Raw genomic sequence first — 68067 nt, 5'->3', positions numbered from 1 at the left:
ACTATGATGAGTACTGAGTAATGTATAGAATTGTTGGATCACTATGTTGTACACTTGAAACTAATATAACACTATATGTTAATTGCACTTGAATAAAAAAAAAAGAATACATACGCGATAGGGACTTATATCCGAAGTATACAAAGAACTCTTAAGACTTGACAATTAAAAAAATCCAAAATAAATGGACAAAGATCTGAACAGGCACTTCACCAAAGATGTACAGATGGAAAATAAGCATATAAAGAAGATGTGGTTCATATACACAATGGAATATTACTCAGCCATCAGAATACCTATCATTTACATCAATGTGGATGGAACTGGAGGGTATTATGCTAAGTGAAATAAGTCAATCAAAGAAAGACAATTATCATATGGTTTCACTTGTATGTGGAATATAAGAAATAGCACAGAGAATCATAGGAGAAGGGAGGGAAAACCAAATGGGAAGAAATCAGAAAGGGAGACAAACCATAAGAGACTCTTGACTCCGGGAAATAAACTAAGGGTTGTGGAAGGGGAGGTGGGTGGAGGGGTGGGGTAACTGGGTGATGAGCATTAAGGAGGGTACATGATGTGATGAGAACTGGGTGTTATACACAACTAATGAATCACTGAACACATCAAAAAGTAATGATGTACTATATGTTGGTTAATTGAACAAAATATTAAAAAATAAAGAGAATTGTGAAGATAAAAAATAAATAAAATATTTTTAAAAAGAAAATATGCTAAACATCATATTCCATTTGAGAACTGCAAATTGAAACAGTGCAATATCACTACACACTTATTAGAATGGCTAAAATCCAAAACACTGATGAACACAAAGATTAACAAGGATATGGGACAACAGGACCTTTCATTCATTGCTGGTTGGAGTCATCTTGAAAGACAGTTTGGCAATTCCTTACACAGCCAAACAATCCTATGACAATGGAACAGTCATTTATGATCCGGTCTTAACATATGATCAGGCAATCACACTTCTAGGCATTTATCTAAATGAGTTGAAAACTTACATCCATATTAAAACCTGAATATGAATATTTATAGCAGCTTTATTCACGATTACCAAAAACTGGAAGCAAAAAGATGTCCTTCCAAAGGTTAGCACATAAACAGACTGTGGTACATTTATAAAACGGAAAATTATTTACAGCAATAAAAGAGATGATTAAGCCGTAAAAAGATGGAAAAGCCTTAGATGCATATTACTAAGTGAAAGAAGCCAGTCTAAAAGGCTGTATGATTCCAACTATATGACATTCTGGAAGAAGCATAACAACTCAGTAAAAAGATCATTAGTGAAAGGTTTTGGAGGGAGATAGGGAGGAAAAAATAGCTGGAACAGGGAGATTTTTATGACAGTGATACTATTCTGTACAATAAGGTAATGGTGGATACATATTATTCATTTGGCAAAACACATAGAATATGCACCACCAAGAATGAACTTGTAAACTATGGACTTTAGTTAATAACATAGTATCAATATGTGTTTGTCAGTTGTAACAAGATGTACCACACAAATACAAGATGCTAATCATATGGGAAACTGAGGGGTGGCAGGAGGGTTTGAGAGAAGCGGTATACAGGAGCACTCTATACTTACTGCTCAATTTTCTGTAAACCTAAATCTTCTCTAAAAAATAAAAGTCTGTGGAGGCACCTTGGTGGCTCAGCTGGTTAAATGTCCAATTCTTGATTTTCGCTCAGGTCATGATCTCAGGGTCATAAGATTGGGCTCCAATCGGTGTGTGGACAGTGAATATCATTGTCAATTGTGGAAAAACTGAGAGCTTTTCCCATAAGGTCAGGACATGAGAGGGATGCCCACTCTCACCATTATTGTTCAACGTAACACTAGAAGTCCTAGCCTCAGCAATCAGACAACAAAAAGAAATAAAAGACATTTAATTGGCAAAGAAGAAGTCCAACTCTCACTCTTCGCAGATGACATGGATACTTTACATGGAAAACACAAAAGATTCCACCCCAAAATGACCAGAACTCATACAGCAATTCAGCAAAGTGGCAGGATTGATTTTGTAAATCAATGCACAGAAATCAGTTGCATTTCTATACACTAAAAACGTGACTGAAGAAAGAGAAATTAAGGAATCGATCCCATTTATAACTGCACCAAAAAAAAAAAAAAAGATACCTAGGAATAAACCTAACCAAAGAGGTAAATGATCTGTACTCTAGAAACTACAGAACACTTATGAAAAAAATTGAGGAAGACACAAAGAGATGGAAAGAGAGTCCAGGCTCATGGGTTAGAAGAATAAATACTGTTAAAATGTCTATGCCATCCAGAGGAGAAGGAAAGATGGCAGAGGAGTAGGGGACCCTATTTCAACTGGTCCCTGGAATTTAGCTGGATATCTACCAGATCACTCTGAGCACCCATGAAACCAGCCTGAGATGTAAGAAGATCTGGATCTCTACAAACAGAATACTGCAGGCGGTTGGTTTTGAGGTATGAAGTGGGGAGCCCTGATTACGCGGGCAGATATCAAAAGATAAACGGCAGTGGGAGGGTGCTTGTCCGTGGGGATCCTACATCGCAGGTGAGCTACAGCCTCGCGCACAGGGAACGGGGCACAGACTCGCAGACCCCTAGTGGCAGGAAAGGACTTTAGGGCAGCCCCCGGGGTGGAAACCCAGAGCGGCGGGGTCCCACGTGAGAACTGGGAGCGGCTGGCAGTTTTAGAAGCACAAAGGGCAGAGACGTGCCCCGAGCTGGAGGCAGGAATGGGGGTGCTGCGGAGGGGCGCACAACCCAGGCAACTGCAGTTTATAGCAGCACAGACAGAAACGGAGACAGTGTGGCCTGGAGAGCTCACTGAAGAACAGACTGCGGTCTCTCTGCTCTGAGGCAGAGGGTTGGAAACGGTCTCTTCTGCTCTGACTCGCGGAAGAGACATGGAAAGCCACCAGGGAAAGCTGCCAGAGAACAAAAGCCCCAGAACCTGATTCCCGCTGAGCCCATCCCCCACCACAGGGGGGCAGGGCAACTCCGCCCAAACAGGGTTGCCTGAGTAACAAGGCAGCAGGCCTCTCCCCCAGAAGATAGGCTGGGAAAACAGGAGGCCAGCAACCCTAAAGTCCGAAGAAAACAGGTGCATCTTGCTTGGGTTCTGATCAATAATTTGGACTCTATACAGTCCCTCAAACACCCATCAACAGAATGACTAGGAGGAGGAGCCCCTAAGATAGAAAAGACTCAGAGATTATGACTTATGCTGCAGATTTACAAATGGATGCAGATATAACCAAGATGTCAGAGATGGAATTCAGGCTAGCAATTGTGAAGACAATAGCTAGAATGGAGAACCCAATTAATGGCAACATAGAGTCTCTAAGGGCAGAAATGAAAGCTGAATTGGCAGAATTTAAAAATGCTATCAATGAGATTCAATCCAATCTAGATAATCTAACAGCTAGGTTAAGTGAAGCAGAAGAAGGACAAAACGACCTGGAAGACAATATAATAGATAAAAAGGGAAAAGAGGTGGTCAGGGAAAAACAACTCAGAATCCATGAAAATAGATCAGAGAAATAAGTGACACCATGAAGTGTTTCAATGTCAGAATAATTGGAATCCCGGAGGGAGTGGAGAGAGAGAACTAGAAGATGTATTTGAGCAAATCGTAGCTGAGAACTTCCCTAATCTGGGGAATGAAACAAACATTCGTGTCCTAGAGGCAGAGGGGAACCCTGCCAAGATCAAGGAAAACAGGCGAACACCCCAGCATGTAATAGTAAAACTTGCAAATCTTAGAACCAAGGAAACCATCTTAAGGGCAGTTAGGGGGAAAAGATTCCTTACATAGAAGGAGGAACATCAGAATAACGTCAGACCTATCCACAGAGACCGGGCAAGCCAGAAAGGGCTGGCAAGACATATTCAGGATACTAAGTGAGAAGAACATGCAGCCAAGAATACTTTATCCGACAAGGCTGTCATTTAGAAAGGATGGAGAGATGTAGAGCTTCCAGGACCGGCAGAAACTGAAAGAATATGTGACCACTAAGCCGACTGTGCAAGAAGTATTAAGAGGGATTTTATAAAAGGAGAAAGACCCCAAGAGTGATATAGAACAGAAATTTACAGCGACAATCTATAAAAACAACGTCTTCACAGGCAACATGATGACAATTAATTCATATCTTTCAATAAACACTCTCAACATGAATGGCTTAAATACTCCCATAAAACAGCACAGGGTTGCAGATTGGATAAAAAGACAGGACCCATCCATATGCTGCCTACAAGAGACTCATTGTGAACCTAAAGATACATCCAGACTGAAAGTGAAGGGATGGAGATCAATCTTCCATGCCGGTGGATGTCAAAAGAAAGCTGGGGTAGCAATTCTTATATCAGACAAATTAGATTTTAAACTAAGGTCTGTAATTAGAGACACAGAAGGACACTATATCATTCTTAAAAGGTCTATCCAACAAGAAGATCTAACAATTGTAAATATCTATGCCCCCAACATGGGAGCAGCCATCTACATAAGCCAACTGTTAACCAAAATAAAGAGTCATAGTGATAACAATACGTTAATTGTAGGAGACCTCAATACTCCACTCTCAGCAATGGACAGATCATCTCAGCAGAAAATCAACAACTGAACAAGAGCTTTGAATGATACACTGGACCAGATGGACCTAATAGATATTTACAGAACATTCCACCCTAAAACAACAGAATACTCATTTTTCTCGAGCGCACATGGAACTTTCTCCAGAATAGACCACATACTGGGTCACAAATCAGGTCTCAACCGATACCAAAAGATTGAGATTATTCCCTGCATATTTTCAGACCACAGTGCTTTAAAACTGGAATTCAATCACAAGAAAAAATTTGACAGAAATTCAAACACTTGGAAGCTAAAGGCCACTCTTCTCAAGAATGTTTGGGTCAACCAGGATATCAAAGAAGAACTTAAACAATTCATGGAAATCAATGAGAACGAAAACACATTGGTCCAAAACCTATGGGATACTACAAAGGTGGTCCTAAGGGGGAAATACATAGCCTTTCAAGCCTCACTCAAAAAAATAGAAAAATCCCGAATTCACCAACTAACTCTACACCTTAAAGAACTAGAGAAAAAGCAACAAACGGTGGCTAAGCCACGCATTATAAGAGAAATAATTAAAATTAGAGCAGAGATCAATGAATTAGAAACCAGAAACACAGTAGATCAGATCAATGAAACTAGAAATCGGTTATTTGAAAGAATTAATAAGATCGATAAACCACTGGCCAGACTTATCCAAAAGAAAAGAGAAAGGACCCAAATTAATAAAATTATGAATGAAAATGGAGAGATCACGACTAACACCAAGGAAATAGAAACAATTATTAGAAATTATTATCAACAACTCTATGTCAATAAACTGAACAATCTGGATGAAATCGAGGCCTTCTTGGAAACCTATAAGCTGCCAAGACTGAAACAGGAAGAAATTGACAACCTGAATAGGCCAATAACCAGTAACGAGATTGAAGCAGTGATCAAAAACCTCCCAAAAAACAAGAGTCCAGGGCCTGGTGGATTCCCTGGGGAATTCTACCAAACATTCAAAGAAGAAATAATACCTATTCTACTGAAGCTATTTCAAAAAATAGAAACAGAAGGAAAACTTCCAAACTCATTCTATGAGGCCAGCATTACCTTAATTCCCCAAACCAGGCAAAGACCCCATCAAAAAGGAGACTTTCAGACCGATATCCCTGATGAATATGGATTCCAAAATCCTCAACAAAATCTTAGCTACTAGGATCCAACAATACATTAAAAGGATCATCCACCACGACCAAGTGGGATTTATCCCCGGGATGCAAGGGTGGTTCAACATTCGCAAATCAATCAATGTATGATAGAACACATCAATAAGAGGAGGGAGAAGAACCATATGGCCCTCTCAATTGATGCAGAAAAAGCATTTGACAAAATGCAACATCCTTTCCTGATTAAAACTCTTCAGAGTATAAGGAAAGAGGGAACCTTCCTCAAGTTCATAAAATCCATCTATGAAAAACCCACAGTGAATATCATCCTCAATGGGGAAAAGCTGAGAGCCTTTCCCTTAAGATCAGGAACACGTCAAGGATGCCCACTCTCACCACTATTGTTCAACATAGTACTAGAAATCCTAGCAAGAGCAATCAGACAACAAAAAGAAATAAAAGGTATTCAAAGTGGCAAAGAAGAAAAACTCTCTCTTTTCACAGATGACATGATACTTTATGTGGAAAACCCCAAAGACGCCACCCCCAAATTACTAGAACTCATCCAGTAATTCAGTAATGTGGCAGGATACAAAATCAATGCACAGAAATCAGTTGCTTTCTTATACACTAACAACGCAACTGTAGAAAGAGAAATTAGAGAAACGATTCTATTTACAATAGTACCAAAAACCATAAGATACCTCGGAATAAACCTAACCAAAGAGGTAAAGGACCTATACTCTAGGAAATACAGAACACTCATGAAAGAATTTGAAGAATACACAAAAAGATTGAAAAATATTCCACGCTCATGGATCGGAAGAATAAACATTGTTAAAATGTCTATGCTACCCAGAGCAATCTATACCTTCAATGCCATCCTGATCAAAATTCCAATGACATTTTTTAAAAGTGCTGGAACAAACAATCCTAAAATTTTTATGGAATTAGTAAAGACCCTGAATCGCCAAGGAAATGTTGAAAAAGAAAAACAAAGCTGGGGGCATTACGTTGCCTGATTTCAAGCTATATTACAAAGCTGTGATCACCAAGACAGCATGGTAGTGGCACAAAAACAGACATAGACCAATGGAACAGAATAGAGAACCCAGATATGGAACCTCAACTCTATGGTGAAATAATCTTTGACAAAGCAGGAAAAAACATGCAATGGAAAAAAAGACAGTCTCTTCAATAAATGGTGCTGGGAAAATTGGACAGCCACATGCAGAAGAATGAAAATCGACCATTCTCTAACACCATTCACAAATATAAACTCAAAATGGATGAAAGACCTCAATGTGAGACAGGAATCCATCAAAATCCTAGAGGAGAACATAGGCAGTAATCTCTTTGACATCGGCCACAGCAACTTCTTTCAAGATACACCTCCAAGGGGCGCCTGGGTGACTCAGTCATTAAGCATCTGCCTTCAGCTCAGGTCATGATCCCTGAGTCCTGGGATCGAGCCACACATTGGGCTCCGTGCTCCGTGGGAAGACTTTTCTCTCTCTCCCACTCCCCCTGCTTGTGTTCCCTGTCTCACTGTGCCTCTCTCTGTCAAATAAATAAATAAAATCTTTAAAAAAAAGTACATCTCCAAAAGCTAGTGAAACAAAAGAAAAAATGAACTTTTGTGACTTCATCAAGATAAAAAGCTTCTGCACAGCAAAGGAAACAGTCAACAAAACAAAGAGGCAACCCACAGAATGGGAGAAGATATTTGCAAATGACACTATAGATAAAGGGCTGGTATCCAAGATCTATAAAGAACTTCTCAAACTCAACACCCACAAAACAAATAATCAAGTCAAAAAGTGGACAGAAGATATGAAAAGACAATTCTCTGAAGAAGACATACAAATGGCTCACAGACACATGAAAATATGTTCATCATAATTAGCAATCAGGGAAATTCAAATCGAAACCACATTGATATAGCACCTTACACCAGGTAGAGTGGCAAAAATGGACAAGGAAAGAAACAACAAATGTTGGAGAGGTTGTGGAGAAAGGGGACCCTTTTACACTGTTGGTGGGAATGCAAGTTGGTACAGCCACTTTGGAAAACAGTGTGAAGGTTTCTCAAAAATTTAAAAATAGAGTTACTCTATGACCCAGCAATTGCACTACTGGGTATTTACTCCAAAGATATGGATGTAGTGAAAAGAAGGGTCATATGCACCCCAATGTTCATAGCAGCAATGTCCGCAATAGCCAAACTGTGGAAAGAGCCGAGATGCCCTTCAACAGATGAATGGATAAAGAAGATGTGATCCATATATACAATGGAATATTACTCAACCATCAGAAAGGATGAATACCCAACTTTTACATCAACATGGATGGAACTGGAGGAGATTATGCTAAGTGAAATAAGTCAAGCAGAGAAAGTCAATTATCATACGGTTTCATTTATTTGTGGAACATAAGGAATAGCATGGAGGACATTAGGAGAAGGAGGGGAATAATTGCGGGGGGGGGGAATCGGAGGGAGAGATGAACCATGAGAGACTGTGGACTCAGAAACAAACAGGGTTTTAGAGGGAGGGGGGAGGGGGGATTTTTTAGCCCAGTGATGGGTATTAAGGACAGCATGTCCTGCATGGAGCACTGGGTGTTATACGAAAACAATGGATCGTGGATCACCACATCAAAAACTAATGATGTAATGTATGGTGACTAACATAACATAATAAAATTTAAAAAAAAATTCTATGCCATTCAGAGCAATCTACACTTTCCATGTAATTCCTATCAAAATATCATCGACATTTTTCAGAAAGCTGTAAGAAATAATTCTAAAATTTGTATGGAACCAGAGAAGACCCCAAATAGCCAGAGGAATGTCAAAAAAGAAAACCAAAGCTGGTGGCATCAAAATACCTGATTTCAAGCCCTATGAAAAAGCTGTAATCATCAAGACAGTACGGTACTGGCACAAAAACAGACACATAGATCAATGGAACAGAAAAGAAAGCCCAGAAATTGACCCTTAACTCTATGGTCAACCAATCTCCAACAAAGGAGGAAAAAATATCCAATAGAAAAATGGCAGTCTGTTCAATAAATGCTGCTGGTAAAATAGGACAAAAACATGCAGAAGAATGAAACTGGACCATTTTCTTACACCTTACACAAAGAAAAATTAAAAATGCATGAAAGACCTAAATGTAAGACAGGAATCCATCAAAATCCTATAGGAGAACACAGGCAGCAACTTCTTCAACCTTGGCCTTAGCAACTTTTTGCTAGACGTGTCTCCAAAGGCAAGGGAAACAAAAGCAAAAATGAACTATTGGGACTTCATCAAGATAAAAAGCTTTTTCACAGCAAAGGAAACAATCAACGAAACTAAAAGGCAACCAACGGAATGGGAGATGATACATGCAAATGACATATCAGATAAAGGACTAGTATCCAAGATCTGTAGAGAACTTCTCAAACTCAGCACCCAAAAAATAAATAATCCAGTCTATAAAAGGGCAGAAGACATGAACAGACATTTCTCCAAAGAAGACTGTCAAAAGGCTAACAGACACATGTAAAAATGCTCCACATCTCCTGGCATCAGGGGAATACAAATCAAAACCACAATGAGATACTACCTCACACTGGTCAGAATGGTTAAAATTGACATGACAGGAAACAACAAATGTTTGTGAGGATGCAGAGAAAGGGGAATCCTCTTACACTGTTAGTGGGAATGCAAGCTGGTACAGTGACTCTGGAAAACAGTATAGAGGTTCCTCAAGAAGTTAAAAACAAAGCTAACCTCTGACCCAGCAATTTCACTACTATTTTTACCACAAAGATACAAATGCAGTGATTTGAAAGCGCATATGCACCCCAATGTTTATAGCACCAATGCCACAATGGCCAAACTAAGCAAAAGGCCTAGATATCCATCAACAGATGAGTGGATAAAGATGTGGTATATACACAATGGAATATTACTCAGCCATCAGAAAGGAGGAATACTTGCCATTTATATTGATGTGGATGGAACTGGAGGGTATTATGTTGAGCAAAGTAAGTCAATCAGAGAAAGGCAATTATATGGTGTCATTCATATGTGGAATATATGAAGTGCAGAGGATCATAGGGGAAGGGAAGGAAAACTGAATGGTAACCTACCATTGTTGGTTAAGAAACTCTTGTCTCGAGCTGTTTTCAGGATTTTCTCTTTATCTCTGAAATTTGCAAGCTTCATTATAATATACCGGGGTATTTATTTTTATTGATTTTGAGAGGGGTCCTCTCTACCTCTTGGACTTGTATGCCTGTTATCTTCCACAAAATTAAGGAAATTCTCAACTTTGATTTGCTCAAGTATACCTTCTGTCCCTCTCTCTCTTTCTTCTTCCTTATGACCCCAAGAATTCTAATATTGTTTCACTTTATGGTATCACTGATTTCTCGAAGCATCCCCTCATGATCCATTAGTTGTTTCTCTCACTTTTCTTCAACTCCCTTCCTTCCCATCAACTTGTCTTCCGTGTCTCTGACTCTCTCTTCTGCCTCATTTACCCTAGCTCTTAGAGCATCCAATTTAGACTACATCTCAGTTGCAAAGCATTAATTTTGGCACTAAGAAATTCTCTGGTGTCTTTTATGTTTTTTTCAAGCCCAGCTAGTAACTTTATAATCATTTTCCTGCATTCCAGCTCTGACATTTTATTTATATCCATATGGATTTGATCTGTGGCAGAGAGTATTTATTTATATCCATATGGACTAGATCGTGGCAGAGTTTTACTTCTGATTCTTTCTTTTGTTGTGAATTCCTCCTAGTCAGTTTGCCCAGAGAAGAATGGATAAGCAAGAGAACAAAATAAAAAATATCGACCACGACTCAAGCAAAATGCACACTAGACAAATCCTAAGAGGTCAGAAACTAAAAAGAAAAGAAAAATACAAAAAGGGGTGGGGGGAGAATATAATCTCCAATGTGGTCAAAACAGGGTGATACATAGTCCTGGGTGTATTTTGGTCTTTTTGTCAGAAGATGTTTACATCCCCAGATTGTAAAGAAAGTAAAACTTAATATATATAGAAAAAATAAAATTGAATACAGTGAAAGGAGGCCAAAATGAAGGATATATCTATAAAATATAAATGTAAAAAATGAAAGTTAAAAGAAAACTTAAAGATTTGACAAAATAAGAAACTAGTTGAAAAGGAAAAATTAAAAACAAGAAAAGGAAACTTTTAAACCAAAAGAAAAACAAATAATGAGAAAAAACCCTCAAATTCTATATAGTATTTTCCCCTAGAGCTGGAGTTTTGCAGTCCTGCATGCTCCATAAACTTGGTGTTCACCTGTTCTTCCAGCTGACGTTTTGGGGGAGGGGCCTGCTGCACGGATTCTCGGGTGTCTTTGCCTTGTTGGAGTTGCAGTGACCTTTGCCAGGTGGCCGGGCTCAGTGTAAGCTGCTTCGGTTTGCTTTTGTTGCTTTTGTTCCCTGAAGGCTTTCCACGTTTCTTTAGAGGATGAATATAAAAATGGCCATACCCAGATCTTCAGTCCTGGAGCTTCAAGATCCCAGTCCCCTCTCTTCAGCAAACCCTCAGGGATAAGCAGTTTTCACTTTTGTGTGTGCCAAACTCTGCAGGCTCCTGCAGTGAGCACCCACCAGGATTCTCCCAGGCGAAGGCAGAGTGTTGCTGCATTGCTGCGTTTCTGCCTTTTGCAAGGCCCCCTCATGAAGAGCTATTGCTGGATATTGCCACATTTCTCAGTCTATGGCAAACTGAACTGAGAGCCCCCTCCTAGGCTCGCTGACCCTGACTGGTTTCCTTGCTCCAGTGCTTGGAAAACTGTTGGCTCAGACACCTCCTTTCTGTGGCCCCGGGGATCTTGAGGCTACAGTGTCCCAGGTAGGATTCTGCCCTGCTTCAACACATGAGCACCTTTCAGGCAGGGACAGCTCTTACTTGAGCAGATTTCTTAGATTTCTAAAGGTTTTGATTTTGCACTCTGGGGCTGTAAGACTTTCTGGTAGCCAGCTTCCAGAGTCTCCCTCCCCTTGCCATTTAGCTTCTGATATAACACCTCAGATTCACTTCTCACTAGCAAAAAGTGGTCGCTTTTCTATTTGTAGAATTCCAGCAATTCTTTTCGTACATCTCAGATTGAATTCATAGGTGCTCAGAATTATTTCATAGGTATCTAACTAAATTCAAGGGACCAGATGAAAGGAGGTCCTCCACTCTTCTGCCATATTGCTTTCCCTCCAGTTCTTTATATATCTTAGATATTAACCCTTTACTAGATGTGTCATTTGCAAACATCTTCTCCCTTTCTGTAGGTTGCCTTTTAGTTTTGTTGATTATTTTCTTCACTGTGCAGATGCTTTTTATCTTGATATTGTCCCAACAGTTGTGGTTTTTTTTTTTTTGGCTTTTGTTTCCCTTGCTTCAGGAGACATATTTAGAAAGAAATTGCTCCAGCTGATGTCAAAGAATTTACTGCCTATGTTCTCTACTGAGATTTTTATGGTTTTAATCTCACATTTAGGTCTTTGCTCCATTTTTAATTTATTTTTCATTTGGTGTAAGAAAGAGGTCCAGTTTCACTCTTTTGCATGTTTCTTTCCAGTTTTCCCAATACCTCTGGGAAATTATTGAACAGAATGTCTTCTTCCCACTGGATATTCTTTACTACTTTGTTGAAAATTAATTGACTATATATTTTTGGGCTTATTTCTGGGTTTTCATTAGTAGTTCATTTATGACTGTTTTTTATTTACTATTTTGTATTCTATTTTTGTGAAAGATACACCTTAGTTTCCTCTTCACATACCTTCAAGATAGTATTTTAAATTTTTTGTCTGTTCTTTCATTGTGAATTTCATCTTGAGTAAATTATACTGTTGATTTGGCTGATGTTTTAGGTTTTTATTTGCTTAAACTCCTTTTGTAGAGGAGATTTAATTTTTTATTTTATTATCATCATTTTTGTCTCTCCCACACATATCCTTCACTAAAAACTTGTGCTTACAAACCCAGTCTGCTAAGTGGTTGGTTATTGCTAGCTTCCAGGATTCTGGGCAAAACATCTTGAAGAAAGTTTTAAAGTGTGGATTTGTTATTGCTGCCTACATGAAGTCAGCACTATGGAAGGGCTAAGTGACCGGTCACCAGTTCCATCTGTATCTCCCCAGGCCTGTGACACACCAGAACTAAGGCCTCAGAAGGCACTTGACAGTCAGTTTTTCAGTTTCTTTTGGGGTTTTAGTGTGGAGTTCTACTCCAACCCTTGGCCCCATCCCAAAAGGCTGGCTCACATTTTTTGTCTTTCATGGAATTTGCAGAACTTCACCCTGCCGGACTGAAATTTTGCCCACCCTGAGTTTGTCCAAGACAAGTTTGTCTCAGCAAGCCCAGGCTTTCAGTCTTGCTCACTATTGGGCACTTCTCTATTGTTCCTATTTCACTATTTTTAAAACCTCGTAGTTGAAGCCAGTTTTATCTTCATTGTTTTCTATTTTTATATTTTATCTACTATTGCTACATGTTTTGTGGAGGAAAGATTTATGGTAAATGAACATACTGCACCATCTTTTAGAAGTCAGATGTCTTCCTCTTAACAAAAACCATCACTACTCCATTCCACCCCAACCCACTTCCATGAGGATTTCTATGCTTCTCCTTCTACCAGGTTCAAACACTGATAAAAAGTGCCTCTACTCTCTGAATGTCATTCTTTTTTGCCCAGCCCATGCTGCCAAGCCTTAGTCCAAGCTAGAAATTGGCTGTGGCCCAGAGAGATTCAAGACAGTGAGAGAGGCAAAGGGGAGAGGCCAGGCTTTGCACAACTCTCACTGCATGGCACAGAAACCATAACATGAGGAAGCCTTTTGCTGTAAATGTTGCTGAACACCTAAAAAAATCACAATTAAAAATAATTTTCCATGAGAAAAACAAACCTTAATTTTCACAGGCTTGCAAAGGCATCACTCAAGACTCATCAAGAGTGAAAACTTTCCTGCTTAAGATGTTTTCTGACTAACTAGGATATTATCATCTCAAATTCAACACTTGGTGAATAAAGGGAAATGGGTTACGTACAAACATAGTCTAGCCCATTTGACAGTTGCTCAAGTTAAAATCTTGATTTTTCAAGTGCAGGCTGAGCCTGAAATTATGCTCCATGTATCCTTGGCTGGCCTGAATCACAGTCTTCTCCAAGCCCATAGAAATAGACTCCAGGCATACTTAGAGGTCTTGTGGCACATACCCACCTCCCTGCCATGTCGTCCTCTATCTCATATTCCTGGCAATAGAAGCACCACTAAGCACTATAAAAGGCAAATAGGAAGTTGTAAGTAATTTCTGAAGTTCATCTCTGAAAGAGAAGGGAGGAGCTTGCGAAGATGGCAGAGTAGGAAGACCCTAAGCTCACACTGTCCCATGTTTTCAACTAGCTATCATCCATATCCAAATCAGTAAACTAAAGAACAATCTTGAGAGTGGTAGAAGAAACTCCACAACAAAATATAGAGAAGAAGCTGCAACTGAAAACTTAGAAAGGTGCAGGGAGTCTGCTCACATGGAGAGGACAGAGAAATTGCCCCTCACACCAGGGAACTCACACAGGGAGGACTAACTCCCATGGTGTCTGGCTTTAAAAACCAAAGGGGCTGAATTCCATGAGTTTATAAAGCCAGTGGCTTTGGGAACCTGGAGCTTTGGAGGTCTTGGCACTGGGCATCCTTGGGTGCCTATACCTGGGTCATCACCCTTAAGGAGACAGCAGCCTGCCCTGAGAGACAACATAAAAACAGCCTTTTAAAAATTCTGGGGGAAAAATGGGAGAGATCTGTTCATACTGATTTTGGAGCATGTTGAGGGACTTCACTGAGAATGAGGGAGCTGGCATACACCATTTCCCTCCCCTGTCCCCCATAATTTACCAGCAGAAAATGGGGCTGCCTGACTTGTTCACAGTGTGTTCTTCTGAGGACTGTCCCATTCCAAGCTTGCTGGTCTCAGCCTTGCGGTCAGGCCATATTTTGTTAAAGCCATATGAGCACCCTGAACTGCTGCCCCATGAACTTTTGCAACACTGCACCCTGCCATGTGCCCTGAGGCACCCTTGTGCAGGTAGTACAGCCACCAGGTACATAGCTGCCCCTGCACACAGTGCAGCCACCAGGTACATAGCTGCCACTGCACACAGTGCCTAGTCACTACACCTCATCCAGGTGCATGATCCCAGACACCATCATGCTACAGGCCCAGTTTGCCCAGCCATCTTCTTGTGTGTCCCAATTTGTGCCCAGTTTTGCAGCCCCAGCAGCCCCAGCACACAATGCCCAGCCACCACAGCACCTCAGGGGATCTGGCATAAGACTAGTGGCCCAGCACAAATTTTGATACCTGGGAATACACCTAACCAAAGAAGTGAAAGACCTGTACTCTGAAATCTATAAAACAGTGATCAAAGAATTTGAAGATGACACAAGGAAAAGGAAAGATATTCCATACTCATGGATTGGAAGAACAAATATTGTTAAAGTTTCTATACTTTCCAAAGCCATCCTCACATCTACACATTTAACACAATCCTTATCAAAATGCCAATAGCATTTTTCACAGAGCTAGAATAAACAATCCTAAAATTTGTATGGAACCACAAAAGACCCTGAATAGACCATGTAATCCTGAAAAAGAAAAGCAAAGCTGGAGGCAACACAATTCTGGACCTCAAGTTATATTACAAAGCTGTAGTGATCAAAACTGTATAGTATTGGCACAAAAACAGACACGTAGGTCAATAGAACAAAAAAGAAAACCTAGAAATGAGCACCATATTTCATGGTCAATTAATTTTTGACAAAACAAGAAAGAATATCCAATGGGAAAAAGATAATCTTTTCAATGAATGGTTTTGGGAAAACTGGACAGCAACATGAAAAGAATAAAACTGGACCACTTTCTTATACCATACACAAAAATAAATCTAAAATGGTTTAAAGACCTAAATGTGAGAGAGAAATCCATCAAAATCCTAGAGGAAAACACAGGCAGTAACCTCTTTGACACTGACCATATCAAATTCTTTCTAGGTATGTCTCCTGAAGCAAGGGAAACAAAAACAAAAATAAGCTATCGGAACTTCATCCTGATAAGAAGCTTCTGCACAACAAAGCAAATAATCAACGAAAACAAAAAGGCAACATATGGAATGGGAAAAGATATTTGCAATGATATATGCAATAAAGGTTTAGTATCCAAAATATATAAAACTCAACACCGAAAAAGCAAATAATTCAATTAAAAATATGGGCAGAAGACATAAATAGACATTTCTTCAAAGAAGACGTACAGATGGCCAACTGACCCATGAAAAGATGCTTAACATCACATCATCAGGTAAATGCAAATCATAACTACAGTGAGATATCATCTCAAAACTGTCAGAATGGCTAGTCAGCATAACAAGAAACAGGTATTGGCAAGGATGAGGAGAAAGGGTATCGTTATTGCACTGTTGGTGGGAATGCAAACTCGGGCAGCCTTTGTGGAAAACAGTATGGAGGTTCCTCAAAAAGTTAAAAATAGAACTGCCATAAGGTAGAAAGCAGCAACTGCATTACTGGTTATTTCAAAAGAATACAAGACACTAATTCAAAGAGATACATGTATGCTTGTGTTTTTAGCAACATTATTTACAATAGCCAAGATATGGAGGCAGCCCATGTCCATCCATTGATGAATGCATCAATTGATGCAGAAGATATGGCATACATATGTAATGAAATATTATTCATCCATAAAAAAGAGTGAAATCTTGCCAATTGCAATAACATGGATGGAGCTAGAGAGTAAAATGCTAAGCGAAATAAGTCAGTCAGAAAAAGACAAATACCATATATTTCACTCATATGTGGAAATTAAGAAACAAAACAAATGAGCAAAGGGAAAAAATAAGAGAGAAATAAAAAAACAGACTCTTAATTGTAGAGAACAAATGATGGGTACCAGAAAAGAGGTGGAGTGGATAGGTTACATAAGTGAGAAGGATTAAGAAGTGCACTTATGATGAACACAGAATGATGTATGGAAGTGTTGAGGCATTATATTTTATACTTGAAACTTGTCTTAAGTGTCTTCAGGAAACTTTCTGACTTTCCTCTGATACTACCAAGCAACAAAGTCTCTGTGTTTATATTTTATTTTGACCACATGTACATGAACATATCTAGCAAACTTGACTTTAACTTACCATCATTTTTTCATTTTTGTGTGTCACAGGTTAGGTTTCCTGGAAGCAGACTGAGACAAGTTTTCATGTGGAAGGTTTTTTAAAGTGATGTTAGGATTGTACTCATGGTAGGGAAAGGAGACAAGGAAGCAAAATTGGATATAGGGATACATAGTCTGTAATGCTTCAGATATTACAGGGAGTCCTGGAGCTGGGATGGACCTTCAGTGTCAAACTGAGGGAAGGTAACCAAGCCTTTATATCCTATATCGACTAGTCATAGGGGAAGCACAACTTGAGCAAGGTGTTTTCCTCAGTTCTTGGCAATTCCTGCAGAGGTAAACAGCTGAAACCTATCACCTGCTAACTCTGTGGGATATTCGCTAGGTGTCTCCTATTCTTTTAACCCCATTGGCGCAGCCTTCCTTCTACACTATCCATCCTCAGCATGGACATTCTTGATTAAATTAATGTGTTTATCTCATGAACTCTGGTCAAGAGGGACTTATTTTCAGTATGGCACATCTGTTTCTCTTCCAAACTACAGAAGCTAATTCAAGTTCCCAGACCACAGAACCCACATCCACAGGTGCCAATGTCAACCTAGACCTGTCCCCCCACCACAAGGACACCTCCCCAGGAGTTTTCTGGGAGGCCCAGCCACTTCCTTGTTCCTCAGGCTGTAGATGAGTAGGTTGAGCATAGGGGTGATCATCGTATAGAAGGCTGAGACCACCTTGTCCTGCTTGGAGGAGTGGTAGGCCTGAGGCCACATATAGGTGATCATTGCAGCCCCATAAAAGAGAGAAACCACTGCCATTGGAGAGGAGCAGGTAGCAAAGGCTTTCTGACGACCTTTAGCCAAATGCATGTGGAGCACAGCTACCAGCATCCACAGGTGGGAAGCAGAGATGACAGAGAAGGGCAGGAGCAGCATTAAGATGCAACAGACATAGATCATGGTCTCATAGAGGGAGGTGTCAGCACAGGCCAGCTTCAGTATGGCAGGGATTTCACAGAAGAAGTGGTTGATCTCCTGAGAGCCACAATAGGGGAAGTTCAGACTGAAGATGGCCTGGATCAGTCCATCCACCAAGCCAAAGAACCAGGACCCTGCCACCATGAGCCAGCAGACATGGAGGCTCATGACCACTGAGTACCTCAATGGGTTGCTGATGGCCACATAGCGGTCATAGGCTATAAAGGCCAGCAGGAAGCAATCATCCCCCAGGAGGGTGAGGACGAAAAGGACCTGGAGCCCACAGCCTGTGAAGGAGATGGAGCCACGGCCTAGGAGGAAGTCAGTGGCCATTCATGGCACAATGGTGGAGATGAGCATGAGGTCCATGAGTGACAGCCAGCTGAGGAAGTACATGGGGCTCTGTAGGCGGGAGTTGATATTGATGAGGAAGATCATGAGCCCGTTGCCAGAGATGGCCACCAGAAACGTGACCAAAATGATGGAAAAGAAGAAGAGATGCAGTGGCAAGTGGGTGAAAAAGCCCAGGAAGATGAAGTGGGAGATGGGAGTCTGGTTTCCCACCAAAACCATTGCTCCTACAGAGGGATGTGCCAGGAAAAGTGTTGGGATCTGGAAGCAGGAGATGTATGCTTAGTGCCACAATACTGAGGACATTAAAAATTTGCCCTATGTGTTGTCCTCTTTGTTACTTTGTTTAGAATAAACTCTTTAAATTTCTCTTTTTTAAAAAGTTTCAGAAGTAGAGTATAGTGAGTCATCAGTCACATATAACACACATTGCTCATTACGTCAAGTGCCCTCTGTAATGCCCATCACCCAGTTACCCCATCTGGTCACCCACTTCCTTTCCAGCAACCTTCAGTTTGTTTCCTGTAGTTAAGAGTCTCTTACGGTTGGGGGGCCTGGGTGGCTCAGTCATTAATCATCTGCCTTCAGCTTAGGTCATGATCAGAGGGTCCTGGGATCGGGCCCCACATCAGGCTCCCTGCTCTGCAGGAAGACTGCTTCTTCCTCTCCCACTCCCTCTACTTGTGTCCCTCTCTTGCTGTTGTCTCTCTGTGTCAAATAAATAAACATAATCTTTAAAAAAAAAGGAGTCTCATGGTTTTTTGCCCTCTCTTATTTAATCTTATTTTATTTTCCTTCCTTTCCCCATGTTCATCTGTTTTGTTTCTTAAATTCCACAAATGAGTGAAATCTTATGACACTTGCTTTCCTCTGACTACTTCACTTAAGATAATATCCTTTAGTTCCATCCACATCATTGCAACTGGTAAGATTTCATTCTTTTTGATAGCTAATATTATATATATATATATATATATATATATATATATATATATATATATGTATGTATATATAAACACACACCACCAATTCTTTATCCATTCATCTGTTCATCTGGGCTCTTTCCATAGTTTGACTACTGTCCAAAATTGCTGCTATAACCATGGGGTGCAGGTGTTTTAATTCCTAGGACTTTCTTCACATAGCTGAGAAGCAAATTTTAAGCTATTTATTGCTGAATTGGGCATTGCTTCTGCCTCTGCTAGGAATTGGGCTGTTCTCCAGCCCTCATAGCTGCTTCTCCTGTAAAGGCAAACATCACTTAAGGATTTGTCTTTTCAGGAAAAAGTACAAAAGCAACAGACATGTGCCAACTTTGAGCACTGCTCATTTATGCAAAAAATTTGAACCTCAGTTTTCTTATCCTGTATAAGAATAACAATCTCATCATATAAGGGGATAGTAAAAATTGCAGGTGACAACATAAGTAATGTCTAGTAGCTTAGAAGTGAAAAAGCTGACAGTAATTGAGCATTTCTTATGTGCCACGCATTACAATGAACACTCCACGTCCTCACATTTAATCGTCATAACTGCCCTGAAAGATTCATTATTCTCTTTTCACAAGTGGGGAAAATGACACAGAGAGGTTTATTTTTTTCACATAAAAGCTAAAAGTATTTCCTAAAAAGCTGTGTAAATGAGATACTGAGGGCAACCCAAATGCCCAAAACAATGAAAAATATAAGCAAATACTGTGGCAAGCACATGACATTTTTAATAGATACCGAAGAAAAATGTATCTGCTCGGTATTTTAAAATACTTGTAAAGACTCAGAGAAAATTTTGCCAAAATATTATCAATGTGGTTCCTTCTGGGTGGAATTAAGGGTTGTCTCCCCCAATTTCTTTGTATTTTTTAAAAGATTTTATTTATTTATTTGACAGAGAGTGACACAGCAAGAGAGGGAACACAAGCAGGGGGAGTGTTAGAGGGAGAAGCAGGCTTCCCACTGAATAGGGAGCCCAATGCTGGGCTCGATCCCAGGACCCTGGGACCATGACCTGAGCTGAAGGCAGACGCTTAATGACTGAGCCACCCAGGCGCCCCCCAATTTCTTTGTATTATACATATTTTCTATAAGTAATGGGGGAAAGTTATCTTATTTTTTAAAGTGAAGTAATATTACAAAGGTGTAGTCATCAAGAGAGTATGTTATTGGCAGAAAACTGACACATAAATCAATGGAATAGAATAGAAAATCCAGAAATGAGATCCTCAACTCTATGGTCAACTAATCTTCAAAAAAGCAGGAAAGAACATCCAATGGAAAAAAGAAAGTCTCTTCAACAAATGGTGCTGGGAAAATTCTACAACAACATGCAGAAAAATGAAACTGGACCAATCTTATACACAAAGATAAATTCAAAATGGGTGAAAGACCTCAATTTGAGACAGGAATCTATCAAAATCCTAGACGAGAACATAGGCAGTAACCTCTTTGATATCAGTCACAGCAACTTCTTTCAAGACATGTTTCCAAAGGTAAGGGGAACAAAAGTGAAAATGAACTATTGGGTTGGGACTTCATCAAGATAAAAAGCTTGTGCACAGCAAAGGAAACAGTCAACAAAACAAAGAGGCAACCCACAGAATGGGAGAAGATATTTGCAAATGACACTACAGATAAAAGGCTGAGATCTGAGATCTATAAAGAGCTTCTTAAACTCAACACTCAAAATACAAATAATCAAATGAAGAAATGGGCAGAAGATATGAACAGACACTTCTCCAAAGAAGACAGAAAAATAGCTAACAGATACATGAAAAAATGTTCAAATCATTAGCCATCAGGGAAATTCGAATCAAAACCACATTGAGATACCACCTCACACCAGTTAGAATGGCAAAAATTGACAAGGCAAGAAAAAACAAATGTTGGAAAGGTTGTGGAGAAAGGGGAACCCTATTCCACTATTGATGAGAATGTAAGCTGGAACAGCTACTTTGGAAAACAGTATGGAGGTTCCTCCAAAAGTTAAAAAAATAGCTACCTTAGGACCCAGCCTTTGCACTACTAGGTATTTACCCCAAAGATACAAAGGTAATGATCAGAAGGGGCGCATGCACCCCAATGTTCATAGCAACAATGTCCACAATAGTCAAACTATGGAAGGAACCGAGATGTCCTTCAAAAGATGAAAGGATAAAGAAGATGTGGTCCATATATACAATGGACTATTACTCAGCCATCAGAAAGGATGAATACCCACCATTTCCATTGACATGGATGGAACTGGAGGAGATTATGCCAACTGAAATAAGTCAAGCAGAGAAAAACAGTTATCATGTAGTTTCATTTATATGTGGAACATAAGGAAAAGCATGGAAGTACATAGGGAAGTGAGGGAAATCCAAAGGGGGAAAAATCAGAGAGGGAGAAAAACCATGAGAGACTATGGACTCTGGGTAACAAACTGAGGGTTTCAGAAGGGAGGAAAGTCGGAGGATGAGGTAGCTGGTTGATGGGTATCAAGGAGGGCACATGTGATGAACATTGGATGTTATACACAACTAATGAATTTTTGAATACTACATCAAAAACTAATGGTGTACTATATGTTGGCAAACTGAAAATAATTTTTTACAAAAAGAAAAAGTATGTTATATTATGTAATATTACTTAATACTAAATTTTATATTTGTGTGTGTAAAAAAGAAATGTGTGTGCAAATTTATATCTATAGATAAAATCTCTGGAATGAAACAAAAAAATAGTAACATTATTAGCCTCAGTGGAAAGAATCAAAAATCAGATTGAAAACATCTAGAGTAGAAAGAGTCTTTATGGTATACACTTTGTGCTTCTTGAGTTGTATTCTGTGAGACACCTTCATGGTCTAAATAAATACATAAATACAATGTTGAAATGATGCTCAACAGGATTTGTTATGGAATTGATAAAGTGAAAACCAACATGCATCCCCAGTTTCTTTTACATGCTTAATAAATATTTGCTGAAAAAATAGCCAAAGTAATATTTAAAAAGTAAAACAGTGTTCAAAGAAAAAGTAAAACTGACTTGTCAGTAATCAACAAGGGTAGAAACAATAGACTGGAAACAGACCTCTCCAGAGACCTGGCATGGCAGAAAGGACTGGCATGATATATTCAGAGCCCTAATGAGAAAACTATGCAGCAAGAATACTCTATCCAGCTAGGCTGTCATTGAAAATAGGAGAGATAAAAGGCTTTCAGGACAAAAAAAAAAAAAAAAAAAAACTAAAGGAATTTGCGAACAGAAAACCAGACTTACACGAAATATTGAAAGGGGTCCTCTAAGCAAAGAGAGAGCCTAAAAGTAACCAAGACCAGAAAGGAACACAGACAATATACAGTAACACTCACCTTATAGGCAATACAATGGCACTAAATACATATCTCTTAATAGTTACCCGGAATGTAAATGGGCTAAAAGCCCCAATCAAAAGACGCAGGCTATCAGATTGGTTACAAAAACAAGACCCATTGATAAGCTGTCTGCAACAGATTCATTTTAGACCCAAAGACACCTCCAGATTGGAAGTGAGGGGGTGGAAAATATTTACCATGTTAATGGACAAAAGAAAGCTGGAGTGGCAATCCTTATATCAGACAAATTAGATTTTAAACCAAAAACTATAATAAGAGATGAGGAAGGACACTATATCTTTCTTAAAGGGTCTATCCGACAAGATCTAACAACCGTAAATATCTATGCCCCTAACATGGGAGCAGCCAATTATATAATCCAATTAATAACAAAAGCAAAGAAACACGTTGACAACAATACAATAATAGTGGGAGACTTTTTTTACTGAAATGGATGGATCATCTAAGCAAAAGATCAACAAGGAAATACTTTAAGTGACACACTGGACCAAATGGACTTCACAGATATATTCAGAATTATCCATCCCAAAGCAACGGAATACACATTCTTCTCTACTGCCTATGGAACATTCTCCAGAATAGATCACATCCTAGGTCACAAATCCAGTCTCAACCAGTACCAAAAGTTTAGGATCATTCCCTGCATATTTTCGGACCACAATGCTTTGAAACTAGAACTCAATCACAAGAGGAAAGTTGGAAAGAAGTCAAATACATGAAGGCTAAAGAGCATCCTACCAAAGAATGAATGGGTCTCCTCGGAAAATGAAGAAGAGTTAAAAACATTCATGGAAAATAATGAAAATGAAAACAAAGCCAGTTGATGCTGCAAAGAGAACCTTTCAGATCACAAGTTTAAAAAAAAAAGAAAAAAGAAAATGAAAACAAAACTGTTCAAAATCTTTGGGATGCAGCAAAGGCAGTCCTAAGAGGAAAGTTTATAGCAATACAAGTCTATCTCAAGAAACAAGAAAGGTCTCAAATACAAAACTTAACCTACACCCAAAGGAGCTGGAGAAAGAACAGCAAATAAAGCCCAGACCCAGCAGGAGAAGAGAAATAAAGATCAGAACAGAAATCAATGAAATAGAAACCAAAAGAACAGTAGAACAGATCAACGAAACTAGGAGTTGTTTCTTTGAAAGAATTCACAAGATTGATCAAACCCTGGACAGACTTATCAAAAAAGAAAAGAGAAAAGACCTAAACAAATAACATCATGAATGAAGGGGAGAGATCACAACCAACACCAAAGAAATACAAACAATTATAAGAACATATTATGAGCAACTCTATGCCAGCAAATTAGATAAACTGGAAGAAATGGTTGCATTCCTAGAGATGTATCAGCTACCAAAACTGAACCAGGAAGAAATAGAAAACCTGAACAGACCTATAACCACTAAGGAAATTGAAGCAGTCATCAAAAATCTCCCAACAAAGAAGAGCCCAGGGCCTGAGGGCTTTCCAGGGGAATTCTACCAACCATTTAAAGAAGAAATAATAACTATTCTTCTGACACTGTTCCAAAAAATAGAAATGGACGGAAAACTTCCCAACTCGTTTTATGAGGACCATTACCTTGATCCCAAAACCAGACAAAGACCCCCCCCAAAAAGGAGAATTACAGACCAATACCCGTGATGAACATGGATGCAAAAATTCTCACCAAAATACTAGCTAATAGGATACAACAGTATATTCAAAGGATTATTCACCATGACCAAGTGGGATTTATCCCTGGGCTGCAAGGTTGGTTCAACACCCGAAAATCAATCAACGTGATACAATATATTAATAAAAGAAAGAACAAGAACCATATGCTCCTCTCCACTGATGCAGAAAAAGCATTTGAAAAATTATAGCATCCTTTCTTGATCAAAACTCTTCAGAGTATAAGGAAAAAGAGTACATACCTCAATATGATCAAAGCCATCTATGAAAAACCCACAGCGAATATCATTCTCAATGACAAAAACTGAGAGCTTTCCCCATAAAGTCAGGAACGCGGCAGGGATGTCCACTATCACCACTGCTATTCAACATAGTATTAGAAGTCCTAGCCACAGCAATCAGACAACAAAAAGAAATCAAAGGCATCCAAATCGGCAAAAAGAAGTCAAACTCTCACTCTTTGCAGATGATATGATATTTTATGTGTAAAACCCAAAAGACTCCACCCCAAAACTGCTAGACCTCATACAGGAATTCAATAAAGTGGCAGGATATAAATAAATGCACAGAAATCAGTGGCATTCCTATACACCAACAACAAGACAGAAGAGAGAGAAATTAAGGAGTCGATCCCATTTACAACTGCACCCAAAACCATAAGATACCTAGGAATAAATCTAACCAAAGAGGCAAAGAATCTGTACTCAGAAAACAATAGAAACTCATGAAAGAAATTGAGGAAGACACAAAGAAATGGAAAAACGTTCCATGCTCATGGATTGGAAGAACAAATATTGTGAAGATGTCAGTGCTACCTAGAGCAATCTACACATTCAATGCAATTCCCATCAACATACCATCCACTTTTTTCAAAGAAATGGAACAAATAATCCTAAAATTTGTATGGAACGAGAAAGAACCCCGAATAGCCAGAGGAATGTTGAAAAAGAAAAGCAAAGCTGGTGGCATCAAAATTCTGGACTTCAAGGACTATTACAAAACCGTAATTATCGGTACATAATGGTACTGGCACAAAAACAGACACATAGATCAATGGAACAGAAGAGAGGCCCAGCAATGGACCCTCAGCTCCATGGTCACTGAATCTTTGATAAAGCAGGAAAGAATGCCCAATAGAAAAAGACAGTCTTTTCAACAAATGGTGTTGGGAAAATTGGATAGCCACATGCAGAAAAATGAAACTGGACCATTTCGTTACACCACACACAAAAATAGACTCCAAATGGTTGAAAGACCTCAATGTGAGACAGGAGTCCATCAAAATCCTAGAGAAGAACACAAGCAGCAACCTCTTTGACCTCAGCTGCAGCAACTTTTTCCTAGAAACATCACCAAACGCAAGGGAAGCAAGGGCAAAAATGAACTATTGGGACTTCATCAAGATAAAAAACTTTTGCACAGCAAAAGAAACAGTCAACAAAACAAAAGACAACTGACAGAATGGGAGAAGATATATGCAAATGACCTATCAGATAAAGGGTTAGTTTCCAAAATTTATAAAGAACTTGTCAAACTCAACAAAGAACAAATAATCCAATCAAGAAAAGGGCAGAAGACATGAACAGACATTTTTCCAAAGAAGACATCCAAATGGCCAATAGACACATGAAAAGTGCTCAACATCGCTCGGCATCAGGGAAATCCAAATCTTCAACTCAAGGAGATACCACCTCACACCCGTCAGAATGGCTAAAATTAACAAGTCAGGAAACGAAAGATATTGGTGAGGATGCGGAGAAAGGGGAACCCTCCTAAACTGTTGGTGGGAATGCAAGCTGGTGCAACCACTCTGGAAAACATATGGCGGTTCCTCAAAAAGTTGAAAATAGAGCTACCATAGGATGCAGCAATTGCAGTACTGGGAATTTACCCCAAAGATACAAATATAGGGATCCGAGGGGGGTAGGTGCACCCCAATATTTATAGCTGCAATGGCCACCGTAGACAAACTATGGAAAGAGTCATGATTTCTATCAAAAGATGAATGGATAAAGAGTATGTATTATATACACACACACACACACACACACACACACACACACAATGGAATATTATGCAGCCATAAAAAACCCAGACTTTTGCCATTTGCAGTGATGTGGATGGAAGTAGAGGGAATTAGGGTAAGCCAAATAAGTCAATCAGAGAAAGACATGTATCATATGATCTCACTGATATGAGGAATTCTTAGTCTCAGGAAGCAAACTGAGCGTTGTTGGAGTGGTGAGGGTAGGAGGGATGGGGTGGCTTCATGATAGACACTGGGGAGGGTATGTGCTATGGTGAGTGCTGTGAATTGTGTAAGACTTGAATCTGTGAAGACCTGTACCTCTGAAACAAATATTACATTATATGTTAAAAAAAAAAAGAAGGTAGTAGGAACGGAAAAATGAAGGGGAGAAATTGGAGGGGGAGACGAAACATGGGAGACTATGGACTCTGAGAAACAAATTGAGGGTTCTAGAGGGGAGGGGGTGGAGGGACAGTTTAGCCTCGTGAGGGGTAATAAAGATGGCATATATTGATTGGAGCACTGGGTGTTATATGCAAACAAGGAATCATGGAACACTACATCAAAAACTAATGATGTAAAATGGTGATTAACATAACATAATAAAATAAATTTTAAAATAAAATAAATAAATAAATAAAATTAAATTAAATTAAAAAAGAAAAAATTATACTTTTTAAAAAGCTATTATTTATTTATTTGACAGAGAGAGTGAAAATGAGTGATAGAACACAAGCAGGGGGAGTGGAAGCAGGAGAAGCAGGCTCCCTGAGGAGCAGGGAGCCTGATGTGGGGCTTGATCACAGGACCCAGGCATCACGACCTGAGCCAAAGGCAGACGCTTAACGACTGAATCACGCAGGCGCCCCTATGTGTTATAAGATTTAAAAGATACATGCATTAAACAATAACTGCAAACCTATGTTAATTGGCATACAATGTAGAAAGATGTTTATTTTTTTAATTTTATTTAATTTTATTATGTTGTTAGTCACCATAGAATACATCATTAGTTTTTGATGTAGTGATCCACGATTCATTGTTTTCGTATAACAACCAGTGCTCCATGCAGGACATGCCCTCCTTCATAAAAATCACCGGGTAATCTTTTCCCCACCCTCTCCCCTCTAAAGCCCTCAGTTTGTTTCTCGGTGTCCATAGTCTCTCATGGTTCATATCCACCTCCGAGTTAACCCCCTTCATTTTTCCCTTCCTTCTCCTAATGTCCTCCATGCTATTCTTTATTTTCCACAAATAAGGGAAACATACGATATTTGACTTTCTCTACTTGACTTCTTTCACTTAGCATAATGTCCTCCAGTCCCATCCCTGTTTATGTAAAAGTTGGGTATTCGTCCTTTCTGATGGCTGAGTAATATTTCATTGTATATATGCACCACATCTTTATCAATTCATCTCTTGAAGGGCAACTCAGCTCTTCCCACAGTTAGGTTATTGAGGACATTGTTGCTAAGAACATTGTGGTGCATATGGCCCTTCTTTTCACTACATCTAGGTCTTTTGCATAAATACCCAGTAGTGCAATTGCTGAGTCATAGGTTAGCTCTATTTTTATTTGGGGGGGGCACCTCCACACTGTTTTCCAAAGTGGCTCTACCAATTTGCATTCTCACCAATAAGAGGATTCCACTTTCTCTACAACTTCTACTACATTTGTTGTTTCTTGGCTTCTCAATTTTTGCCATTCTATCTGGTGGAAGGTGATATCTAAATGTGGTTTTTATTTGAATTTCCCTGATGGCTAATGATGATGAACATTTTTTCATGTGTCTGTTAGCCATTTGTATGTCTTCTTTGGAGAAATGTCGGTTCATGCCTTCTGCCCATTTTTTGACTTGATTCTTTGTGTTTTGGGTGTTGAGTTTGAGAAGTTCTTTATAGACCTTGGAAATCAATGCTTCGTCTGTAGTGTCATTTGCAAATATCTTCTCCCATTCTGTGGGTTGACTATTTGTTTTGTTGACTGTTTCTTTTTGCTCTGCAGAAATTTTTTTTCTTGATGAAGTCCCCAAAGTTCATTTTTGCTTTTGTTTCCCTCACTTTGGAGATGTATCTTGAAAGAAGTTGCTGTGGCCAATGTCTAAGAGGTTACTGCCTATGTTGTCCTCTAAGATTTTGATGGATTCCTGTCTCATATTGAGGTCTTTCATCCATATAGAGTTTATCCTTGTGTATGGTGTAAGAGAGTGGTCAACTTTCATTCCTCTGTATATAGCTGTCCAATATTCCAAGCACAATTTATTGAAGAGACTGTATTTTTTTCCACTGCATATTTTTTCCTGCTTTGTCAAAGATTATTTGACCATAGATTTGAGGGTCCATATCTGGGTTCTCTATTCTGTTCCATTGGTCTATATGTCTGTTTTTGTGCCAGTACCATGCTGTCTTGATGATCACTGCTTTGTAATATAGCTGGAAATCGGGCAACGTGTTGCGCCCAGCTTTGTTTCTCTTTTTCAACATTTCCTTGGCAATTCGGGGTCTTTTCTGATTCCATACATAATTTAGGATTATTTTTTCCAGCACTTCAAAACCTGTCATTGGAACATTGATTGGGATGGTGTTGAAGGTATAGATTGCTCTGGGTAACATGGATATTTCAATAATGATTTTCTTCCGATCCATGAACATGGAATGTTTTTGCATCTTTTTGTGTCTACCTCAATTTCTTTCATGTGTGTTCTGTAGTTCCTAGAATATAGGTCTTTTACATCTTTGGTTGGGTTTATTCTAGGCTTATTTTTAAACCATATCTTATAGATTTTTTATGGTATTGTAAATGGAATTAATTCTCGAATTTCTCTTTCTGCAGTTTCATTGTTACTGTATAAGAAAGCAACTGATTTCTGTGCATTGATTTTGTATCCTGCCACATTACTGAATTGCAGTATGAATTCCAGTAACTTAGGGGTGGAGTCTTTTTGATTTTCTGCATAAAGTATCATGTCATCTTCAAAGAGAGAGAGTTTGATTTCTTCTTTGCCAAATTGAATTCCTTTTATTTCTTTTTATTGTCTGATTCTTGTTGCCAGGTCATCTAGCACTATGTTGAACAACAGTGGTGAGAGTGGGCATCCTTGACGTGTTCCTGATCTTAAGGGAAAGGCTATCATCTATTCCCCATTGAGGATGATATTCACTGTGGGGTTGTGGTGGATTATCCTTTTAATGTATTGTTGGATCGTATTAGGATTTTGTTGAGGATTTTGAATCCATATTCATCAGGGATATCGGTTTGAAGTTCTCCTTTTTGATGGGGTCTTTGCCTGGCTTGGGGATTAAGGTAATGCTGGCCTCGTAGAATGAGTCTAGAAGCTTTCCTTGTATTTCTATTTTTTTGAAACAGCTTCAGAAGAATAAATATTATTTCTTCTTTGAATGTTTGGTAGAATTCCCCAAGGAATCCATCAGGCCTTGGACTTTTGTTTTTTGGGACGTTTTTTGATCAAACACTGCTTCAATTTCATTCCTGGTTATAGGTCTAGGCAGGTTGTCAATTTCTTCCTGTTTCAGTCTTGGTAGTTTAAAGGTTTCCAGGAAGGCATCCATTTTATCTAGGTTGCTCACCTTGTTAATATTTTCAAAGAACCACCTTCTTGTTTTGTTGATCTGATCTACTGTGTTTCTCGTTTGTAATACATTGATCTCTGTTCTAATCATTTTTTCTTTAAATTTTTTAATGTTATGTTAATCACCATACATTACATCATTAGTTTTTGATGTAGTGTTCCATGATTCATTTTTTGTGTGTGTATAATACCCAGTGCTCCACGCAGAACGTGCCCTCTTTAATACCCATCACCAGGCTAACCCATTCCCTCACCCCCTCCCCTCTAGACACCTGTTTTGTTTTTCAGAGTCCATCCTGTCTCATGGTTCGTCTCCCCCTCCGATTTCCCCCTCTTCATTCTTCCCCTCCTGCTATCTTCTTCTTTTTTTACTTTTTTAACATATATTGCATTATTTGTTTCAGAGGTACAGATCTCTGATTCAACAGTCTTGCACAATTCACAGTGCTCACCATAGCACCTACCCTCCCCAATGTCTATCACCCAGCCACCCCATTCGTCCCACCCCACCCCTACTCCAGCAGCCCTCAGTTTGTTTCCTGAGATTAAGAATTCCTCCTATCAGTGAGGTCATATGATACATTTTTTCTCTGATTGACTTATGGCACTCAGCATAACACCCTCCAGTTCCATCCACGTCGTTGCAAATGGCAAGATCTCATTCCTTTTGATGGCTGCATAATATTCTATTGTATATATATACCACATCTTCTTTATCCATTCATCTGTCGATGGCCATCGTGGCTCTTTCCACAGTTTGACTATTGTGGACATTGTTGCTATAAACACCGGGGTGCACGTACCCCTTTGGATCCCTACTATTGTATTTTTGGGGTAAGTAACCAGTAGTGCAATTGCTGGATCGTATGGTATCTCTATTTTCAACTTTTTGAGGAAACTCCAGACTGTTTTCCAGAGTGGTTGCACCAGCTTGCATTCCCACGAACAATGTGGGAGGGGACCCCTTTCTCCGCATCCCCACCAACATCTCTTCTTTCCTGACTTGTATATTTTAGCCATTCTGACTGGTGTGAGGTGGTATCTCATTGAGGTTTTGATTTGGATTTCCCTGATACCAAACGATGTTGAGCACTTTTTCATGTGTCTGTTGGCCATTTGGTTGTCTTCTTCGGAAAAATGTGTTCATTTGTTCTCCCCATTTCCTGACTGGGTAATTTGTTCTTTGGGTGTTGAGTTTGATAAGTTCTTTAAAGATTTTGGATACTAGCCCTTTATCTGATATGTCATTTGCAAATACCTTCTCCCATTCTGTCTGTTGCCTTTTGGTTTTGTGGACTGTTTCTTTTGCTGTGCACATGCTTTTTGTCTTGATGAAATCCCAATAGTTCATTTTTGCCCTGGCTTCCCTTGCCTTTGGCGATGTTTCTAGGAAGAAGTTGCTGCGTCTGAGGTCGAAGGGGTTGCTGCCTGTGTTCTCCTTTAGGATGTTGATGGTCTCCTGTCTCACCTTTAGGTCTTTCAACCATTTGGGGTCTGTTTTTGTGTGTGCTGTAAGGAAATGGTCCAGTTTCATTCTTCTGCATGTGGCTGTCCAATTTTCCCACACCATTTGTTGAAGAGACTGTCTTTTTTCCATTGGACATTCTTTCCTGCTTTGTCAAAGATGAGTTGACCATAGAGTTGAGGGTCCATTTCTGGGCTCTCTATTTTGGTCCATCGATCTATGTGTCTGTTTCTGTGCCAATACCATACTGTCTTGATGATGACAGCTTTGCAATAGAGCTGGAAGTCCGCAATTGTGATGCCGCCAGCTTTGCTTTTGTTTTTCAACATCCTTCTGGCTATTTGGGGTCTTTTCTGGTTCCATACAAATTTTAGAATTATTTGTTCCATTTCTTTGAAAAAAGTGGATGGTATTTGATGGAGATTGCATTGAATGTGTAGATTGCTCTAGGTAGCATTGACATCTCCACAATATTTGTTCTTCCAATCCAGGAATATGGAACGTTTTTCCATTTCTTTGTGTCTTGCTCAATTTCTTTCAGGGGTATTTTATAGTTTTCTGAGTACAGATTCTTTGCCTCTTTGGTTAAATTTATTCCTAGGTATCTTATGGTTTTGGGTGCAATTGTAAATGGGATCGACTCCTTAATTTCTCTCTCTTCTGTCTTGTTGGTGGTGTATAGGAATGTCACTGATTTCCGCGCATTGATTTATATCCTGCCACTTGACTGAATTCCTGTATGAGTTCTAGCAGTTTTGGGGTGGAATTTTTTGGGTTTTCCACATAAAGTATCATATCATCTGCCAACAGTGAGAGTTTGACTTCTTTTTGCCGGTTTGGATGCCTTTGATTTCTTTTTGTTGTCTGATTGCTGTGGCTAGGACTTATAATACTATGTTGAACAGCAGTGGTGATAGTGGACATCCCTGCCGTATTCCTGAACTTAGGGAGAAAGCTCTCAGTTTTTCCCCATTGAGAATGATATTCACTGTGTGTTTTTCATAGATGGCTTTTATCATCATATTGAGGTATGTACCCTTTTCCCCTATACTCTGAAGAGTTTTGATCAAGAAAGGATGCTGTACTTTGTCAAATGCTTTTTCTGCATCTATTGAGAGGATCTTATGATTCTTGTTCTTTCTTTTGTTAATGTATTGTATCACGTTGATTGATTTGTGGATGTTGAACCAACTTTGCAGCCCAGGGATAAATCCCACTGGATTTTTGAATGTACTGTTGGATCCTATTGGCTAGTGTCTTGGTGAGAATTTTTGGATCCATGTTCATCAAGGATATTGGTCTGTAATTCTCCAGTTTGATGGGGTATTTGTCTGGTTTGGGGATCAAGGTAATGGTGGCCTCATAAAACGAGTTGGGAAGTTTTCTTTCCATTTCTATTTTTTTGGAACACTTTCAGAAGAATAGGTATTAATTCTTCTTTAAATGGTTGGTAGAGTTCCCCTGGAAAGCCATCTGGCCGTGGGCTGTTGTTTTTGGGAGATTTTTGATGACTGCTTCAATTTCCTTAGTGATTATAGGTCTGTTCAGGTTTGCTCTTTCTTCCTGGTTCAGTTTTGCTAGTTTATACATCTCTAGGAATGCATCCATCTCTTCCAGATTATCTAATTCGCTGGCATGTTGTTGCTCATAATATGTTCTTATAATTGTTGGTGTTTCTTTGGTGTTGGTTGTGATCTCTCCTCTTTCATTCATGATTTTGTTGATTTGGGTCGTTTCTCTTTTCTTTTTGATAAGTCTGGCCAGGGGTTTATCAGTCTTGTTAATTCTTTCAAAGAACCAGCTCCTATTTTCGTTGATCTGTTCTACTGTTCTTTTGCTTTCTATTTCATTGATTTCTGCTCTGATCTTTACTATTTCTCTTCTCCTGTTGGGTTTAGGCTTTATTTGCTCTTTTTTCCCCAGCTCCTTTAGGTCTAGGGTTAGGTTGCGTATTTGAGACTTTTCTTGTTTCTTGAGAAAGGCTTGTATTGCTATATACTTTCCTCTTAGGACTGCCTTTGCTGTATCCCAAAGATTTTCAACAATTTTGTTTTCATTTTCATTTGTTTCCCTGAATTTTTAAAATTCTTCTTTAATTTCCTGGTTGACCCATTCATTCTTTAGTAGGATGCTCTTTAACCTCCATATATTTCAGTTCTTTCTGACACGCCTCTTTGATTGAGTTCTAGTTTCAAAGCATTGTGGTCTGAAAATATGCAGGGAATGATCCCAATCTTTTGGTACCAGTTGAGACCTGATTTGGGACCTAGGATGTGATCTATTCCAGAGAATGTTCCATGGGCACTAGAGAAGAATATGTATTCCGTTGCTTTGGGATGGAATGTTCTGAATACGTGAAGTCCATTTGGTCCAGTGTGTCATTTAAAGTCTTTATTTCCTTGTTGATCTTTTCCTTAGAATGATCTGTCCATTTCAGTCAAGGGGGTGTTAATGTCCCCCACTATTATTGTATTGTCAAAGTGTTTCTTTGCTTTTGTTATCAATTGCCTTATATAACTGGCTCTCCCTGTTAGGGGCATAGCTATTTACTTGTTTTCATTCTCATTGATTTCCATGAATTGTTTACGTTCTTCTTTGATTTCCTGGTTGACCCAAACATACTTGAGCAGAGTGGTCTTTAGCTTCCAAGTGTTTGAATTTTTTCCTGTGATTGAGATACAGTTTTAAAGCATTATGGTCTGAGATGATGCTGGGAATAATCTCAATCTTTTGGTATCGGTTGAGACCTGATTTACCCAGTATGTTGTCTATTCTGGAGAAAGTTCCATGTGCACTAGAGAAGAATGAGTATTCTGTTGTTTTAGGGTGGAATGTTCTGTATATACCTATAAGGTCCATCTGATCCAGGGTGTCATTCAGAGCTCTTGTTTCTTTGTTGATTTTCTGTTTAGATGATATGTTTATTGCTGAGAGTCGAGTATTGAAATCTCCTATAATTAACATATTGTTATCAATATGATTATTTTTGTTAACAGTTGGCTTATGTAGATGACTGCCCCCATGTTGGGGGCATAGATATTTACAATTGTTAGATCTTCTTGTTGGATAGACCCTTGAAGAATGATATAGTGTCCTTCTGCGTCTCTAATAAAAGACTTTAGTTTAAAATCTGTCGAAGAATTTCTACCCCAGCTTTCTTTTGAGGTCCGTTGGCATGGAAGATGGATCTCCATCCCTTCACTTTCAGTCCGGATGTATCTTTAGGTTCAAATGAGTCTCTTGTAGACAGCATATGGATGGGTCCTCTCTTTTTATTCAATCTGCAACCCTGTGCCATTTTATGGGAGTATTTAGGCCATTCACGTTGAGAGTGATTATTGAAAGATATGAATTGGGCGCCTGGGTGGCTCAGTCGTTGAGTGTCTGCCTTTGGCTCAGGTCATGATCCTAGCGTCCTGGGATCTAGTCCCATATTGGTCTCTCTGTTCGGCAGGAGGCCTGCTTCTCTTTCTCCCACTCCCCCTGCTTGTGTTCCTGCTCTCACTATCGTTCTCTGTCTGTCAAATATATAAATAAAATCTTAAAAAAAAGCAAGATATAAATTAATTGTCATCATGTTGCCTGTGAAGACGTTATTTTTATAGATTGTCCCTGTAAATTTCTGTTGTAGATCACTCTTGGGGTTTTTCTCCTTTTATACACCCCCCCCTTAATAGTTCTTGCAGGACCGGCTTGGTGGTCAGAAAATCTCTCAGTTTCTGCCGGTCTTGGAAGCTCTGCATCTCTCCATCCATTCTAAATGACAGCCTTGCTGCATAAAGTATTCTTGGCTGCATGTTTTTCTCATTTAGTACCTTGAATATGTCTTGCCAGGTCTCTCTGGCTTGTCAGGTCTCTGTGGATAGGTCTGACGTTATTCTAATGGTCCTCCCTCCATACGGAAGGAATCTATTCCCCCTAACTGCCTTTAAGATGGTTTCCTTGGTTCTAAGATTTGTACGTTTTACTATTACATGCCGGGGTGTTGACCTGTTTTCCTTCATCTTGAGAGGGGCCTCTCTGCCTTTAGGACATGAATGTTTGTGTGATTCCCCAGATTAGGGAAGTTCTCAGCTACTATTTGCTCAAATATATCTTCTAGTCCTCTCTCTCTCTACCCCCTCAGGGATCCCAATAATTTTGACATTGGAACCTTTCATGGTGTCACTTATTTCTCTGATTCTATTTTCATGGATTTTGCTTTGTTTTCCCTTGGCCTCCTCTTTTTCCTTCTTGTCTATTAAATGGTCTTCTAGATTACTAATTCATTCTGCTTCGTTTACCCTGTTAGATTATCTAGATTAGATTGGATTTCATTGATAACATTTTTAATTTCTGCCAGTTCGGCTTTCATTCTGCCCTTAAAGACTCTATGTTGCCATTAATCGATTTCTCCATTCTAGCTATTGTCTTCACAATTGCTAGCCTGAATTCCACCTTCTTCACCTCGGTTATATCTATATCCTTTTGTAAATCTGTGGCAGAATTCACAATCTCTGAGTCTTTCCTATTTTGGTTGTTCCTCCTCCTAGTCATTCTGTTGAAGTGTGGTTGAAGTAATGTATAGACTCCAACTTATTGACCAACCCAAGCAAGTTGCACCTGTTTTATAGGGACCTTAGGGTTGTTGCCCTCTTGTTCTCCCAGCCTGTCTTCTAGGGAAGGGACCTGCCACATTATTACTCAGGCAACCCTGTTTGGGCAGAGTTGCTCTGCCCCCTGTATGGGGGGAATGGGCTTAGTGAAAACTGTTTTGGGGGGCTTTTTTTTTTTTTTTTCTGGCGGCTCTCCTGGCAGCTTTCCACCTCTCTTCCGATAGTCAAAGCAGAAGAGATCATTTCCAACCCTCTCCCTCAGAGCGGAGAGATCGCAGTCTGTTCTTCAGTGAGCTCTCCAGGCCGCACGAACTCCGTTTCTGTCTGTGTCTATAAACTGCAGTTTCCTGGGTTGTGGTCCGCTCAGCTGCACTCCCAGTCTTCACCTCCAGGTCGGGGCATGCTTCCGTCCATTGTGCTTCTAAATATGCAAGCCACCTCCAGTTCATACACACAGCCCCGCCGCTCCGGGTTTCAGTCCGGGCGGGGGCGCTGCCCTAAAGTCCTTTCCCTGCCACTACTAGTCTGTGAGTCTGTGCCCGGTCCCCAGCTCTGTCCCCAGCCCGGGAGTCTATCCCTCACCAGCAGTGCAGGATCCCCACAGCTCTCTCCCCCTTCTGTTTATCTTCCAGTATGTGCCCACGGAATCATGACTCCCCACTTCATACCTCGAAACCAACTGCCTGCGTTGTTCTGTTTGTAGAGATCCAGATCTATCTTCTTACACCTCAGGCTGATTTCATGGGTGTTCAGAGTGGTCTGGTAAATATCCAGCTAAATTCTGGAAAGCAGTTGGAATAGGGTCCCCTACTCTTCCACTGCCTTTTCCTCTTGAATTCCTATATTGTTATCCGAAAATAATGTTACACGGTATGTTAGCTAACTTAAATTGAAAAACTTTTTTTAAAAAACGGATTCAGGTCCAGAGTTGTATGCCGTGCTCTTAATGCCCCACCCATTAGGTCTAGGCATTCATGGTTGCTTTGTACAACAACAAATCTTACTACAAACTCCTTGACTCCATGCCTGAATGCCTTCTCTGGACAGGATGTGGAGTTAGCCAGTGGTGCTGGGGTATTGATATGCTTGAGTGCAGCCTACAACCTCTTCACCCAGCTGTTGGTAGAGGAATGACCCAGCTTACGTGTCTCTTGAGTTGGGCTCTCTGAACAACTTGCAAGCATGTCCTGCATGCTCCCTGAAGACTCCACAGGACTGAGCTCCACTTGTCCATAATAATGACCCTGTATCAGCCTTTACCATTCATGTGTAACTCCCCACTTTTCTCTACATACTTTCTGGGTCACCTCTCAAATATAATACTTGCCTAGATGATTAGCACCAGCTATGCCAAATTAAGACAACTGGTGATGATTGGGATGTGTAGAACTATCTTCTGTTCTACTGATATTAATAACTTAATAGATATTAAGAGAATTGGGAGAGAAAAGTAGAAAGATGAGCAAAACTAAGAAAGAATAAAAACTTAATTTTGAAAAGACGAAGGCCCGTTTCACAGCCAAGGGAGAGAGAAAAGCACAGAGAGATGCATTATTTTGCATGATTCTGAACACTTTCCTGGGATATATAAGTGATAACAAGGTTGAAAAGGAAAGAGAAAATTGGTGAACTCTGGCATTTTATATCTTGCCTCCCATAAGCCAACCTCATCCTTGATGGGATGCTGTAAACTTTCTCAAAGTGCACAGAAAGGCCACAGATGTTTAGTCCCCAGCGCAGGCCTGGAATTCCTTCCATCTTCTTGGGTTTAGATTTCACCTATGAGTTGGTCTATCAGATGAACTCGATGTTGAATGAGCCAACCTCTTTGAGCCAGATCCTCCCCCACTGGAAGTAAGAGTGAGCGGAAAATGAGCAACACAACCCTATGCCAACTTGAGACCTCAAAGCAGAGCAAGGTAGCTGAGAAGCCATTTACTGATTGCCTAAGGAAAGTGGGTAAAATGGACAGCACAGCACATCAGGGAGATTCATCTCAAGGATGAATCTGAGCTCTTTCCTCTGATTCCTCTCTCAGAAGACATAGAGGAGAATTGAAAGACAGCCAAGGGCACCATTTAACACCGTGTTAATTGAGATAATAGTCTGGGGTCATCTAATCGTCCTATCAATGCTTCTCAAGCTTTTCCAGGGCAAAATATCCACCCACTAGATACTCCTCAATAATGTTGATTCCAAGTTCCTACTTCCAAGGATGCGAAGTCAGTCAGTCACATTTATAGGGACTGAGAGACTAAAGAGCAGACAGACCATGGATGGATCATGGTGCAAAAATACAACTCTGACCCATAAACTGCAGCAATCTGACCAGAAACCAACCACCTTACTTATGATAAACAGTTCAGGAAGCCAGTTGCCACCAGTCCAACTTGGAAGAAGTCGAATCGCTAAGTTTAGTAACAATCTAGGAAGCTAAACAATAATTTCTGTAACGATAGTCCACAAATTAACAATTTTGGTTAATAACAGACAGCTTTCCTATACTTTTTCCTTCTTGCAATTTAGGACAAGCCAGAGAAATCCAAATACAGACACCAAACCAATCCCCCTGCTTTCAGTTAGCCTACCTCCAGCTTCCCCATGCCAACACCCCCAAGCAGAGCAAACCTGAAGCTTCTCTTTTTCCTACTCTAAAGCTTTCCCACTCCCCTATCTGCCACCGAGACTCAGCCAAAACACAAGTTGAGTGGCTGACTGCCTTGCTACAGCAAGCTTTGAATAAATAGCCTTTTCTTTACTCATCTGGGTGATCTTCTTTTATTTTCACAGTGCTCAGTAATTATTTGTTGAATGAGGAATAAATAATAATTGAGTACAAAAAAGTATAAGACATCAGTTGTGTACAAGTTTCACAAAATTACTGGCCAGGCTCCACTTCCTGTCTTCCATGATGAAACTCCCAGATTGTAGTTTATTTTTTATCTTTTTAAAGATTTTATTTATTTATTTGACAGAGAGAGACACAGCAAGAGAAGGAACACAAGCAGGGGAAGTGGGAGAGGGAGAAGCAGGCTTCCAGTCTAGCAGGGAGCCCAATGTGGGGCTCGATTCCAGGACCCTGGGATCATGACCTGAGCTGAAGGCAGATGCTTAACGACTGAGCCCCCCCAGGCGCCCCCCAGATGGTAGTTTAGATATTTAGTTGTTATCCTCTGTGGTGATCATGTTCTCTCCCAGCCCCATGGGTAGGTAAGGGTAAAGACTCTGAGAGAAGTGTGGGTGGATATGTCAGGGGATAACCCATGGGTGCCCTGGGATAGGTGCAATCTGGGGTGTTTTTCAGAATCAGGGCTATGGGGAGTGAATTTTGTCCTGAATTCAACTCATTAATTTTTGCTTCTTCCTTGGTGTGGAGCTTCTATTCCCTCAGCTCATTATGAGCTGGGTAGGGTGCCCTGAGACATCTTTTCTGCAATAAAGATATAAACCTGGGGCATGAGCTCATCATCAGTTTTATGAGAAACAGGAGAATATCTTGGGCAGTTAGCTCCATAAATTCATCTTTGGGGCCTTGGAGTTGGGACAAGGTGTGTGTAAGAGCCTTTCCCAGGCCACCATTTGCTCACACATTGTCCTGAGGATTAGAACTTTGCATGCTTCTTGGGTCTGGCCCGTCTCTGCTGAGATTCACGGGGTGGAGCAGAGGCTGAAGTCTGGTGAGCTGAATGGGGTTGGGAAGTCTGAAGCGGGTGAGGGAAGGCCTGACAATTGAGAGACTAAAAGTGACCAGGAAGTGGGAGAAGTTCGTCCAACTTCAGGTTTCAACCTAGAGAGTCAGACTGCACACAAATATACCTCCTTGCTGTCAAGAGACAATGTTTCTTGACATCAGAGACCAGTCAGATGGTAATCCTACTTTTCTTGGGCAAAATTATCATCGTTTATCCACTCTCTAGTCTGGATTAGTCCACTTTATTGTCCAAGTAGTAGAGTGGTGAATGGTTGAGATATGTCCTGAGAGGCATCATGAGAATTCTCATGATGCATTTAGCAACAACATTTAGCTCTGTTGCAGTACCTGCATTGGGTAAACTTCATTAAAATCTAAATAGAAACAAAAAAGAATGAAAAAAACGAAACAAATAAAATCAAAATCTCCTCCTAACTTAGAAAACCTCTCCACAAAGTCACCAGAGAGAGGAAACAGTTTTATTTATTTATTTAAAGATTTTATGTATTTATTTGAGAGAGAGTGTTAGTGAAAGCACATCTGGAGTGGAGTGGAGTGGCAGAGGGAGAGGGAGAGAAGACTCCCGGCTGAGCAGGGAGCCTAATGCAGGGCTTGGTCCCAGGACAGTGAGATCATGACCTGAGCCAAAGGCGGATGCTGAACTGAGAGTCATCCAGGCACCCAACAGTTTTATTTTTGAGCAAGTATTAAACCAAAGGGTGAGGTGCATCACATTCTACCTGCTGGGAGCCGGCAAAACAGAAGGAATGTCAACTTTTTATAGTCAGGCAGTGACAACCCATTACATATATGCTTTTGAGATAAACAAGAACTTGGCTTCAAGTAAGAGGATTTGACAGGACCATTTGTCACACTCAGATCATTCACCAGGTAATGGGGGTGGCAATCTCCTTTAGTTAATTGGCTTTATCCAAAGGGGGGAGAAAACTTTTCACAGTTTATGGCAAGAGGTAGTTTTGCCACTTAGAGTGCGACTTCAGTGCCTGTTGAAGTTAGGGTCCCCCTCTGCCACAGAGCCTGGGAGATAAGGGCGCTACCTTCCTTGATGATTACATTTCCAAGAGATGGATCCCAAGTCCTTGAGAAAGACATTTCTGGGTCAGAGCACTGGCAAGAGGCTTACTTAACCTTTAAAAGGTTTAAACACCTAGGAGCAACAAGGAGCTTACAATGATAAGTTTTCTAAAGCAAATGCTCTGAGAAAGGAGGAGAGTGTCACTTCTCTTTTTTAAAATTTGCATTTGGGGCTCCTGGGTGGCTCAGTTGGTTTAGCGACTGCCTTCAGCTCAGGTCATGATCCCGGCGTCCCTGGGTCGAGTCCCACATCAGGCTCCCTTCTCGTCAGGGAGTCTGCTTCTCCCTCTGACCCTCCCCCCTTTCATGTGCTCTCTCTCTCTCATTCTCTCTCTCTCAAATAAATAAATAAATAAATAAAAATAAAATTTGCATTTGTCCTTACATCGCTCACCCCCTTTCTCTCCTTTCTTTTTCTTGTTCCTCAATAATTCACCTCCCCTCTTAAATCTCTGTCCTACTTCTACAGCTATTCACCTTCCATTTACCCCCCTTCTCTCTATCCCTTGTATTCTCTGGCTCCCTGGTGTCTTAGCGAAGTAAGGATCAAAGTCTTACTGGCAACTTTCTGAGGGCAGCTGAAAAAAGATAGGATTGTCACTGCAGGAGGAAAGGGTGGGTCCATGTCAGAGGGCTGGGCTCTGTCATTTAGAAGAAACAGGAGATGGGTATTTGGAGATGTCAGGTTAGTAGTTTCATTTGTTTGCTTCTTTGTTTGTTCTCAAGGTCTCAGCCATGCAGCTCTGAAACCACACCTCCTTATCAGATTTCATCTTTTTTGGCCTGTTCAGCTACTCAACATATGACTTATTCCTTTTTTCCCTTGTCCTTTTGGCCTCTGCTGTAGTCTTACTTGGCAACATCCTCTTCCTCCTGCTCATCCAGGCCAACAGGCACCTGCACACCCCGATGTACTTTTTCCTGAGTCAGCTCTCCATCATGGACATGATCATGATGAGCACAGTGGTGCCCAAGATGGCAGTCAATCTTCTGTCAGGCCGTAAATCCATCTCTTGGGATGCCTGTGCCACTCAGATCTTCCTAGTGGTCATGGTAACAGGAGCAGAGTGCTTCCTCTTGGCAGTCATGGCCTATGACCGGTATGTGGCAGTCTGCCACCCCCTGCGGTACCCTTTGCTCATTAACTGGAAGGCTTGCACTCTCCTGGCCCTGGCATCCTGGATGGCTGGGGTGTCTTTAGTTTCCCCTACTGTGGCTCTCTGGAAGTGGATCACTTCTTCTGTGAGGTCCCTGCCCTGCTGCGTCTCTCCTGTGCTGACACTTCACTCTTTGAGGATCTCATCTATGCTTGCTGTGTGGTCATGCTGCTGCTGCCCCTTGTGGTCACTGTGGCTTCCTATACCCGGATCCTCACAGCTGTCATTACGATGCCCTCCATAGAGGGGAAACAGAAGGCTCTGACCACTTGCTCCACCCACTTGGCTGTGGTGGGCCTATACCATGGAGGAACCTTGTTTAGCTACATGCAGCGGGCCTCCAGTAGGACACCAGTGGGAGACCAAGGCACCTCCATCTTCTACACCATCCTCACTCCAATGTTCAACCCACTCATTTACAGCCTGAGGAACAGGGAGGTAACCAGGGCCCTGAAGAAGGTGCTGGAGAGATGGGGAGTGTAGGCATACTTGCCCTTCTGAAGCTTCCTGTCTTGGTCTGCCCCTTCCTCTGCAAACTCAGGTTTTCTTGTGGCTCCTCTTCTCCTTCTGTACTCATTGGGCCTCTCTGGCTGGTTGGGGCAAGCCTGTGAGCTGAGTAATCAGAAAACCATTTGGACGGAAGATGGCAGGGTAAAAGATGGTACATGACCAGCTACATAGTGAATCTTTCCCCACATTGAGCACCAAAATTTCCATGGTTTGAAGGCCCACATGCAATAGTTAAATTCTCCTTAGGGTTGGTAGGGGAAGTCTTTATTCTGAGTTGCATGTTTAAAGTGAGTGAGGAGGGGAACCCATTCAGAACCCATTTGTGCACTGAAATGTGGTAATGATGCTAGAATCTAGCATAGAGGAGCTGTGCTACCTTGGGCAAGGTTATTTCTCTCTCTAAACTTCCATTTATTATCTATACCATCATAGCTACCAGTAAAGTAAGTCCAACATTTCTGGCAGTAATTACTTACTAACTACTGGAATACAAACTCCATTTCCATGTATCTTATGTTATTCAGCAACATAAAGATTTCTGTGCCTTCTTGCAATCGTGCTTTATGTACAAGTAATAGAGTATAAAATCTCAAAGAAAAATGGCTGGAACATTTTGTCTACCACTTATGCTGACAGCGGCACACTGCAGAAAGTATAGAGGATACAAACATGTCTCTCCATGCAAAGAGGGAATTTTGTGATCAGATTGATTCTTGATCATTGAGACTAAATGTGGAACAAGAGTGAGGTGTGAGAAGACTCTGCCAGGAACTGGTTTCTATAGTTTCCATCACAGGGGCTCTGGAGGGATTTGGGAAATAATCTCTTGATCCATGTCTTCTGCAAAGATCTTCCTGAACTGGACAAACCATCTTCCCCCCATCACTCACTCACACTGCTCTCAAGAGACCTGCATTCACTTCCTAAGAGTCCGTGGGTGTGCACAAAAAATGGTGAGGGAGAGGCCATGGTAAGTCTTGGGAGAGTCCGGCCACAGATATAAAGTGTTCCAGGCAGATGAAACAGTATTCTTGAGCAGAGAGAGCCAGGGATAAAGCTAAAGAGCGTTGACCAGAGGGAATAGGGCCCACATTGCCTAGGGCTTAGTAGGTCAGTGTAAAATGGTAGGACTTTGAGCAGAGGGGAAATATGATCTGCCTTAAGGCTTCAAGGAATCACTGTGCCTTTTGTGTAAGGTCCGTAGTGATGCTCATATAATAAGTCAGATAAGAAATCATGGCACTTGGATGAGGGTAGAAATAAAGGAGGTGGCAGAAGTTGACGACAGGTTTTGGATATAATTTGAAGGTCAAGCCCACAGAATTTTCTGCCTTACTGGAGCTGAAGATTTTGTTAGTTCACAAGGTTTTAGGAGGGATAAAATTAGAAATTACATTTAACACATTTGGCACTCTGAGCTCTTTGTTAGCTCCTTTTATTAAAATGCATGTGTGGGCACCTGGGTCGTTCACTCCGTTAAGCGTCTGACTTCTGCTCGGGTCGTTATCCCAGGATCCTGGGATGGAGTCCCCCTCGGGCTCCCTGTTCAGTAGGGAGTCTGCTTCTCCCTCTGCCCAGCCCTGCTCCTGCTCTCCTCTTTTTCTCACAAAAATATAGTATTATAAAATAATAAACAAATAAAATGTAATATAACAGTATAATTATCTACTAATGTTTAAAAATTCAACAACTCAGTTTTTGTGTTTAAAGGACATGTCATACAAAATTCCCCCCGAATAGCAATTTTAAACATACATAATTATTTATTAGTGAGAGCCCAACTGGGGGGAGGCACAGAGAGAGGGACACAGGCAAGGCAGAGGGAGAGGCAGAAGGAGGGGGAGAGAATTTCAAGCAGACTTTCTGCTGAGCACAGGGTCTGATGTGGGACTCAAACCAAGAATCCTAAGATCATGACCTGAACCGAAGTCAGATTCTTATCCAACTGAGCCACCCAGATGCCGAAACCAAAATAGCAACTTTGGGCATGATCAGAAAAGAGAAAAAATGATGAATTGGGTGGGGGGAGATGGTAGCAAAGTAGGAGGACCCGAGACTTGCCACATCCCTTGAACGTAGCTAGATATTTATCAAATCATCCCAAATAGCTCAGAAATTGACCTGAAGACTGACAGAACAAACTCCAAAACTAAAGAGAGAGAAGAGGCCAAATTGAAGAAGATAGGAATACTTGGTATAGGGGAGAAACAGATTACAGGTGCTCTGCAGAGGAGGGAGCTGTGATTGCAAAGAAGGGAGAGAGAGAGAGAGAAACAGGGAAAAGGAAACCTACAAGGGACTATATCCTCAAGGCCATTGGCTTGGAAAATAAGAGCGGCTGAATTTTTTACTCTTGCAATCAGCAGGGTTTAAAGACTGGAGTTTTGAAGATCACTGAACTTGGGTGGGATAAAGCCTGGGGGTTATTGCACTGCTCCCGGAGATAAAGCAGGAAAACATCCCAGGGACAGTGATCGGAAGAATTCCTGGGGCATACAGGGAGGAGATTACACTTCTCCGAGTGCATCCCTGAGAAGCAGTATTCACAGAGCTGCCTTTCCAGGAAAAAAAGGAGCTTCTCAGGTTCATTTCCCACCCTTGCCCCTCAGTAAAGCACAGAACCACCTGTGGGAAGCAGCGCACTGCCAACACTGGCTGCGTAACTGGCCTACACCAAGCCTTAACACCCTGTGCTCCAGTGGGACTGCACTTCTCACGCATGCTTGCCTCCGTCCCAGCACAGCAGGCACCTCACTTAGAACACCAGCACAAACAACTACTCACACCACGTCTCCCAACCAGAGAGTTCGGCACGGCCTCAGTTCTGGTGGAAGTGGTGACAAGTCTCATTTCACAAGCAGAGTAAAGCACACCAGGTTAAAACTCACCACATTCAAGCCAGGTCCCAAACACTGCCCACAGCAGGCAAAGAGGGACTCTGCAGATGACTGCCTTTGGCTCATGTCATGACCCCAGGGTACTGGGGTCATTGAGTGGGGAACCTGATTCTCCCTCTGACTTTCCCCTCACCCCTGCTCCTGTTCACTAGCTCTCTTTGTCTCTCTCTTTCTCAAATGAATGAATGAATAAATAAACTATTTTTTTAATTTTTATTTTTTTAAGATTTATTATTTATTTATATTTATGCAGATAAAAACACGGCTACCCAAGATAACTGCAGGCCAATATAACTGATGAACCTAGAGGAAATTTCCTCAATAAAATACTATCACACCAAATCCAACAATACATTAAAAAAATTATTCACCACTATCAGGTTGGATTTATTCCTGAGTTACCACGATGGTTCAGTATTCACAAATCAATAAATGTGATACATCACATTAATTTTTTAAAAAAAAATAAGAACCATAAAATCTCATCAATAGATGCAGAAAAGATTTGACAAAGAGCCACACCCATTCATGAACAAAAACCTCAACAGAGTAGGGTTTGAGGGAACATACCACAACATAATCAAGGCAATATATGAAAAACCCACAGTAAATATCATTCCTTAAGGATGAAAACTAAGACCCTTTCCTTTATGGTCAGGAACAAGACAGGGATGTTCACAATCACCACAACTATTCAAATACACCTGGAAGTCCTAGCCACAGCAACCAGACAACAAAAAGAAATAAAAGGCAAGGAAGAAGCAAAATTGTCAATATTTACAGATGACGTGATACTCTATGTAAAAACCCAAAAGACCACCAAAAACTGCTAGAACTAACACATGAATTCAGTAAAGTCACAGTATACAAACTCAACATACAGAGATCTATTTCTCTACACTAATAATAAAGCAGCAGGAGGAGAAATAAAGTCCACTTACAATTTTACCAAAAACAATAAGATACCTATGAATAAAATTAAATAAACAGGGGAAAGACCTGTACTCTGAAAACTATGAAACACTGATGTAAGAAACTGAAGCTCCCCAAATTCTTGCCAGACACGTCTCCAAAGCAAGGGGGGGGGGGGAAATGAACTATTGGGACTTCATCAGGATAAAATGTTTTGCACAGCAAAGGAAATTGTCAACAAAACTGAAAGGCAATCTAGGGAATGGGAGAAGATATTTGCAAATGATATATCAAATAAAGGGCCAGTATCCAACATCTGTAAAGAACTTATCAAACTCAACAGCCTAATAGCAAAGTAACCAGTCAATAAATGGGCAGAAGACATGAACAGACATTTCTCCAAAGAATTCATCCAAATGGCCAACAGACACACGAAAAAATGCTCAGCATCACTCGGTGTCAGGGAAATACATCAAAACCACAATGAGACACCACCTTACAATGGTCAGAATGGTTAAAATTGTCACCTGAGCAAACAACAGATGTTGGCAAGGATGTGGAGAAAGAACCCTCTTACTCTATTGGTATGAATGCAAGCTTGTACAACCATTCTGGAGAACATTATGGAGGTTCATTAAAAAGTTAAAAATAGAACTATCCTATGACCCAGCAATTGCACTTCTAGGTATTTATCTAAAGGACCCAAGCAAAGTGAGTCAAAGGGGGCAAATGCACCCCAAAGTTTATAGCAGCAATGTCCACATTAGCGAAATTATGGAAACAGACCAGATGTCCATCGACAGATGAATGGATAAAGAAGAGGTGTTATTTAAATACACTGCAATAATAGCCGTCAAAAAGAATGACATCTTGCCACTTGCAAAGATGTGAATGGAATTAGAAAGTGTTATGCCAAGTAAAATAAGTCAAGCAGAGAAAGACAAATACCTGGGATCGAGCCCTGCATCAGGCTCCCTTGCTCCATGGGAAACCTGTTTCTCCCTCTCCCACTCCCCCTGCTTGTGTTCCTTCTCTCACTATCTCTCTCTGTCAAATAAATAAATAAAATATATTTTTTTAAAAAAGTTCTTCCTCCTGTGCTGAGGACAACCAGCCTTACTAACAGTGTGCAGAGGCACTCAGTCACGTGCACCTACAAAGAGATGCATTCCACACCATTCCTTCCTCCCAACTCTTGTAATACAATCCTACACAGGTGAAAAATGACATTTCCCTCTCTTCTTGGACAACTCCTCTGAACTCTGATTCTTATTTCTACTTATACTCAACACCTCCACTTGTTTGTCCAATGGGCTTTACCTATCTAAAATGACCAGACAGAACACTTGGTCTCCCATGTGGAAACAACTGTTTCCCTCTCTTCCCAGCTCAATTAATGGCAAGTCCGTCCGTTGCCCAGAACAACAACACATGGTGTATCCTTGATTCCTCTCTTCTCACACACATTAGAACCCCTGCTGACTCTTCCTGAAGAATGTATTCACTCCTGGCCACATCTCATTCCTGCAGGTCCCAGCTGGCTACACTCTCACTGTTGCTCCCCTGGATGATGGCAATGGGCCTTAACTGGATTTGCCTCCTCCTTCTCTCCTTGCTCCCACTTTAATCTATTTGTACAAAGCACTAGAGTGAAGTTGTTTCTGCAAAATAGAAGAGAAATAAGTTTCAAGAGTAAAGGAAGACTCATCTAGCTAGCCCTCCATCATCACCCAAACCTCCTTTTCTTCTGCTTTCCCTGGAATTTCCTCTATTCTGGTGTCACTGGCCTCCCTGCATTTCAGGAGGAATTGGTACATGCTCTAACTTCCTCATGGAAGACTCTTCCCAGATACACTCAACACTGTTCCTTCAGCTTCGCCTCACTTACTCAACCAGGCTTTACCCAACACCTATTTGGAATTGAAATCCCTTTCCCTCTCCATTTCTTCCCTGCCCTTTTGCTTCTCAGAACACTCAACACCATCAGGCATTCTACATTTAATTTGCATGGATTTGTTTTCTGCTTTCCCAGCTAGAACCTATATTCCTGATGCCACTTTTGCTCATGTGGGGATCCTCATCTCCTAGAATAGTACTGGCACAGAGTATGTTCTCAGCAAATTTTGTTGAAAGATTAACTATAATATGCAAAAACTCAAGAAACTACTCTAGCATCTCACATATTCAGTTCATGCTCTCTAACTTCATTTATTTCAGGGATGTTTAGTTAATGGCTTCATTTTTTTCCCTCAAAGTGACAGCACAAAAGGAGACTTTGACTCTACAGTATAATTTTAGGGACAAGTTAACTCTATGTCCTATATCAGCCCTTCGGTCTCTCCTTCACCTGCACCTCTTCCCACTCATCTGTTGTCTCTCTGTTTTAGAAGACATAACACTAGAAAGAACATGCTCAAGCCCTTTATCCTCCCCCCCCAAAAAAACTGAAGGGGACAGACAATAAGAGGAAGATGAAATACTGATAAACAAATAGGAGTGGAGGAATGACCTGAAATCAATAATAGAAACTGCAAGGAAGAGGTAAGGAGGTGATATGGAAAAGACCCTCACTCACCTTTAAATGGGTTCCCTGGAAGAAAAAAACCAGCAGATATCCTGTGGAGGAACTTCTAACACCAACATAATTTCATTGTCCTTCCCTGAGTTTGTACTTACTGGGTCAGAGGAGAGAAGGAATAACCTTCCAAATCTGTCCTTCCTCAGCCCCTCACTCACCTCTCAACCAGGCTATCAAAGCCCTTATCACTCTCAGCCCTCCTGTGGCTCTCTAGCTCAAACAGTAAGGCTCAAACAGACAACAGCCTCTTCTCAGTAAAAGTGGAATGAAAGAAAGGAGACTTAAAGAGATGAGATGGTGGTGGGCACAGAACCAGCACCTGTGCATCCCAGCCCACCCACAGACACCAATCCACCTTCCACAAACTGCCCAGATTGTGGGCCTCCACAGAGGCCCAGATTCGCCTCTGTCTCCCACTGCCAATGCAGGTACTTAACACTAAACCTGGGCAAGGAGGGTGAAGCTGTTGACTCCCAGGGAAGTCCACACACTCCAGCTCTGGAAGAGTAGGTCCCAAGCTTACAATTAAAGAAACCCAATCAGGGAGTTTGGGGACAGGACCAGAGAGGGGCCAGTTGGGATAGTGTGAGAAAACCTTGTCAAGGGCAGGAAGCTGCTCTTGGTGCTCTACCTCCAACTGCAGACACATTCCGTACTTCCCCAGTAACTCTAAGGACCCTCACAGGGTCTCCATCTGTGACTGTCCCAGTAGTCTGCCTCTATACCATGCAATCCACACTTGTTCTTTACCTGTCCCATGAAGTCACTCTATATCTACTGAAGGCCCACGATACAGCACACTAGGTGAGACACTGTACTTGAATCAATGGTGGGGACTTAATACAATCTAGCCTTATGGGCATTAAAACCCAGTGGAGGGAAAGAAGAGTACCCACATTCAGAAGAGTCAGATGGTGGCAGGGAAATGGTTGTCATCCCAAAACTGTCAGACATTTCTCTAAACTCAGTGCCTTTCACATTTTACTGTGGATAGCCCTGTGGTCTACAGATATTATGCCGGTCTTCCCAGTGTAATCCTGGACAGCACTCTCTCGCCATCTGAAGAGTATCCCAGGTTGGATGAAGATTTTACAGTTGCTCTGTTTTTGGCCTTATATCATGGAAGCAGGTCACTTTTTAAAATGACCAATTCATTGGAAACCAGTGGGCAAAATGCCCAATTTATCTTTTGTTTTGAGTCTTCAGTTTTATTTGACCGGTTTTCATTTTATTTTCACAATAGTAAAACAAATGTTTTACCTGCCATACAAAGCTCTTGGGGCTTCAGTTGGAGACTGATGCACAGAGAAGAGAGAATGGATCAGAGGGCTAAGAGAAGGGGGATTGATGGGCGATGTTAGAAGACACAGGGAGATGGAGACAGAGGCACCCAGAAAAAATAGGTTTTCTGCCAAACGTTCCAGGCACAGCAACCTGGCTTTTGAAGAAACTCCCTATAGCCATCTTACACTCTTCTGTTCCAGCTTCCTTTTCTACTTAATCTTATACCCAGTAATCTCTCTGGTTCCAATATTTAACTGAAGAATTACCACCTCCACATTCTCGTTCAAGTTATTGTTCCATTGGAACTTACTTTGCCAGCTTTGTATTTCCTGTTGAAACTTAATTCATTCTATAAAGCTCATCTAAAGTTCATTGTTATTATTCTCACCTCCCACAGATTTGACACACATCCACTTCAGCCTGTGTAAGTCCCTTTAGACTATTGTCTGTAAAATTTGCAATTGTATTTGTCATGTAAAATCTGTTATATTACCATTTATCGGAAACACATAGTGATTGGATGAAACTTGATTGGTTACAAAAAAAAAAGAGCTTTACTTTAAGCTAGGACCACCTCCATACCTGGAATCTTCTTGCCCACCGCTTGATGGATATCAGGTTGATTGCAGAGCTGTCTGGTCAGCTTTGGGTGTAAGTCCCACCCTACTTAGCTAATAATCAAGACTGGCTTTCAGTAGGCTATGATCCAGCCTTATGCAAGTCACGACTTAAATCTTCCACTTAATTCAGAACCTATCTGATCACCTCTGCCTAGCTCAGGCCTGACAGGGCTTAGGGACCCACCATGGGGAAGAGGGCAAGAGTCTTTCCTTTCACTATTTCTCCTGCTTCTGTCATTTTGATTCTTGTGTTTCACTCTTCCTTCCTTGGTTTGCTGGGTTTGGAAGAAGTATCATCGATGTGGGTCATTGGGGGCAATCTGTTGAGGACTACAAGTTTCTTCTGTATTGAGATATCCAAAGTCTAACGTGTGATCATTCTGTTTGCCTATATATATCTTCTATCATCTATCTATCTACTTACCTATAATCTATCTATCGTCTATCTATCATCTTTCTATCATCTGTCATCTCTGCATGTTGGGCTAAAAGGCAACAAGGAGTCACCTTGTCCCCAAAATAATATTGTAGAGACAAGGTGAATTCTTTCATGGTGTTTTTTCTAGGAACACAATGAAGCCATTAACTATACAGAGAGAAATAAATTTAGAGAGCAAAAAATGAGCATGAGAGATGCTAGGATAGTTTCTTTAGTCGTTTGCACTTTACAATAATCATTGAACAATATTTATTAAGGACATAATGTATGCCAGGCACTCTTCTAGGAGCCAGTTATCCTGCCATGAGCAAAAGTGACATCAGGAATATAGGTTTCATTGGTAAATCAGAAAACTGTCCTGTGGGGTCTTTGCATTTCCTCTTTGCAGGGAAGTGAAGTAGAGGTGAATACACTCCTCACAAATGTATCCTAGGTACTACTCTCACCCATTTTTGGAGAACATCTTTGTCATTTATAAGTACCTGAAGATATTCACTGTCCCTCACAGGAAAGAATCCAGCCACGAATTCGTAGTATATTCAGGTCAAGAACAAAAGCGTCTGCAATGAAAGAATCCAGGCTTTCTGCTCTCAAAACTTGGAGGTTGCAACTGCCTGTTACTTAATCCTATTATTTGATTAAGTCAACACACACATAGATAGGAACATTGGAGGCTTTGCAGAGAAGTTCTCAATGACACTTATTATAGAACTGAAGTGAGGGTGAGCCATGAAGTTAGCTGGAAGAGAAACATTCCATGAAAAGGGAAGGTAGGGGCGCCTGTGTGTCTCAGTCAGTTAAGTGCCCGCCTTTGGCTCACTCATGTCATGATCCCAGCATCCTGGGATCAAGCCCCGCACCAGGCTCCCTGCTTAGCAGGGAGCCTGCTTCTCCCTCTCCCTCTCCCTCTGCCTGCCTGTCTGCCTAATTATGATCTTTCTTTCTTTCTCTCTGTCAAATAAAAAAATTCTTTTAAAAAAGAAAGAACAGAAAAGGGAAAGTAAATGTCCTAGGGTAAGAGTGTGTCCGGCTTGAGCCAGGAAAGAATAAGGAGGTTCTGGTAGCAGAAACACCCTGAGTAAGGGGACAAGAGTCAGAGCCCAGCTTGCAGTATTGAGTGTGGGAAGAGCATCCATGGGGGTGGGTTGTATAGGACTTGGGGGCCTTGCAAGTGTTTGGCCTGGATCTGTGTTGGGAGCCAATGGCCTGTCTTGAGCCCAAGAGTGACATCATCTGACTTGCATTTCAGACGGTTTAACTCTCCAGCTGCTGGGTAGAGAGGCAAGGGAAACCAGTTGGAAGGCTCCCATGAACCGTAACAGCAAGCCAAGGAGCACATTCTCAGGGCAAAGAAATGTGATGTAGAAAACCAGAGGAGAAAAGATCACCTGGTATGGGGGTTACTTGGGACCCCTTCAATGGCAGAAGCAGGTTTGTGCTGAGTCCTAAAAGACAACAACATTTGACAAGATGAGTTTGGAGAAATATATGCTTTATGTTTAACATAGTTTACCAAATCTGTGTGATATCATAAAAGACTCAATATCCTATAATAAAACCAAAACTCTACTTGCAGAGGGGTCCTATGATAAACTTCCCGGTAAGGATTTACACAAATAGATAGTTGGTCCATTCTACAAGCTAGTATGACTTCTATTGCTGTCAGATGGGAATACAAAGGAGTGTCCCTTCTATGTCCCAAAGTTTATGTTGTTGAGGTCTCACGAGTTACAAACAAAACAGCTGGCTGAAGATGTAGAATGCAGAGGTAATAAAGAAATGTCAGTCAATCCAATATTTATTGTTCACACTCACAGGTGACCAGGAACATCAACTAAGACATGGAGATATGGTTGAATCAATCAACCGCAGATGACTTCATCTTCTTGGGCATTTTTTCTCGCAGTCCAACTGACCTTGTCCTTTTCTCTGTCGTTCTGGTGGTCTTCACAGTGGCCCTCTGTGGGAATGTTCTCCTCCTCTTCCTCATCTACAGAGTTTCTCGACTTCACATACCCATGTACTTTTTCCTCAGTCAGCTCTCTCTCACGGACCTCATGTTGGTTTGTACCACTGTGCCAAAGATGGTGGTAAACTTCATGTCTGGCAAGAAGTCCATCTCCTTTGTGGGTTGTGGCATACAAATTGGCCAATTTGTTTGTCTTGTGGGATCTGAGGGGCTCTTGCTGGGACTCATGGCTTATGACCGCTATGTGGCCATTAGCCACCCACTTCACTATCCTGTCCTCATGAGTCAGAGGGTCTGCCTCCAGATTGTCGGGAGCTCTTGGGCCTTTGGGATAATAGATGGTGTGATCCAGATGGTGGTAGTAATGACCTTTCCCTACTGTGGCTTGAGGGAAGTGAACCACTTCTTTTGTGAGATGCTATCCTTGTTGAAACTGGCCTGTATAGACACATCCATTTTTGACAACGTTATATATGCTTGCTGTATCTTCATGCTGTTTCTTCCCTTCTCCATCATTGTGGCCTCCTATGCTCATATCCAGAGTGCATGTTCTGCTCAGGCTGGCAAAAAGGCCCTGGCCATCTCTTCCTCCCATCTGACACCTGTCTTCCTCTTCTATGGGGCAGCCATGTTCATCTACCTGAGGCCCCGGCGCTACCGGGCCCCTAGCCATGACAAGGTGATCTCTATCTTCTACACCATCCTTACTCCTATGCTCAGCCCCCTTATTTATAGCTTGAGAAACCAGGAGGTGATGGGGGCCCTGAGAAAGGCGTTGGACCATTGCAGGATTGGCAGCCAGCACTGAAGGACCAGAACACCCTGTGCCATCCCTTGATTCTGTGAATTTGAGTAAATAAGCTCTAGGTGAGGCTCTAATTCCTCATTAATAGTGATGATCATAACACCTGCAGGCCTGGAGATGTCTTTTTAAACCCTAACCCTCTCTGTGTCTAGTGAAAAACCAGCTTTTTTTTTTTTTTTTACCAAATATTTTCTGAGCTAGTTCATTTGTAAAATGTATTACCTTGGAATGTAGGACTTTGTAAACCCAAGCACTGTGTAGAAGTAAGACAATGGGATCATTATCACTTATTGTTTAAAACTGGAATGATTTCTACAATTAGAGGAAGCCCTGAGCTTAACTTCCTAACTCATTGCTAAACTCTACCGTTGATTCAGAGCCTACCACAATGCCAAGCAACATACAATATTCCATATACGTATATAGAGATATGATTTGTCTTATTTATTAAAGATATCACAACATATATTAGATGAAATGCATCCAGAGGACAAAACACAAGTTTATAAAATTCTCTTTAGAGAGTGCTCACCCTTCCTGTTCTGTAAGTAGGAACTTTTTTTAATATATAAGCGGGGTGGTTTTTTTTGACTTTTTAAGTTTTTAGTTTAATTCTAATTAGTTAATATACAGTGTATACAGTGTTATATTTGTTTCGGGTATACAGTATACTAATTCAACATTCCACACGTCACCTTTGCTCATCATAAGTGCACTCCTTAATCCCCATAACCTATGTCACCTATCTCCGCAGTAACCATCAGTTTGTTCTCTATAGTTACGAGTCTATTGCTTGATTTCTCTCTTTCTCCCTCTAAGTCTTTCTTGATTTGTCTTTCTCCTTTTTTCTGTTTACTTTTTGTTTTTTTCCTTAAATTCCACATATGAGTGAAATCATATAGCATTTGTCATTCTCTGACTTATTTCACTTAGCATCATACTCTCTTTCTCTATCCATGTCTTTGCAAAGGCAATATGTCATTCTTTTTATTGCTGAATAGCATTTCGTTTACACATACCACATCTTTAGCCATTCCTCTATCTATGGACACTTGGGCTACTTCCATATCTTAGCTATTATAGATAATGCTTCTATAAATATCTGGGTGCTTGTATCCCTTTGAATTAGTTTTTGTACTCTTTGAGAAAATAGTAGTGTGATTGTTGAATCATAGGGTCTTCTATTTTTAACTTTTTTAAAAGATTTTTTTCCCTTCATTTGAGAGAGAGACAATGAGGGAGAGAGCCATGAATGGGGGGCAGAGGAAAAGGGAGAAGCAGAGTCCCCACTGAGGGGGAGCCTGACACAGGGTTCAATCCCAGGACCATGACCTGAGCTGAAGGCAGACGCTTAACCAACTGAGCTACCCAGGTACTCCTATTTTTAAATTTTTGAGGAAACTCTATACCGATTTCCAGAGTGACTTCACCAGTTTGCGTTCCCAACAATGTACAATGTTCCTTTTTTCCACATTCTCGCCAATACCTGTTATTTCTTGTGCTGTTGATTTTAGCCATTCTGACAGGCGTGAAGTGATAGCTCATTGTAGTTTTTATATGCATTTCCCTGATGGTAATGGTGATGAACATCTTTTCATATGTTCTTTGGCCATCTGCATGTCTTCTGGGGACAAATGTCTGTTCATGTCCCCTGCCTATTTTTTATTTGGGTTATTTATGAGACCAGGAACTTTTTACAGACCTCTTGAAGTCTTTATAGTCTTTAAAGAACAAAGTGCAAAGTCTTTGGGATTCTTTTTGAAGATTTTATTTATTTATTTGACAGAGAGACACAATGAGAGAGGGAACACAGCAGGGGGAGTGAGAGAGGGAGAAGCAGGCTTCCTGCTGAGTAGGGAGCCTGATATGGGGCTCAATCCCAGGACCCTGGGATCCTGACCTGAGCTGAAGGCAGATGCTTAAAGACTGAGCCACTCTGGTGCCCCATCTTTTGGGGTCTTGAGGAAAGGGGTAAAGACGTTTATTATCTGACACATAAGAAATACACAGGAAAGTGTTGTATATCTAATCCTCCAACAAAATTAGCCACATTTTATTATTTCAGTTCCTCTAAGAGGAAAATTCGTTCTACTGTTTTCCCTTGGGAAATTATATTTGGAACATAAGTGGCAGAATTTGATCTGTATTTGAAGACACTTTCAAATATCTGTAGTTATCTCTGTACCAGCTGCAATAAGATTTTTTTCCGGAAGAAAATATTCGTTGTTGCATTCAGAAAAAAAAAAAAAAAGAAGAACAAATTGTGTTCTGGAAGTTGGACTAAACCACAGGAAAGCATTTGCTTAGTTTTCAGGCTTGGAGAGAATGGAGGGCAGTGACACTAATAGTAACTACAAATCTCAGGACATACCGTGGGTAGGTGACTTTAGATTGTCTATTCACTTCAATTTTACTACAAATATTTTGTGGTGATCATTCTGTGCCTTTACAGACAAGGACACTGAGGCTCAGACCACTTAATGCCCCTACGTTACCCTCATTCCCCAGTTCTCTCCACCTCCCCCTGAGAAAGAGTTTTCTTGTTGGAACAGCTGAGATGAGCAGAGGGCTTCGCAGGAGCTTCCCGTCCCTTGGAGCTTAATTGCCAGAAACTGGGGACGGAGATGTGACAGAGGAGGGTTCTCCAAGGATTTGTGATTATAAAAGTAAATTTTCTTAGTCACAGCAGAGGGAGAGAACAGTAGGTGCAGTGAGGAGTGCCAGGGAATAAAATCTCTCAGCTGGGCGCTGGACCTCACTCAGTGAGGGTTTCTTTCCAAAGGTAAGGTTCTGTTTCCTCATTAATCATGAAACCCTTCCCCCATGGTCCAGCCCACCCCCTGTGATCCCTTTATGGATGAGGGATAAACTTTCTCTCTGCTAAAATTTTTATTTCTGAAAGACTTTTTCTAACCACTAGAGATTCTGCCAGTGTTTGGGCATGAAGTGTTCTCTTCCAGGTTTTCCTGTGTTTCTTTATGTCTCCCATTTTAACCAATCTTAGCATTTCTTCCAAACTTTTCTACAGCCTTTGTGGAAGGCATTTGTTATTTCCTCCCTGTGGATGAGCAGTGCCCTCAATTACCTCACTCAATACCCTTTTTCAAAGGATATGACAGTCTGGAGTTTTCACCACACAAGACTTTCTCCTGAAAATCTCTCCTCTATACCTTTCCTAAGTCCCTCCTGCTTCCATTTCAGCTCCTTTCCTTGAGGAGAGGAAGGTGCACTGAAAGAAACCCTATTGCAGGCCCCACTGACTGATCAGAGCAGCCATCACTTGGTGGTGAAGTCTGCTTTCCAAGGAGGCAAGGCTACAGACTGGGTCTTGTCCTGCTGATTCCCAAGCCCTTCCTGGTGTCATTGATTAGAATGTTTTCATTAAGGCGCTCTTTTCTGAATAATTTCATTTACAATCTCTGTCATCATATGCTTCAAAATGTTTATTCTTAATTCATGATTTAAAACTTTTGAATAGAGGGAAGAATTGTATCATATATTTCTTTTCTGTATGGGGTTGTCAAAGTTTCCCTTTTCCAGTTAAAAACACAACACTCATTCCTTATCAAAGAAACATGTGTCACAGATTTTATTCAACTCATTAATGGATATCTCAGACAGTAAAAGTAGTTCTAGGAAGAAAGGAACTACTAGGCTATCAGAAAATTTAAAAAAATTAAAGAATGGATTGCTGGGAAGATGGTGGAGTAAAAGGACCTCAGTTTACCATGTCCCATGTGTACAACTAGAAAAAACCCACATCAGTGTAAATAACCCAGAAAATGACCCAAAGACTGGGATAATAATCTCCATAACTAATGTAAAGTAGAGGCCACATCGAAGAGGGTAGGAGGGTAGAGACATTGTGGGGAGCTAAATGGACCTAACAGTATCATCCATGAGAGGGAGGGATCTGTGGGTGTAAAGAAGGGAGAGAAATAGACTATTACACAAGAGAACACACAGAGGGAGGACATTTGACTTTGAAAACCATAGGGACCAAATTCTGTGAGTTCTTAAAACCAGTGATTTGAAAATCATTTATCTTAGCTCTGGGAGAGTAAGAAGGCTGAGAGGAAATTGAATTCTACCCTTAAAGAAAAAGCATAACAAATACCTCATAGAGATACAGCATAGAAGCAGCAGCTTGAAAGACACCTGAGGCATGTGGAGGGAGGTTGTATATGCATCTCAGACCATGTTTTGGAGGGACAGAAGTGGTTGGAAGAGTCCTCAAAGGAGTTGGCACGCATCATTTCCACACCCAACCACCCAGGAGCATAAACACATGTCACCTGTGGGAACCAACACAATGCCAACACTCACTAACACTCTAACTTGTTAAGACTGCCACATCCCCTCCCTGTGTTTTGGCCGATATACCTCTTCTAGCCAGGCTTGTCTCACTCCCGGTGCTGCAAGTTCCCTCCCACAAAGGACCAGCACGCAAACCTTACAAACACATATCCCCTCCCATACAGTTTTGGCCAGAGCCCATCCAAAAGAGTAGTACCACAAGCCTGGCGGTGTGCCAGTAGGCACAAGTGCTAGGACCACACCAAAGAGACTCCTGTAGGTTTTCATTCATTTTGAGTCTAATTTGTATGTGGTATAAGGAAATGGTCCAGTTTCATTCTTCTGCATGTGGCTGTCTAAATTTCCCAGCACCATTTGTTGAAGAGACTATCTTTTTTCCATTGGACATTCTTTCCTGCTTTGTCGAAGATTAGTTAACCATAGAGTTGAGGGTCAATTTCTGGGCTCTCCATTCTGTTCCATTCATCAATATGTCTGTTTTTGTGCCAGTACCATACTATCTTGATGATGACAGGTTTGCAATAGAGCTGGAAGTCAGGAATTGTGATGCCGCCAGCTTTGCTTTTCTTTTTCAAAATTCAAAGAGATGTTCGGGGGTTATTCTGGTTCCATACAAATTTTAGAATTATTTATTCCATTTCTTTGAAAAGAGTGGACGCTATTTTCATAGGGATTGCATTGAATGTGTAGATTGCTCTAGGTAGAATTAATAACTTCACAATATTTGTTCTTCCAACCGTGAGCATGGGACGTATTTCCACTTCTTTGTGGCTTCCTCAAATTCTTTCATGAGTATTTTACACTTTTGGAATGCAGATTTTGACTCTTTGGTTAGATTTATTCCTTGGTATCTTATGCTTTGGGGTGCATTGGTAAATGGGATGGACTCCTTAAATTAGCTTTCTTCTGGATTCTTGGTACGGAGGAATGCCACTGATTTCTACGTATTGATTTTATATTCGAGCTAAAGCATGGTTTCCTCACAGTGTTGGGCCTTCGAAGAAGGCGCCCGGAACTTAGGCCTTCATGCACACATGCCCGAGGAGTGCTGGCTTCGTGACACTTGAGTTCATTCGAGAGGTGACTCTGCAAAGAGCCGTTTCTCTCGCCCAGTGATTGAGGGGATGGTTGCCAGGCTCTCACGCACACCACTGGAAATACTTCCACTGAACTCAAAAGTGAAACTATTCTAACTACCAAACGATACCTCTACACTGCTGATTCTTCGAGTTAGTCCGGTAGCGATGAGACCTCCAGGCAAAGCAGGGTCGCAGGGCCGGCTCCCTGAGACAAGTGGCGAGTCGTGTTCTGCCTTCTGCCCCATCCAGAGTCTCCCTCAGAATATGCTTCCAGAAGCCCTGCCCGTCTTCCCATGCACCCTCGCGGCCAAGGGCCTACATTCTCAGGAAAGGCTACTTGAGGCGGAAGAACGGGTTTTCTCCAGTGTTGTCTTTTCGACAGGGGGGTGGCTGCCTTTATGTTTGCACGCACACACGGGACCACAAGACTGCCCTCATGAAACAAGAGGTGGGTGAGAGCTGCCTGCTGCACGCTCCTGTTTCTCACTCGCTGTCACGGATGGGACCCGTTCCCCGGTCTCTCCTCCGTGAACGCTGTCAAATCCCTCCAGCTCCAAGACCAGCAATGCTAGCTAAAGTTCGGTAACTCTACCACTTGCATTCTTCGTGGTAGTGGCCGGGTCCCTAAGGCATCCAGACACACAGGGTACAGCCGTGCTCACCTCCCCAAACAAGAGGGGAGGTCGAGAGCAGCCTTCTTCACAGGCCTCTTTCACAGTCAGGGTAACGTCCAGGTCCCGTTCCTCATGCTTCCACCAAAACACACAACACGTGCAGTTGGCACTCAGGAAGGGCGTTCTTGGCTGAGGCCCGGGGTCCTCTAACGTTGTGTTCCTTGGCGCTAAGGTGGATGGAACTTAGGACTGAACGCACACGGGGTGGGGGGTGGTGGGTGCAGACGCCCCGGCCTCGCGAAATAGGAGTTGAGTCGAGAGGTGCCTTGGGCCCAGTGCTTCTTTCTCCCTTGGAGTTCTGCCGGCACACACTCCCCAGGTTGGCAGAGCAGCACAGATGAATAAGAGGCCGCCCTGAGGAGAGTCTCCATGAGGGGAAACTGGGCTTCCTTATGGGCTTGTTTCTTCCAAGGCAGGGTTGAGCACTGAGCATTCCAACCACACGTCAAGAGGTGGTGTTAGCTTCAGGTAGCAAGAGCCGAGCCGAGGGGTGCCTGCCTTCCACACCGCCTGCTTCTTCCTCACTTTTACGAACGGGAGCCGTGCGCCAGGCTCTCACCCACGGTACACTGTACCCGCCTTTCTCCCTGAGAGAGGTCGGCGCTAGCTAAAGCACGGTTTCTCCACACAGGTTATGCTTTGAGTTAGTACGCTAACAATTAGACCTCCCTGCAGAAGTGGAACCTCAGGGCTGCCTTCCTGAAACAAGCGGGGAGTCGAGTCCTGTGTTCTGCCGCAGCCAGAGTCGCACTCAGGAAACGGTTTGGGACTCACTTGCAGTGCTCTCACGCATGCACCCGGGGAAGATGGGATCTTTGCCCAGGCTTTCGTGCACACCCAGTGGAAGTGCTTCCACTGCCCGCAAGAGTGTCGCTACTCTAGCTACCACACGGTCCCTACAATGCTGCTTCTTCGAGGTAGTCCGCTAGCCATCAGACCTCCTGGCAACGCGGGGCCGCAGGGCTTACTCCCTGAGACAAGGGGCGAGTCGTGTTCTGCCCTCTGCCCCATCCCGATTCTCCCTCAGAATATGCTTCCAGAAGCCCTGGCCGTACTCCCGTGCACCCTCGCGGCCAAGGACCTCCAGTCTCGGAAAAGGCTACTTGAAGCAGAAGAAAAGGTTCTCTCCAGTGATGTCTTCTCAAGTGGGGTGGCTAGATTTTCGCCTGTACGCACACATGGGGCCACGCGACTGGCCTCATGAAACAAGAGGTGGGTGACAGCTGCCTGCTACACGCTCCTTTTTCTCACTCGGTGTCATGTTTGGTACCCGTTCCCCGGTCTCTCCTCCTCGAATGCTGTCAAATCCCTCCAGCTTCAAGACCAGCAATGCTAGCTAAAGTTCGGTAATTCTACCGCTTGCATTCTTCGTGGTAGTGGCCGGGTCCCTACGACACCCAGGCACACAGGGTACAGCCGTGCTCACCTCCCCAAACAAGAGGGGGGTCGAGAGCAGCCTTCCTTCACAGGCCTCTTCACAGTCAGGGTAACGTCCAGGTCCCGTTCCGCCTGCTTTCACCAAAACACACAAGACGTGAAGATGGCGCTCAAGAAGGGCGTTCCTGGCTGAGGCTCGGGGTCCTCAAACCTTGTGTTCCTTGGCGCTAAGGTGGATGGCACTTAGGATTCAGCACACAGAGGGGCCGGTGGCATCGCCCTGGCGTCGCGAAAGAGGAGTTGAGTCGAGAGGTGCCTTGGACCCACTGCTTCTTTCTCCCTTGGAGTTCTGCTGGGACCCACTCCCCAGATTGGCACACCAGCACAGTTGAAAAGGAGGCCGCCCTGAGGAGAGGCTCCGAGAGGGGAAACTGGGCTTCCTCATGGGCTTGTTTCTTCCAAGGCAGGGTTGAGCACTGAGCGTTCCAACCACACGTTGAGCGGTGGTGTCAGCTTTAGGTAGCAAGAGCCGAGCTGAGGGGTGCCTGTCTTCCACACCGGCCTGCTTCTCCCTCGCTTTTACGAACGGGAGCCGTGCAACAGTCTCTCACTCACGATTCTGTACAAGCCTTCCTCACTCAGAGAGGTCGGTGCTAGCTAAAGCACGGTTTCTCCACACGGGTTATGATTTTAGTACGCTAGCAATTAGACCTGCCTGCAGAAGTGCAGGGCTGCTTTCCTGAAACAAGCGAGGAGTCGAGTTCTGCGTTCTGATGAAGCCAGACTCTCACTCAGAAACGGTTTGTGACTCACATGCAGTGCGCTCACGCATGCACCGCGGGAAGATGGGATCGTTGCCCAGGCTTTTGCGGACACCCACTGGAAGTGCTTCCACCGCCAGCGAGAGTGCCGCTACTCTAGCTTCCACACGGTCCCTCTACACTGCTGCTTCTTTGAGTTAGTCCAATAGCCATCAGACCTCCAGGCAAAGCGGGGCCGCAGGGCTGGTTCCCTGAGACAAGGGGCGAGTAGTGTTCTGCCTTCTACCCCATCCCGAATTTCCCTCAGAATAAGCTTCCAGAAGCCCTGATTGTGTCCAACACACACTCGCGGCCAAGGATCTCCAGTCAGAGGAAGGCTACTTGAAGAGGAAGAACGGGTTATCTTCAGTGTTGTCTTTTAAAGTGGGGTGGCTGCCTTTTACGCCTGTACCCACACAGGGGACCACGCGACTGGCCTCATGAAACAAGAGGAGGGTGAGAGCTGTATGTGGCACGCTCCTGTTTCTCACTCGGTGTGACGGACGGGAACCGTTCCCGAGTCTCTCCTCCTCGAACCCTGTGAAATCCCTTGGGCTTCAAGACGAGAAATGCAAGCTAAGATTCGGTAACTCTATCCATTGGATTCCTCGTGGTAAGCGGCTAGGTCCGTAAGGATTCCAGACACACAGGGCTCAGCTGTGCTCTCCTACCCAAACAAAAGGGTGTTCCAGAGCAGCCTTCCTTCACAGGCCTGCTCACGAAATTGGAGTTGAGTCGAGAGGTGCCTTGGGCCCACTGCCTCTTTCTCCCTGGAAGTTCTACGGGGATCCACTCCCCAGGTTTGCACAACAGCACGGTTGAAAATGAGGCTGCGCTGAGGAGAGGCTCGGTAAGGGGAAAGTAGGCTTCCTTATGAGCTTGTTTCTTTCAAGGCAGGTTTGAGCACTGAGAGTTCCAACCACCCCTCGAGGGGTGGTGTGAGCTTCAGGTAGCAAGAGCCGAGCCGAGGGGTGCCCGTCTTCCGCACCGGCCTGCCTCTCCCTCGCCTTTACGAACGGGAGCCGTGTGCGAGGCTCTCACACACGGTACACCGTACCCGCCTTCCTCCCTCAGAGAAGTCGGCGCTAGCTAAAGCACGGTTTCTCCACACAGGTCCTGCTTCGAGTTTCTTCACTACCAATTAGAGCTGCCGGCAGAAGTGCAGGCCTGCTTTCCTGAAACAAGCGGGGAGTCGAGTCCTGCGTTCTGCCGCAGCCAGAGTCTCACTGAGGAAACGGTGGGGGACTCACTTGCAGTGTTCTCACGCACGCACCCCGGGAAGATGGAATCATTGCCCTGCCTTTCACGCACACCCACTCGAAGAGCTTCCACTGCCAGCAAGAGTGACGCTAGTGTAGCTACCACCCGGTCCCTCTACACTGCTGCTTCTTGGAGTAAGTGAGCTAGCCATCAGACCTCCAGGCCAAGCGGGGCCGCAGGGCTGGCTTCCTGAGACAAGGGACGAGTCGTGTTCTGCCTTCTGCCCCATCCCGAGGCTCCCTCAGAATATGCTTCCAGAAGCCCTGGCCGAGCTCCCACACACCCTCGCGGCCAAGGGCCTGCAGTCTCAGGAAAGGCTCCTTGAAGAGGGAGAACGGGTTCCCTCCAGGGTTGTCTGTTCGAGGGGAGTGGCTGCCTTTATACCTGCACGCACACACGGGGCCAGGCGAGTGGCTACATGAAACAAGAGGAGGGTGAGAGCTGCCTGCTGCACGCTCCTGTTTCTCACTCGGTGTGACGGTCGTGAACCGTTCCCGAGTCTCTCGTCCTCGAACCCTGTCAAATCCCTCCAGCTTCAAGAGGAGCAATGCAAGCTAAGTTTCGGTAACTCTATCGCTTGGATTCCTCGTGTTCAGTGGCTGGGTCCGTAAGGATTAAAGACACACAGGGTTCAGCTGTGCTCTGCGCCCCAAACAAGAGGGTGTTTCACAGCAGCCTTCCTTCACAGGTCTGCTCGCGAAATAGGAGTTGAGTCGAGAGGTGCCTTGGGCCGACTGCCTCTTTCTCCCTGGAAGTTCTGCCGGGATCCACTCCCCAGGTTGGCACACCAGCACAGTTGACATGGAGGCCGCCCTGAGCAGAGGCTCCGTGAGGGGAAAGTAGGCTTCCTTATGACCTTGTTTCTTCCAAGGCAGGGTTGAGCACTGAGAGTTCCAACCACACCTCGAGCGGTGGTGTGAGCTTCAAGTAGCAAGAGCCGGGCCGAGGGGTGCCTGCCCTCCGCACCTGCCTCCTTCTCCCTCGCTTTTCTGAACGGGAACCGAGCGCCAGGCTCTCACCCACGGTACACAGGAGTCGGCTTCCTCCCTCAGCGAGATCGTCAGTATGTGAAGCAGAGTTTCTACACACGGGTCGTGCTTCGAATTCCTTCGCTAGCAATTAGACCTCCCAGCAGAGGTGCAGGCCTGCTTTCCTGAAACAAGCGGGGAGTCGAGTCCTGCGTTCTGCCGCAGCCAGAGTCTCACTCAGAAAACGGTTTGGGACTCACTTGAAGTGCTCTCACGCACACACCCCGGGAAGATGGGATCATTGCCCTGCCTTTCACGCACCCCCACTCGAAGAGCTTCCACCGCCAGCAAGAGTGACGCTAGTGTAGCTACCACGCGGTCCCTCTACACTGCTGCTTCTTTGAGTAAGTCAGCTAGCCATCAGACCTCCAGGCAAAGCGGGGCCGCCGGGCTGGCTTCCTGAGACAAGGGGCGAGTCGTGTTCTGCCTTCTGCCCCATCCCGAGTCTCCCTCAGAATATGCTTCCAGAAGCCCTGGCTGAGCTCCCACACACTCTCGCGGCCAAGGGCCTGCAGTCTCAGGAAAGGCTACTTGAAGAGGGAGAACGGGTTCCCTCCAGGGTTGTCTGTTCGAGGGGAGTGGCTGCCTTTATACCTGCACGCACACACGGGGCCAGGTGAGTGGCTTCATGAAACAAGAGGAGGGTGAGAGCTGCCTGCTGCACGCTCCTGTTTCTCACTTGGTGTGACGAACGGGAACCGTTCCCGAGTCTCTCGTCCTCGAACCCTGTCAAATCTCTCTAGCTTCAAGACGAGCAATGCAAGCTAAGTTTCGGTAACTGTACCTCTTGGATTCCTCGTGGTAAGTGGCTGGGTCCGTAAGGATTCCAGACACACATGGTTAAGCTGTGCTCTCCTCCCCAAACAACAGTGTGTTCCAGAGCAGCCTTCCTTCACAGGCCTGCTCGCGAAATAGGAGTTGAGTCGAGAGGTGCCTTGGGCCCACTGCCTCTTTCTCCCTGGAAGTTCTGCCGGGATCCACTCCCCAGATTCGCACACCAGCACGGTTGAAAATGAGGCTGCGCTGAGGAGAGGCTCGGTGAGGGGAAAGTAGCCTTCCTTATGAGCTTGTTTCTTTCAAGGCAGGTTTGAGCACTGAGAGTTCCAACCACACCTCGAGGGGTGGTGTGTGCTTCAGGTAGCAAGAGCCGAGTCGGGAGGTGCTTGCCTTCTACACCAGCCTGCCTCTCCCTCTCTTTTACGAACGGGAGCCGAGCGCGAGGCTCTCAGACACGGTACACTGTACCCGCCTTCCTCCCTCAGAGAGGTCGGCGCTACCTAAAGCACGGTTTCTCCACACGGGTCCTGCTTCGAGTTTCTTCGCTAGCAATTAGAGCTGCCGGCAGAAGTGCAGGCCTGCTTTCTTGAAACAAGCAGGGAGTCGAGTCCTGCGTTCTGCCGCAGCCAGAGTCTCACTCAGGAAATAGTTTGGGACTCACTTGCAGTGCTCTCACGCACGCACCCCGGACGATGAGATCATTGCCCTGCCTTTCACGCACACCCACTCGAAGAGCTTCCACCGCCACAAGAGTGACGCTAGTGTAGCTACCACCCGGTCCCTCTACACTGCTGCTTATTTGAGTAAGTCAGCTAGCCATCAGACCTCCAGGCAAAGCGGGGCCGCAGGGCTGGCTTCCTGAGACAAGGGGCGAGTCGTGTTCTGCCTTCTGCCCCATCCCAAGTCTCCCTCAGGATATGCTTCCAGAAGCCCTGGCCGAGCTCCCACACACTCTCGCGGCCAAGGCTCTGCAATCTCAGGAAAGGTTACTTGAAGAGGTAGAACGAGTACCCTCCAGGGTTGTCTGTTCGAGGGGAGTGGCTGCCTTTATACCTGCACGCACACTCAGGAACAGGCGAGTGGCTTCATGAAACAAGAGGAGGGTGAGAGCTGCCTCCTGCAATCTCCTCTTTCTCACTCGGTGTGACGGACGGGAACCGTTCCCGAGTCTCTCGTCCTCGAACACTGTCAGATCCTTCCAGCTTCAAGACGAGCAATGCAAGCTAAGTTTCGGTAACTCTAGCTCTTGGATTCCTCGTGGTAAGTGGCTGGGTCCCTAAGGATTCCAGACACACATGGTTCTGCTGTCCTCTCCTCCCCAAACAACAGTGTGTTCCAGAGCAGGGTTCTTTCAGAGGCCTCCTCGCGAAAAAGGAGTTGAGTCGAGAGGTGCTTTGGGCCCACTGGCTCTTTCTCCCTGGAAGTTCTGCCGGGATCCACTCCCCAGGTTGGCACACCAGCACGGTTGAAAATGAGGCTGCGCTGAGGAGAGGCTCCGTGAGGGGAAAGTAGCCTTCCTTATGAGCTTGTTTCTTTCAAGGCAGGTTTGAGCACTGAGAGTTCCAACCACACCTCGAGGGGTGGTGTGTGGTTCAGATAGCAAGAGCCGAGTCGGGAGGTGCTTGCCTTCTGCACCAGCCTGCCTCTCCCTCTCTTTTACGAACGGGAGCCGAGCGCGAGGCTCTCACACACGGTACACTGTACCCGCCTTCCTCCCTCAGAGAGGTCGGCGCTACCTAAAGCACGGTTTCTCCACACGGGTCCTGCTTCGAGTTTCTTCGCTAGCAATTAGAGCTGCCGGCAGAAGTGCAGGCCTGCTTTCTTGAAACAAGCGGGGAGTCGAGTCCTGCGTTCTGCCGCAGCCAGAGTCTCACTCAGGAAATAGTTTGGGACTCACTTGCAGTGCTCTCACGCACGCACCCCGGGACGATGGGATCATTGCCCTGACTTTCACGCACCCCCACTGGAAGAGCTTCCACCCTCAGCAAGAGTGACGCTAGTCTAGCTTCCACACGGTCCCTCTACACAGCTGCTTCTTCGAGTAAGTCCGCTAGCCCTCAAACCTCAAGGGAAGTGGGGCCGCCGGGCCGGCTCCCTGAGACAAGGGGGGAGTCGTGTTCTGCCTTCGGCCCCATCCCGAGTCTCCCTCAGAATATGCCCCAGAATCCCTGGCCGTGCTCCCATACACCCTCGCGTCCAAGGGCCTAGAGTCTGAAGGAAAGTCTACTTGAAGAGGGAGAACGGTTTCCCTCCAGGGTTGTCTGTTCGAGGGGAGTGGGTGCCTTTATGCCTGCACGGACACACGGGGCCAGGCGAGTGGCCACATGAAACAAGAGGAGGGTGAGAGCTGCCTGCTGCACGCTCCTGTTTCTCACTCTGTGTGACGGATGGGAACCGTTCCCGAGCCTCTCGTCCTTGAACCCTGTCAAATCCCTCCAGCTTCAAGACGAGCAATGCAAGCTAAGTTTCGGTAACTCTATCGCTTGGATTCCTCGTGTTCAGTGGTTGGGTCCGTAAGGTTTTCAGACACACAGGGTTCAGCTGTGCTCCGCTCCCCAAACAAGAGGGTGTTTCACAGCAGCCTTCCTTCACAGGTCTGCTCGCGAAATAGGAATTGAGGCGAGAGGTGCCTTGGGCCCACTGCCTCTTTCTCCCTGGAAGTTCTGCCGGGATCCACTCCCCAGGTTGGCACACCAGCAGAGTTGACACGGAGGCCGCTCTGAGCAGAGGCTCCGTGAGGGGAAAGTAGGCTTCCTTATGAGCTTGT

The 68067-nt window shown here is 42.9% G+C and overlaps 1 protein-coding gene and 2 pseudogenes across 1 annotated transcript; 2 read left to right on the top strand and 1 right to left on the bottom strand.

The window, feature by feature from the left end:
• Positions 1 to 17574: 17574 nt before the first annotated feature.
• LOC148164255 (olfactory receptor 2V1-like) lies at positions 17575 to 18546 on the bottom strand (annotated as a pseudogene).
• Positions 18547 to 41552: 23006 nt separating this feature from the next.
• On the top strand, positions 41553 to 42457 carry LOC148164254 (olfactory receptor 2M5-like; annotated as a pseudogene).
• Positions 42458 to 53055: 10598 nt separating this feature from the next.
• On the top strand, positions 53056 to 53991 carry LOC148164253 (olfactory receptor 2V2-like). The gene has a single exon (XM_088023585.1). It carries the CDS (start codon positions 53056 to 53058, stop codon positions 53989 to 53991), a length of 936 nt encoding a protein of 311 aa, XP_087879711.1.
• The last annotated feature ends 14076 nt before the right edge of the window (positions 53992 to 68067 follow it).

Source organism: Eumetopias jubatus, unplaced genomic scaffold (assembly GCF_037043125.1).
Source record: "Eumetopias jubatus isolate StellerSeaLion01/CBP00866 unplaced genomic scaffold, mEumJub1_p1.0 scaffold_5, whole genome shotgun sequence".
NCBI classification, from domain to species: domain Eukaryota; kingdom Metazoa; phylum Chordata; class Mammalia; order Carnivora; family Otariidae; genus Eumetopias; species Eumetopias jubatus.
This window is presented reverse-complemented; position numbering and strand designations above follow the sequence as displayed.

Bases quoted from the DNA above. Each gene is read 5' to 3' on its own strand.
- LOC148164253 (XM_088023585.1), top strand. From the start codon at position 53,056: ATGGAGATATGGTTGAATCAATCAACCGCAGATGACTTCATCTTCTTG.